Below are 72,089 nucleotides of genomic sequence, written 5' to 3'. Positions count from 1 at the left end.
TTACACACCCATCTCACAGGAAACCCAACATTTCATCAGCCGAGTACAGTAAATAAACAGCGTTACCCGTCAGAGTAGACTAGAAAAGAATTGGTATATACACATAGAATAGATAGCTACAAATATGTCAGTGACTTATATACTTATTAGAGTGCGTGTGTAGTTTAATGCTCAAGCATTTAATTAATAAATCAATAAATTAAAGAAAAAAATGGCATCAGATCCCCCCAAATTCTGTTAAGCAGCAGAGGGAAAGCGGACTACTGTGGAGGCTACGTGTAAGAATTGGTGCATCTTATAGATGCGCCATTTCTGGGGCAGCTGAGAGCTGATTTTTTTTGTCTGGGATGGGGCCAATATCCATGGTCCATTACTAGCCCTTTAATATCAGCCTGCAGCTGTCTGCCTAGCATTTGCTGGTTATTCATTATAGGAGGGCCCACATCATTTTTTGGGGGTCCCCAAGGCTATAAACATCAGCTCCCAGCTGTCCGTTTTCCCTCTGCTGGTTATCAAAATTTTGGGAGACCCCAAGCAGTAAGCTATACAAGCACTGCACCAATTATATATGTCACTCACATATTTCTATCTATCTATCTATCTATCTATCTATTGAAGACTTTTTACTTTGAAAACTATCTTCAAATGACATAGAGAATAACTCTTATGTAAAACCTCATGTTAAAATCGAATGCATACGGATCGCATACGTATGTCATTTGGATGTCCTACTTAAACTCTTTCTACAGGGTCCTGTGATGTGTACTGGTGGTCCCGGAATTACGCACTTGCAACCTGCATTAGCATGATAATGCATACCTTTTCCACCCTTTTATGGGCATTGCATTCATTGTCCTTTTGTGCAGGTGCCATCTAGTCACTGGTACTTCAGTGAAGCCAATGGCCATAGAAGGGCGGACAAGGTAAGTATTATCATGATATTGCAGGGCTCAGATGTGGGATTCTGGGGCCACCAGTACATGTTAAACGGCCCAGTGATGCTGAAGGGAGGAGGATGTCACACAAATGGACTCCGGTGACAGAGTTTACTTTCAGGCACCCCACGCCCCTGAGTCTGGAAGAAATAATAATAATAATAATAATAATAATAATAAATTTTATTTCTATAGCGCTGACATATTCCGCAGCACTTTACATTTCGGAGGGAATTTGTACAGATGATAGACATTACAGCATAACAATAATCACATAGATCATAACAGATACCAAGAGGAATGAGGGCCCTGCTCACAAGCTTACAATCTATGAGGGAAAAAGGGGAGACACGAAAGGTGGGTGGTAACAATTGCCCTGATTATTTGGACCAGCCATAATGTTAATGTGTAACAGTACAGACACAGAAATCCTTAACTTACAGAATTAAAAGATGATTTCTCATGAGGTATGCAGGTATGACTATTTGAACAATTCTATCACCTGTATGCTCATATTACGGTAATAGTTTAAAAATGCCCCAGGTGACAGATTCCCTTTACATCTGTACTCCTATCCTAGGGAAACTTTCCTTTTTTTTAGCAGGCTTTTAACTATCCAGTGCTTTCCACTTCAGTGCCCTACAGAAAAGTGCCAGATCATCCTTAAAACTAATCAGAAGCCCACTATGTTCAATGGCTGTAAAATTGTTGCTCTGTGATTAGAGGAGTTGAACTATTATCTTTAAAAGCACTTTTGACACGTCCAAGAAATAATTATACTTCTCTTCCAACACTGGTCACCTAAACTTTTTCTGCAACTACAGGGGTAATGTATCAGCTAATTTGTTGCTAATGTAAACCAGATGGTAATACATATTCTTTTTTTTTTTATATATTTTTATTTTCTGATTATTCTTTTTTTTATCCTACTTTTTGTGTACATGATTATGGGTATGGGTACAGCTAACGAAATTAAGCTAATACTAACAGCATTTAAACAAATGCTTTACAGTAGTCTCAAGGACATTGGAACTTAGACTGGAGATGTTAACTGAACTTCCATAGAAGAATTTCCTTGGCGTGATCGTTGTGTAGCAGAGTGTATCTTTTGAGAATCCACCGGTACACAGGAGAACTTCACTGAGCAAGTTATCTTGAGTAAACAGCTTTTACTTCTTATGGGTAAACATGAGATAAGAATTCAGAAGCACATAGCAGTGCTGCTGGTATATAATACAGTCAAAAGCGAAAGTAAAAGGTAACAACAAGAGAGCTTCCCTCCCCACAATACCACAATACAGCAAACATATAACTTCACACTATCGTCATCTGCTGTCAGGCTAGTGTAAAGTCCTACTTTACATAAACAATAAGTCCATTTCTGTTGCATATGCCAACACCCTTTCTCAACAGTAAGGACTTATTCAGTCAAACCCAACTTTTTATTAGTCTCTGGTGTTTATCAGCATTCAACGCCTTCGTGAAGATGTCTGCTGTCATTTCTTCAGTAGGATAATCCTTCAAGAAATTATACTTCACATTTCCAAAGTTTTTGATTTCAAAATGTCGCTTCAGGATTTTTAGAATGCTTTCTTTATCTCTTTCTTGTTCAGAACAAATCGAAATGTCGTCTACATATGAGTACATAAATCCATCTATTCATCAGCCTTTTTGTGTACAAGCACAGATCAGCTTTGCTTCTTTGAAAATTTTCATTTGTAAACACTTCTGTGATTTTGTCATTCCACGCTTTAGCTGCTTGCTTTAAACCATATATGCTTTTCTGTAATTTGCAAACTTTGTTTGGCTTTCTTTCATCTTTGAATCCTGGAGGTTGTTCCATGTAAATATCTTCTGTTAAATCTCCATTCAAAAATGCTGTCTTTACATCCAGATGTATCGGTTCCATCTATTTCATTGCTGCAACTGTAAGTAAAGTTCTGATTGTAGTATGTTTGACAACTGCAGCAAATGTCTCATCATAGTCTTCTCCATATTTTTGAGAATACCCTTTAGCTACGAGTCTTGGTATCTTTCAAGTGTGCCATCTGTTTGGTATTTTACTTTAAAAATCCATTTACATCCTATGGCTTTTTTTCCTTCTGGTAAATCTGTCAGTGTCCATGTATTTGAGTCATGCATGGATTTCATTTCTGTTTCTGTTGCTTCTATCCATTTATTAGCTTCTTCTTTAGCGAGTTTAGATATGTCTTCCCAAGAGGTAGGTTCATAAATATTACTTGTGCTTGTCTTGTATGAGAGATGTTTTGGTGGTTTACCTTTGTTCTCTCTCATTGAACATCTTGGTTCTGTGTCTGTTTTTAGTTGTATTTCTTCATTTTCAGTATTCTGTTCTTCATTAATTTCAGCTACTTTCTCATCAGATACCTCTTCAGTTATGTCACTGCTGTTTTTCTCATTTTTTGTGTCAATTGAAATCATAGTGTCTTCATTTAGATCCTCAATAAATGTCACACTGATACTCACCGTGACTCTGTCTGTTTTGGGATCTAGGATTCTGTATCCCTTGCAATTTTCACTATATCCAACAAATATTCCCTCCATGGATCTGTTTTGAAGTTTGGAACATTTTTCTGTTGGAATGAATATAAAAACTTTACATCCAAAACTTTTAAATGATTGACACTTGGTTTCATACCTTGCCACAGTTCATATGGAGTTTTCTTCAGTTTTCTGGAAAAAAAGTCTGTTCTGTAGATATGTAGCTGTCATTGCTGCCTCACATCAATATTTCTCTGGTAGTTTGGAATCTGTCAGCATACATCTCATCATTTCTGTCAGAGTTCTGTTTTTCCTTTCTGCTACTCCATTTTGTTCAGGTGTGTACGGAACAGTTTTCTGGTGTTCTATACCATTTTGTCTTAAGTAGTTTTCTATTTTGTGACCTGTAAATTCACCTCCATTATCACTTCTGATGACAATTGGCTTCCTTTGAAATTTGTTACTCAACCTTGTTACGTAGTCTACAAGTTTATCAAAAACTTCACTTTTGTTCTTAATTAAGTATGTGACTGTGTATCTTGAGTAGTCATCTATAAAAGTCACCATGTATCTATTTCCTCCTAATGTCACTTTCATGGGTCCACATACATCAGTATGCACCAAATCAAGTGGTATTTTGCTTTTCATCTCACTTTCTTTTGGAATAGATATTCTTGTGGCTTTAGATTTTATACAACATTCACATCTTACGGTAATTGAGCAATCTGATATTTTTAGATCTTTTGTCAATTATTTTCTTTGTAGTTCCCTTATACTGTCAGGGTGTCTGTGTCCTAGATGTCTATGCCACATGTGAATACAGTTCTTGTGATCATGGGTAGATACCTTCATCTGTTCCTTTGGTGTGTCAAGATGATATAAATGTTCATCTGCCTTGACATTAGTTATCACCTTGTTTCCTGCTAGAATTGCACACTCATTGTCTTTGAATTTTACAGTGAGTCCATTGGCTGTTAAACGCTTCACAGATAACAATCCACCTTACAATTTTGGATCATACAACACATCTTGTACAAGTATCTTTGAATCTTGTCCGAACTTGTTTGAACAGTTTAGCATACCTTGTAATATACCTTCTGCAGTTATTTTGCTTCCATCTGCAAGATAAATGGCTTCTTTCTTATCTAAATCAAGATCAGTGAAGAAATTCTTGTCACTTGTCATATGACTCGTTGCTCCTGAATCAAGAAACCAACCAAGTGATGATTTCTTGTCTGTTACTTTAAATGTGCCATTCCAAATAGTCTCACATGAATCGGAAATTGTGTTTTTCACTTTCTGTGTATGCTCTTTATGTTGTAATTTTTGTTCTGCTTTCCATATGGTACAGTCTTTCTGTAAGTGACCTTTTTTCTTACATCTGAAACATTCTCCTGTCTCTTTATTATAGGGTTTTGTTTTTAAATTCTGTAGCTTTAAGAGCATTCCCACTGTCCTTTTCAGTGGAAGAATCATTTGTTTGTTCTTTTCTTCTCTGATATTCATCTATGAGTCTGATCTTCACAAATTCTAATGTGATGTCTTTTTCTGGTTTTGTCTCTAGGGCATTTATCAAGTCTGTATACGAATCTGGTAAACTGCAAAATAATATTGCTGCTACATGACTTTCTTTAATGTCTTCACCAATAGACCTTAGCTGTGATATTACTTCCATCATTGAGAATATGTGCTTCTGCATGTCATCACTTGCGCTCAATCTCATACTGTAAAGCTTTCTTAATAGAAATAACTTGTAATTTAAACTGGGTCTTTCATGTAATTTTCTCAATGCATCCCACATTCCTTTCTCTGTCTCTTCATTTCTTATGTGTATTAATTGAGAATCATCCACTAATAAGCTAATGGTGGCTCTAGCTTCTCTATTCTTTCTATGCCATGTCTGATTATCTTCATCAGGTCTATCTGTATTGATTACTTCCAATAAATCATCTTTAGATAACATCTCTACTTTTAATTTCCATACTGCCATCAAAAAAGGATTGCGGAAGCATATAGCCATAAAATACTACCATTTTATTAAAGTCAATACAAAAGACACAAAAACACAGACAAGTGTAAGATAAAAAGAGATGAGTATCCAATAAGACACCACAAAGTACATATGCACTATAAAAGTAATGTACTCAAAGCTAACACCATGCACATCGTCTGTGAAGCATTATAATCAAGATGATTAATAGATAATACAGCTAAATCACACCGATATAAAGCCCATATAGTACATTTCAAGATGTTCCCACCACAAAGTGGGTGGACAGGGCTAACATAATTCGCACAGAAACTCGAGCAATGATGAGATACTGCTAATTACTGCCATATATTAATACCTAAGAGGTAGTATATCCTAGGAAAGATCTAGTATCTGGCAATTAAGCAAGACATGTCCCTATATAGTACTAGGGCAGCTCCATAGTGGGGCAGAAATTGCTCCTATAAAAAGATGACAAGTAACAACTAAGTACAAAATTGGTTATACTGTGAAAAGGATAGCTGTATGCATGTCATATTGGGATATGCAAGGTATACTGCATGCTAGCATGAGAGATGACAACCCAAAAAGGGGTAAAATAAGATAGAGCATACTTACCCCCTTGGACGAAGTTTACGCGAAATGCACGTCGGGGACTTTTATACCCATAGGTCGTATGTTCTATCTTATTTTACTCCTTTTTGGGTTGTCATCTCTCATGCTAGCATGCAGTATACCTTGCATATCCCAATATGACATGCATACAGCTATCCTTTTCACAGTATAACCAATTTTGTACTTAGTTGTTACTTGTCATCTTTTTATAGGAGCAATTTCTGCCGCACTATGGAGCTGCCCTAGTGCTATATAGGGACATGTCTTGCTTAATTGCCAGATACTAGATCTTTCCTAGGATATACTACCACTTAGGTATTAATATATGGCAGTAATTAGCAGTATCTCATCATTGCTCGAGTTTCTGTGCAAATTATGTTAGCCCTGTCCACCCACTTTGTGGTGGGAACATCATGAAATGTACTATATGGGCTTTATATCGGTGTGATTTAGCTGTATAAGGCTGGTTTCACATTTGCGTTTTTTAGCGCTGGAAAAAAACGCTAACCTGCGCATGCGGTTTTTCCCCTATATTTAACATGGGTGCGCATACCTGCGCGCTTGTAAGCGCATGTATGCGATTTTCATGCGCTGCGTTTTTTTGGGGTGTGCGATTGGATTTTCCAGACGCATCATGTTGCATTTTTTGGCCCTGCAAAAAAGCGCATGCGCACATATGCGCACGTTTTGCGCTAAAAATGGCCATTATAGCCTATGGATGCGCATATGTGCGCACTGGCATGCTCATGTAAGCGTTTTTTTGCATATGCGTTTTTTTTTTTTAACCATGGAATTTAGGGGTTTGAGTTAGAGTTAGGGTTAGTTAAGGGGGTTTAGGGTTAGGGTTAGGGTCAGGGTTAGGGTTAGGGTTGGGTTTTGGGTCAGGGTTAGGGTTTAGTATGGTTTGGTTAAGGGTTAGGGTCAGGGTTAGGGTCAGGATTAGGGTTAAGTATGGTTTTGTTAAGGGTTAGGGTCAGGGTTAGGGTTAGGGTTAGGGTCAGGGTTAGGGTTAGGGTCAGGGTTAGGGTTAGGGTTAGGGTCAGGGTTAGGGTTAGGGTTAGTTAGGGTTTAGGGTTTGGGTTCGGGTTAAGTATGATTTGGTTAAGGGTTAGGGTCAGGGTTAGGGTTAGGGTCAGGGTTAGGGTTAGGGTTAGGGTCAGGGTTAGGGTTAGTAAAGTCAGGGTTTGGGTAGTGTGAGGGGCCACCTAAAAATGTTGGAAAAAAACGCAAACGCGGTAAAAACGCGCTAAAAACGCATACAAACGCATAAAAACGCTGCGTTTTTTTCATGCATGCTCATAAAAATGCTTGAAAAAAACGCAGCAGTTGTATGCTTATGTATGCGTTTTTTCAATGCGTTTTTTTGCGGGAAAAACGCGCTGCAAAAAAAAGCAAGTGTGAAACTAGCCTTATCTATTAATCATCTTGATTGCAATGCTTCACAGACGATGTGCATGGTGTTAGCATTGAGTACATTACTTTTATAGGGCATATGTACTTTGTGGTGTCTTATTGGATACTCATCTCCTTTTATCTTACACTTGTCTGTGTTTTTGTGTCTTTTGTATTGACTTTAATAAAATGGTAGTATTTTATGGCAATATGCTTCCGCAATCCTTTGTTGATGGCAGTTATGTTGGAAGAGCCACTTATCTAGGCAAAATTTTTTTGAATTCTAAATTTCCATAACTGATAATTTTCACTGTTCAGCTTAGCTTCTGTGAGTTTCAGCTCAGTGCTGCACATCATTTTTATATAATCTTAATTGTTTTATGAAGATATTCTTCTTTCTTCTTTCTTCTTGAGTTCCTGTATATCCTGTGTGTGGTGATTCTCTGTAATTATCCCCAGTGTGCAGTCATCCAGTTCCTGGAACATAAATTCCTTTTTCCCTCTGTATCTGGATTTTTTTTTCAGCCTCTGTTCACTGGGTTTTATCTCCTTCTGTTAACAGAGATTATCTGCTTCTCCGGTGTCTGGATTTATCTCCTGGGTTTCTCTATCCTGGGTGTCTGGTCCCATAACCTGTAGCAGAATGTATCTTATAAGAATCCACCGGTATACAGGAGAACTTCACTTAGCAAGTTATCTTGAGTAAGCAGCATTTACTTCTTATGGGTAAACATGAGATAAGAATTCAGAAACACACAGCCCTGCTGCTGGTATAATACAGTCAAAAACGAAAGTAAAAGGTAACAACAACAAGAGAGCTTCCCTCCCCACAATACAGCAAACATATAACTTCACACTATCGCCATCTGCTGTCCGGCTAGTGTAAGTCCTCCTTTACATAAACAATAAGTCCATTTCTGTTGCATATGCCAACACATTGCAGGTAGGGGAGGAAATGAGCAGGTAATATTAACCCCTTTACCCCCAAAGGTGGTTTTCACGTTCATGACTGGGCCAATTTTTACAATTCTGACCACTGTCCCTTTATGAGGTAATAACTCTGGAACGCTTTCATGGATCCCGGTGATTCTGACATTGTTTTCTTGAGACATATTGTACTTCACTTCATGTTAGTGGTAAAATTTCATTGATATAACTTGCGTTTATTTGTGAAAAAAAATGGAAATTTGGCAAAAATTTTGAAAATTTTGCAATTTTCCAGCTTTGAATTTTAATGCCCTTAAATCACAGAGCTGTGGCACACAAAAACCTTAATAAATAACATTTCCCATATGTTTACTTTACATCAGCACAATTTTGGAACCGAAAATTTTTTTTGTTAGGAAGTTATAAGGGTTAAAATTTGACCAGCGATTTCTCATTTTTACAACACCATTTTATTTTTACGGACCACATCACATTTGAAGCCACTTTGAGGGGTCTATATGATAGAAAATACCCAAAAGTGACACCATTCTAAAAACTGCACCACTCAAGGTGCTCAAAACCATATCCAAGAAGTTTATTAACCCTTCAGGTGCTTCACAGGAATTTTTGGAATGTTTAAAAAAATGAACATTTAACTTTTTTTCATAACAAAAAATACTTCAGGTCCATTTTTTTTATTTTACCAAGGGAAACAGGAGAAATTGGACTGCAAAAGTCATTGTGCAATTTGTCCTGAGTACGCTGATACCTGATATGTGGGGGGTTTCTGCGCATGGCAGAGCTCAGAAGGGAAGGAGCGCCGTTTGACTTTTTCAATGCAAAATTGGCTGGAATTCAGATCGGACGTTTGGAGAGCCCCTGATGTGCCTAAACAGTGGAAACCCCCCACAAGTGACCCCATTTTGGAAACTAGACCCCCCAAGGAACTTATCTAGATGTGTGGTGAGAACTTTGAACCTCCCAGGGCTTCACAGAAGTTTATAACGTACAGCCATAAAATGAAAAAAATCATATTTTTTCCACAAAAATGATTTTTTCACCCCCAATTTTTATTTTCCCAAGGGTATCATGACCCCAAAAGTTATTGTGCAATTTGTTCTGAGTACGCTGATACTCCATATGTGGGGGTAAACCACTATTTAGGCGCATGGCAGAGCTCGAAAGGGAAGCAGCGCCATTTGACTTTTTTGGCTGGAATTCGAATCGGACACCATGCCACGTTTGGAAAGCCCCTGATGTGCCTAAACAGTGGAAACCCCCCACAAATGACACAATTTTGGAAACTATACCCCCCAAGGAACTTATCTAGATATGTGGTGAGAACTTTGAACCTCCCAGGGCTTCACAGAAGTTTATAACGTACAGCCGTAAAATAAAAAATCATATTTTTTCCACAAAAATGATCTTTTCACCCCCAATTTTTATTTTCCCAAGGGTAACATGACCCCAAAAGTTATTGTGCAATTTGTCCTGAGTACGCTGATACCCAATATGTGCGGGTAAACCACTATTTGGGCGCATGGCAGAGCCATGGCAGAGAAGCAGCGCCATTTGACTTTTTTGGCTGGAATTTGAATCGGACACCATGCCACGTTTGGAAAGCCCCTGATGTGCCTAAACAGTGGAAACCCCCCACAAATGACACCATTTTGGAAATTAGACCCCCCAAGGAACTTATCTAGATGTGTGGTGAGCACTTTGAACCCCCAAGGGCTTCACAGAAGTATATAATGCCTGGGCGTGAAAATAAAAAAGTCATATTTTTTCCACAAGCATGATCTTTTAGTCCCCAATTTTTTATTTTCCCAAGGGTAACAGGAGAAATTGGACCACAAAAGTTGTTGTCCAATTTGTCCTGAGTACACTGATATCCCATATGTGGGAGAATACTACTGTATTGGCACACGTCGGGACTTGGAAGGGAAGTAGTGACGTTTTGGAATGCAGATTTTGATGGAATGGTCTGCGGGTGTCATGTCACATTTGGAGAGCCTCTGATGTGCCTAAACTGTTGAAACCCCCCACAAGTGACCCTATTTTGGAAACTGGACCCCCCAAGGAACTTATCTAGATGTGTGGTGAGCACTTTGAACCCTCAAGAACTTCACAGAAGTTTATAACGCCCGGGTGTGAAAATAAAAAAATCATATTTTTTTTTTCCACAAAAATGATATTTTTTACCCCCAATTTTTTATTTTCCTAAGGGTAACAGGAGAAATTGGACCCCAAAAGTTGTTTTGCAATTTGTCCTGAGTAGGCTGATACCCCATATGTGGGAGTAAAACACTGTTTGGGCAGATGGCAGAGCTTGGAAGGGAAGGAGCACCGTTTGACTTTTTCAACGCAGAATTGGCTGGAATTGAGATCAGATGCCATGTTGCGTTCGGAGAGCACGTTATGTGCCTAAACAGTGGAAACCCCCAAATTCTAACTCCAACCCTAACCCCAACACACCCCTAACCCTAATGTCAGCCTTAACCATAACCTTAGCCCTAACCCTAGCCCTAACCCTAACCCTAATGGGAAAATGGAAATAAATACTTTTTTTTAATTTTATTATTTTTCCCTAATTAAGGGGGTGATAAAGAGGGGTTTGATTTGCTATTTAGGCAGGATTTTACGTTTGGCAGCTGTAACACGCTAAAAGACGCTTTTTATTGTAAAAATAGTTTTTGCATCACCACATTTTGAGAGCTATAATTTTTCCATAGTTTTACCCACCGAGTCATGTGAGGTCTTATTTTTTGCGGGATGAGTTGACATTTTTATTGGTACCATTTTTGGGCACGTGACATTTTTTAATCACTTTTTATTCCGATTTTTGTGACGCACAATGAACAAAAACCAGCATTTCAAGAATTTCTTTTGGGGGGTGCATTTACACCGTTCCGCGTGTGGTAAAATTGATAAAGTGGTTTTATTCTTCAGGTCAGTACAATTACAGCGATACCTCATTTATGTCTTTTTCTATGTTTTGGCACTTTTATGCAATGAAAACAATTTTATATAAAAAATAATTATTTTTGCATTGCTTTATTCTGCGAGCTATAACTTTTTTAATTTTTTACTGATGATGCTGTCTGGTGGCTTGTTTTTTGCGGGACAAGATGACATTTTCAGCAGTACCATGGTTATTTATATCCGTCTTTTTGATCGCGCGTTATCACACTTTTTGTTCGGCGGTATGATAATAATGCATTGTTTTTTGCTTTGGTTTTTATTTTTATTTTTTAAGGGGTTCGCTAAAGGGGTTAACTAATGGGACAGTTTTATAGGGCGGGTCTTTACGGACATGGCAATACTAAATATGTGTTCTTTTATTGTTTTTTTTTTTATTTCCAATAAATGAATTTATTAGGGAATATTTATTTTTAAATTTATTTAGCGATTTTTTTTTTTATAAATTATTTCTACACTTTTTTTTTAACTTTATTACACTGTCCCAGGGGGGACATCACTGTTATGTATGAGATCACTGATCTGACACATCACAGATCGCTGTAACAGATCAGCGATCTGACACAGGCACTGCAGAAGGCTTCCTCATGCCTGCAGGCAGTGATGAAGCCACCTCCCTGCAGGCCCCCGAAGGTCCCTGCCGCCATATTGGATCCGGGGACCTGCAGAGAAGGAGGCCCCCGGACCAGCGCAGGACATCGCGCTGCTGCGGGGGTCTCAGGGAAGCACGGAGGGACCCCACTCCCTGCCGATGCTTCCCGGATCCTCCGGTACACTGCGATCATGTTTGATAGCAGTGTGCCAGGGGTTAACGTGGGGCCATAGCTCAGAAGTGGAAAGAACATCATTTCCCCATAAAGCAGCCACAACCAGATTCTCCCTGCGAGATTTCAGACAGAGTAGTGAAAATAAATAGCAGAAGAGTTGTCTGAGAGCCAAGGACCACCTATGGAGAGCTACAGAAAGACCTGGAATCAGCAGCTACAATTGTTTCAAAGAAAACTATAAGTAATGCACTGAACCTCATTGGCCTGCATGCATGCTCACTACGCAATACTCCATTCCTAAACAAAAAGCATCTTCAAGGGCATTTACAGTTTCCTCAACAAAATTTAGACAAGTCTGTGAAATACTGGGAGAATATAGTCTGGTCAGAGGAAACAAAAATTGAGCTCTTTGGATGCCATAATGCACGCCATGTTTGGAGGACAAAAGGCACTGTGTATCACCTCAAAAAACACTTTACCAACAGTGAAATTTGGAGATGGGAACATCACGATGTGGGGCTGTTTTTCAGCATATGGCATTGGCAAACATATAATTGAAGGAAGTATTGATAAAAATAAGCTGCCATTGTGAAGGGTTAAAACTAGAATCAAAGCTGAAAGTTTCATTTCTCCATTCTCTGAAGGTTTCTTTTCTCCACATTTTTTGCTTTAAGATAAATTTTTGTAATTGGGATAAAAGTTCAGGCTGTTATGAAACCAGACTGTTCCTCATCAGGAACAAGATAAGGGACCCGGGGGTGTATTACTCTAAAGAATATGCCATTATACTACTTTCTATGCTATGTATATACGGACATATATGTGGTTTCCGGTTTTCTTGCAATATTATTGGCTTATAAAGCGAAATGATGCTATTGGTAGTTGAGAACTTTGCATAATTAAGCAAAATATTATAAAAGAAGTGACTAAAATAAATGGGTTTAGCGATCTCCTTGGATCGTCCCATACAGAGACACTTCTCTGTTTGGTCATTTCAGTTGCTAGCAATACTCTGTGGAATAATTTGGAAATCACTGGATCAACCGTGAAGGGTTAATTTAATCCTTTCCCTATCACCATTTACCAGGATGGTGAAGATGAAATGAGGGTGGACATTTTAGCAAGACAATTATCCCAAACACATAGCAAAGGAAATTTTATGGAAGGAACTAAAGCTCAGAGATCATAGGAGCCCACGGAATCTTCAGGATTTGTAGAGTGTTTGTGTAAACAGATTGCTGGATTCAACAAGCAGACAAGAAGGCAAAAGTAACAACCTTAACTATTTATTCACTTAATGCAGGTGTAAGGAGGGGTAGTATGAGTAAACCATATGAGAACAGAGTATTTACAATATACAGTATAAAAAGCACATTAGAGTTCTTGTGACAGGTATTCTCTTTGCTTCTTGGCTAATTTCTAATGAGGACAATATTCACAGTAATAAGAGTGTCATTACCATGATTCCTTTTTGCTACAGGCCCTAGCAGTTGTCTCAGGTTCTTCCCGCTAGGCTGCAAGTCCTTCTTTCAAAGTCAAGCATTGACTTTAAAAAGAGGCGAAACGCGCGTCGGTGGCGGCGCTGCATTTGTCCTGATTGAATGTTGATGGGTAAGCACTATTGCGTCGGGTAATGGTTTTTTTTTTTTCAGGATGCGCACCTGTTTATGACACCATCCTATTATGGAGTCCCTTACTTGTGGCCCATCATTATAAAAAGCACTTAGCACTTTGTATGTTGTTTGTTCAGGACAATAGCAGTTTAAATTACCTGATCCTTCTTGTTTATATATATATATGTATCATTATGTCAGTACTATTTTATACCGAGTATAAGGTAAATACAATTACATTTTTATTGTATTGGACGTGTACTCCCTTCCTTTTCTGATGTTGTACAACCCGCTGGTTCAGGCCTCCCAGCACGTCCTGATGTCTTGTCTTCGGCACACGTCCTGATGGTCTCACTGGTTGGTGCCAAGTCTCTTCCTGCCTTGTCTTTCTGGCCTCTTATATTGGGGAAATCTGTTACAAAAGTCACCTGATCCGGTGGCTCCATCTAGACTAATCCTTCCCGAAATACTTCCTCTTCCTGTTGGTTCCACAGGGTTCTGCTTGGGCAGTAGGTGGAAGTCTTCAGACACAAATGCCACACAGCGCCGGGAAATCTCATCTTCTATGGCACACCCTCTTACATTTGTATGGAACAAAATCACACCTGAGCAATGCATGCAACTAGTTTCTCCATACAAGAGGCATCTTGAAGCTGTCATCACCAACAAAGGCTTTTGTACGAAGTATTAAATAAATTTCAGTAAGCGTGTTCAATACTATTTCCCCTGTGTAATTTCTCATTATTATACATAACTTAAATTATGAATATCTATGGTTTGATTTATTTGCCTGTGTAGATTGGTTGAGTTGATACTGACATCTGGTGAGAATTTCATGTCAATAGCACCTTTAGAAATATTTACTTAAAAAATTGGTGACGTGTTAAATATTTCACCCGCTGTAAATGGAGCTTAAGGTGAGTTTACATTAGCACACCGAACATTGCGATGCTGAGAATGATGATTATCTTTTGTGCAAACGAAAAGATCATTTTACCTGACGTACTCATCTGGCATTCTGCAGTCTGTTTAGACTACATGATTATGATTAACACGCAATCACATTAACTGTGAAGTGTATAGGCATCTTTACCTTTTATTGTAATCTTGTCTGTGATAGCAATGAGATGAATACTGATAAGTAGAAACTTAATTTAAACAATATGTCTTCCCTTTGTTGCATTCCCTTTATAAAGAGACCAAGTCTACAATATTATTGTTGTTGGTGCTGAATTCACAGCAACTAATGAACTATTTCCTATGAAAAAAAACAGGAGTTGTTTTGTCAGTACTCACAGATTGATAAAATCTGATCATATACAGAAAAGTACCTGTTGTTTCAGGTAACTTCTCAGAATAGACCATTATGAGTACCATGTTTCCCAGAAAATAAGACAGGGTCTTGTATTATGTTTTGGTCCGAACAATGAGCTATGGCTTATTTTCAGGAGATGTCTTATATTTTCATTTATTCTTTAAAAATATCAACATTAATTCAAATATAATCATGTTTTCTTGTTCGCCTTATTGGGGGACACAGAGACCATGGGTGTATGCTGCTGCCACTAGGAGGCTGACACTATGCACAGAAAAAGGTTAGCTCCTCCTCCGCAGTATACATCCCACCGACCGGCACTAATTTCCTCAGTTTAGCTTAGTGTCAGTAGGAGGTGGACACGGGTCTTTCATTAGACCCATATCTACCTCAGCGTGCGTCGTTCCCTTGCAGGTTTCGGAGGGATACGGAGTGAACAGTCACATCCGTACTCCCACAAAGAGACTATGAGTACGGCGTGTACTGCCACCCCGTATCCTCATAGCTCTCCACGGCAGGACCAAGAGCCCCGAGCAAGGATGCGTGTCAGGCGACCCACCTTGTCCTCGCCCCCCGTCTCCCACCCACTTGCCCACCAGAGCCTGTCGGTCTGGACGAGACGCGGACCTCCTTCTATGGAAGAGGACAGCATCATGATAAGGTACAGGTTTTTGCCGAGAGGTAAGTATGGGACCCCGGAGTCACCTCCTCTCCCTAGCCTCCCACGTCTCCCCAGCTACACCTCTCTTATTTTGGCCAGCCATGCTGCAGGCTTGGGTACCTTGCGGAGCGGGTGCCCTTAATGACATCCCCAGGTGTCACGGCTCCTTTCAGCAGCCTCTTGCTCTCTCTGCGCCCCCCCTCCCCTCCTCGGCTGCACTTATCTTATTTCGACAACAGCCGGGCGGCAGGCATGGATCCATTGCGGGGCGATCGCGCGGCAGTGCAGCGTTGCCTCCGCGCCGCCCCGCGCTCCCCGCCGGCAGCCACATTTACTCCAGGCCCCGGCTTCTATTGCGGCCTTGTTCGGCGTCGCGGCCACGCCCCCCACCTCTTTCCTTAGGCGGGCTTCTCTCCCGCCCGTTCTAAGCCCGCCCACCGTTCGCTCCCTCCCATTCTAGGCCACCCTCCGCTCTTTCCCTCTACATCTGCGCTTCGGAGGCGGCGCTCAGCAGCGGGCGGTACCACCTTTTGGCTGCAGTTAACCCCGCCCTCCCTGTCTCCACAAGGAAGCGCGCGTTTTTTCTACCGGGCTCTCAGGAGGCAGCCATTTTCTCCAGCCTGTCAGCCGGACTCCTTCGCCACTTCTGTGGCCCTACAGATATGGATGAGCTGTGCAGCAGCGCTCGCTGAAAGCATCTACAGGACACCAGACCGTGAGTAGCTCTGCATCTGCAGTCTGACACCCTCCTCTGCCTCCTGTCCCCCATTCTTCCGGCACTGCTTCAGTGACTTTCCCCCCATCCAGCCGCTGCCCAGGAGCCACCTATTGCTCAACATGAGAGCGAATCTCAATCAGTGGCGTATCTCACCAGGGCGTCTCAGTCCCTAGTGGCCATTCTTCATAAATTGTCCCTGGGCTCCTCTGCAGGACCCAGCAGGTCACAAGAGGTTCCACCTGAACCAGCCACCATGAGCCACAAAAGACCCAGGCAGGATCTCTGGCCGGAATCCTCCCCTCGCTCCATCTCACCACATAGTCCTTCCCAGCAGTTTCCTTCCCGTGCATCCTCACCTGAGTCAGACGAAGCATTCTCGGATGCGCCATCCGAGGAGATTTTAGAGCTGGATTCGGACCATACCGCGGACATGAAGGTTACGGTACAGAACCTCATTGCAGCGATTAACCATACTTTCGAGATCACAGACTCCCCTGCGAAACCCTCAGATCAGGAGGTTTCGTTCAGACGGGCATAAACACCTTCCGGAGTCTTCGCTCCTCATTCTGAGTTTGCCAAGCTCCTCAACAGGAAAGGGAAAATCCGTCCAGGCGCTTTCAAAGAGGGAAGCGCCTCGGCATGCTGTATCCATTCTCTCAAGAGCTTACCGACAACTGGTCGGCTTCTCCCTCTGTAGACGCTCCTGTGTCCAGACTATCTAACAGCACGGTCCTTCCGATTTCAGGTGTGGCAGTTTTGAAAGATTCTAACGACAGGATCATGGAATCCTTAGCAAAGTCAGCATTCGAAGCGGCTGCGACGGTGCTAAGCCCAGCCTTTGCCTCTACTTGGGTAGCAAAGGCCAAAGCTGCTTGGGCGGAAGATCTCCGCCAAGGCATTCTTGATGGAGCCCAACCAGAGTGTTTGTCTGAGATAGCCAACCAGATCTCCCATGCCGGGGATTATCTGGTCTCGGCCTCCTTGGAGGCCGCCTCTTGTGCAGCTCAAGCGTCCAGCAACTTAGTTGCAATCTGACGTACAATTTGGCTCAAGGCTTGGCAGGCGGATTTGTCGTCTAAAAAATCCCTTACCAATCTGCCCTTTCAGGGTGCGTGTCTCTTTGGATCCCAGCTGGACCAGATTATCAAAGACGCCACTGGGGGCACAAGCTCTCTTCCACAGTCCAAGCCTCGTAGACCCCCTCCAGGGTGTCAGTTTCGGTCTTTCCCGCCGCGTCGCGACGGCAGAATCTTTTTCCAACCAACAAAGGCCGCAAGCACGCCAGGATAGGAAGAAGGTCTCCTTTATGCCCACTTCATCCTGGCGATCTCACTCCTCCCAGGGCAGAGGGTCCAGAACTGGAAGGTCCACTTCGGCATGACTATCTATAAAGCCCCGAGGCGCCTTTCCAACTGGGCGGCCGACTCCTTTTCTTCAGGAACATCTGGCTTGCCTCAGTGGAAGTCGCTTGGGTCAGGGAAGTTGTATCCTTAGGAAACAAGATAGAGTTCGTGTCTCGGCCCCGGGATCGCTTCTTCGAGTCCCGTCCACCAAAAGGCCCCGCCTTAGTTCCGGGCGTCTTTGCACCCATCGACTCGCTTCTCCGTTCCGGGGTCATTGTGCCCATTCCCGAAACAGAGCGATTCCCAGGGTTTCACTCAAACCTATTTGTAGTGCCGAAAAAAGGCGGCGCGGTTCGGACCATTCTGGACCTCAAACTGCTGAACAAGAGGTTCCGCCTGCGTCATTTCAGGATGGGGACCCTCCGTTCAGTAATCGCTTCCATGGAGGCACAGGAATTCATGTGTTCAATAGACATTCAAGATGCCTATCTGCATGTCCCCATCTTACGGGCATCAGATATTTCTGCGTTTTGCGATTCATCAGGACCACTACCAGTTTGTCGCCCTGCCGTTCGGTCTTGCCACCGCGCCCAGAGTGTTTACAAAGATCATGGCGGCGTTGATGGCCCTGTTGAGGATCAGAGGTCTCGTACTCTTCCCGTACCTCGACGCCATTCTAATCAAAGCTCCGTCTTTTCACCATACTCTCCAAAGCCTTACCATCGTTCTCGACACCCTGTCCAGTTTGGGTGGCTCGTAAACAAGAGGAAGTCCTACCTCGTTCTGACTCAACGTCTTGTGTTTCTAGGCTTATTGTTTGGCACCTGTTGATCTCTGCGGCGAGATGTTCGATCGCTACAGAGCCTAAAGCTTCCATCTTTCCGGTCAGCCATGAAAGTCTTGGGAAAGATGGTATAGACGACGGAAGCGATCCCCTTTGCTCAATTTCACACGAGACCGCTTCAATAGGCCATACTGTCTCAGTGGAACAGGTCCGTTCTCTCCCTGGATCGTCCAATTCGCCTCTCGTTCCGGGTCAAACAGTCCCTCAATTGGTGGCTGACGTCACCCCTCATTTCCCTGGGCCGGTCATTCCTTCCGATTTACTGGCAGATTGTGACAACGGACGCCAGCCTTCTCGGCTGGGGAGCTGTGTTTCGCAATCGGATGGTTCAGGGTCGGTGGTCGACCCAAGAGACAACTCTGCCGATCAACGTCCTCGAGATACGGGCGATTTATCATTCACTGGGAAAGGCTTCTCAGGGGTCTGCCGGTCCGGATTCAGACAGACAATGCCACAGCGGTGGCATATGTCAACCACCGAGTGGGGACACGGAGCTCCTCGGCTCTAGCGGCAGTGTCCAGGATTCTCCACTGGGCAGAGGTATTGGTCCCAGCGATATCCGCAGTGCACATTCCCAGCGTGGACAACTGGGCCGCCGATTTTCTCGGCCGCGAGGGTCTCACGGCGGGAGAGTGGTCCTTATATCCGAACGTCTTTCATCAGCTTTGCCGTCGTTGGGGGACTCCGTACGTGGACCTGCTGGCGTCTCGCCTGAACAGGAAGGTCCCACAGTTCGTATCCAGGGCCCGAGATCCTCTCGCAGTGGGTGCCGAGGCTCTGACCATTCCCTGGTCGCAGTTCAAGCTCCCTTATCTGTTCCCTCCCCTTCTTCTTCCCAAGCTGTTGAAGAAAATCAAGGCGGAGGCGTACCAGTCATCCTCATCGCTCCGGATTGGCCCAGAAGGGCTTGGTTCGCGAACATCGTCAATCTTCTCGCGGACGCCCCCTGGAAGCTTTCAGACAGAGCGGATCTGCTGTCTCAAGGTCCAATCTGCCATCCCAATTCTCTGCCACTTAATTTAACGGCGTGGCTGTTGAAACCGCGGTTCTGAGGCGGTCAGGTTTTTCAGATCGGGTTATTCACACCATAATCCGGGCTAGAAAACCATGGTCTTCGAGAATTTATTATCGTCCATGGAAGGCCTATTTCACTTGGTGCGAGGCCAATGATGTTCCGCCCATGTCCTTTTCTCTCCCTTCTATCCTGGCGTTCCTCCAGGCAGGCCTAGATGCGGGCCTTGCCCTCAGTTCTTTGAAGAGTCAGGTTTCAGCGCTCTCCATTCTTTTTCAGAAGATGTTGGCCTCCCGTCCGCAGGTCAAAACCTTTCTTCAGGGAGTGGCTCATGCGGCACCTGCGACCCGCGCTCCCGTGGATCCATGGGATCTCAATCTGGTTCTGGATACTCTTCAACGGTCTCCCTTTGAACCTCTCAGGGAAGTCTCCCTGTCCCCTCTCTCCTGGAAAGTGGACTTTCTGGTGGCCATCACCTTCATTCAGCGCGTGTCGGAAATGGTGGCCCTTTCTTGCGCCCCCCTTTCCTGGTGCTCCATCAGGACAAGGTGGTCCTGCGGCCCCCGCCTTCCTTCCTTAGGTGGTGTCCACTTTTCACCTAAATGAGGACTTTGTTCTCCCGTCCTTTTGTCCGGGTCCAATCCACCCTCTGGAACGCTCCTTGAGCAAACTAGACCTGGTCGGGGCCATGAAGGTCTACCTGGCTAGGACGTCTCCCTTGCGGAAGACAGACTCTCTTTTCATCATTCCAGATGGTGCGCGGAAAGGTCAGCCGGCCTCCAAGGCTACCATTGCTCGCTGCATCAGATTGGCAATTTTGGAGGCCTACCAGGTCAAGCATCGAGTGCCCCCTCCGGGAATTAGAGCTCACTCTACCCGGGCAGGGGGTGCCTCCTGGGCGGTGCACCACAAAGCTTCTGCGCAGCAGCTCTGCAAAGTGGCAACCTGGTCTTCGATCCACACGTTTGCCAAATTTTACAAGGTCCACACCTATGCTTCGGCGAATGCCAGCCTAGGCAGAAGGATCTTGCAGGCGGCGGTGGTGAGTCCGCTGACCTGATGGAAGTTTGTTTCCCACCCCAGGGACTGCTTTTGGACGTCCCATGGTCTCTGTGTCCCCCAATAAGGCGAACGAGAAAACAGGATTTTTGGGTTGCTTACCGTAAAATCTGTTTCTCGGAGCCTTCATTGGGGGACACAGCACCCTCCCATATTCTGCAACTCCTGTTCTTAGGTTGTTTGTTGATTACAGTTGAGTTGTCGGTCCTGTTCTCATTCTGTTTTGTTTTGTTACTTCTCCTACTGCTTTCTCACTAACTGAGGAAATTAGTGCTGGTCGGTGGGATGTATACTGCGGAGGAGGAGCTAACCTTTTTCTGTGCATAGTGTCAGCCTCCTAGTGGCAGCAGCATACACCCATGGTCTCTGTGTCCCCCAATGAAGGCTCCGAGAAACAGATTTTACGGTAAGCAACCCAAAAATCCTGTTATCACATTCTGGAGCATCATCTTAACTCTCCAAATCCTGAATTCCATTTCTTAAGATCCTACAGTATTTCCTTTTCCGATGTCCAACAATCTATATTAACAGCTATTCATGAACAAAAATCAAAATTTACTGAAGCACAGTCATGTCATCATCTTCTGTAACATTATCATAACTATATATATTGTAGATTGGCTCACTTGGCTGGACACAGAGATAGAAATGGAACACTGTCTCTTTAAGAACGTGCTTGGTTTATTAAATGCAGCATAAACCAAGCTGGGAAAAAGTAAACACTGCCCTCTGGGCAAAACAGCAAAACAAAACACAATCCTTCTAGCGGGGATCAGCCCACTGAGGGTTAGCAATGTCCACGGTTCAGGTCCTTTGACACAGGTACAAACACTTCCTTGGAGTGTTTCCTCTCCCGACACTGACACCGCTGCCTCTAGAGGTCAGCTACTTAAGCCCCAGACCAGGTGACTCCTCCCCCTGTGACTGATCACATGACTGTGACACCACACAGGTCCTGTCAGCACACGGCGGTGTCGGCTCTGTAGGTGGAGATGAAGTGAACATCTTCCCACCTACTCTATGGAGGTCCCCATAAAGCCAGCCCATTATGTAACTTAGTTTAACCCTCACAACACTTAGGGTAAGTTCACACGGGGCGTTTTTGCTTCTTTTTTCTACAGCAAAACCTGATTTCTTGGCAGGAAAGAAGCTGCAGCAAAAACGCAGGTTTTGGTGCATTTTTGGTGCGTTTTTGCAGCGTTTTTCAACATCCATTCAAGCCAAAGGGTGAAAAACTGCAAAAACGCTGCAAAAACGTTGAAAGAAGTGACATGCTCTATGTCCAAAAAAAGCAGCAAAGCACAAAATCCTGATGACAAAAAAAAACCAATGCATGTGCATGAGATTTCTGAAATCTCATAGGCTTTGCTGGTACTGTAAAAAGCAGCTGAAAATTAGCATAAAAAATGCAGCAAAAACGCCCAGTGTGAACATACCCTTAGTGTGCAGGAGGAAAATCTCTGGGCTTTATATCACTGGCGCCATTAGGCATAGTGAAACATATCTCTCCTAAAGCACATATATATATATATATATATATATATATATATTATATATATATATTATATATATACACACCGCCCAATAACCTCCCTTACAACAACATGGAAACTCCTGTCAATGAACCAGTACATGACTCCAGCTCAGAAAGGCATTGGGATCAACACCAGAGGCTCTAATCACCAGCTTCTAGTAGATAGAGCAGTCACTCAAGATCCAGACAAATCAATCTCAGCACAGCCTGGATTGACTACAGGAAAGCCTATGACTTAATGCCACATACATCGATTCTGTGAATGCTTGACTCTCTAAAATGTCAACAGGAAATTAAGAACCTTCCTCAGAATCTCAATGGGGCTATGGAGAACAACATTTGAAGTCAACTCAAGTCAACTAGCACAAGTGACCATCAAATGCGGCATATACTAAGGTGATGCACTGTCCCCATTGCTGTTCTGCATAGGCTTGAATCCCCTCAGTCAGATAATTACAGAGTCTGGCTATGGGTACAAGTTCAAGTGTGGAAGCACCATCAGCCACCTCCTCTACATGGATGATATCGAGCTATATGCGAAAAATGAACGCGACATCGATTCACTGATCCATCTGTCAAGGATCTACAGTGAAGACATCGGCATGTCCTTTGGACTGGAGAAGTGGGGCCGGTTGGTAATAAAGAGAGGCAAGGTAGTCAAAACCGATGGAGTGGACTTACCAGCAGGGCATATAGCAGATGTACAGACATGCTACAAGTACCTTGGCATCCCACAGGGATACGGTAACCATGGTGAGGAGGCAAGGAAAGCAGCAACATCCAAATAACATCAAAGGGTAAGACAGGTGCTGAAGAGCCAGCTCAATGGGAAGAATAAAATCTGCACCATTAATACATATGCCCTGCCAGTTATCAGATACCCTGCTGGCATAGTGTGCTGGCCAAAAGAAGAGATGGAAGCTGCAGATGTGAAGACACAAAAGTTCCTTACAATGCTTGGAGATCTCAACCCTAAGTCTAGCACCCAAAAATTCTATACCAACAGAAAGGAGGGTGGTCGAGTCTTGATAAGCAGCCAAGCCACCATCATGGATGAAACAAGGAGTATCCAGGAATACATCCGAAGAATGGTGCCAGAAGATGAGATGCTGAGAGAAAGCCTAAGGCAGCAACAACAACAGAAGAAGAACATGAAGCGCCATGGCAAGACAAGCTGTTGCATGGGATGTACCACCAACTGATAATGTAAGTGGCTGACATAGAGAAATCCTACCAATGGCTGGATAAAGCTGGATTCTGAGACCGCACAGAGCCACTAATCATAGCGGCACAAGAGCAAGCACTAAGTACAAGATCCATAGGAGCAGGAATCTACCACACAAGACAAGACCCAAGGTGCAGACTATGCAAAGAAACCTCAGAAACAGTCCAACACATAGTCAGAGTTAGAGTTTGTGCTGCCCTAGGCACTTTTAGTGCTGCCAACCCCATTGGTGAGTATGACTAATGCAGACACTGTCTTCAGTGACTTAGACTACTGTCAAATCAGCGATTTTTGCCATTCGCGGCAGATCCGGCAGTTTTTCCGCTTCCTATGGGATTTGTGGACATGTGTGGCAATTGCGGTTTTGCCGCCATCCAGCAAATGCTATACTTGCAGCAACAGAAAAAAACGCTGCTAGCAGTTGTTTTTTTTGTGTCATTGCAAGTGCAAAACCGCAAGTGCAGCATATGTTCGCAAAGGAATGAATGAGGCCGAACGCAGTGTTGCCGTAAGTGATCCATTATGTGGCAGATGCGGAAAAACTCCCGGATCCGCTGTGAATGGCAAAAAACACTGCAACACCAATCGGACCGCCCCCAGGTGAGTATAATATAACTTGCTTTTCTTATCTTTCAGATTAGATTGGGGGCTTATCTACAGCATTACAGAATGCTGTAGATAAGCCCCTAAAGGCGGTGGCTGCTAGTGTTGAGCATTCCGATACCGCAAGTATCGGGTATCGGCCGATATTTGCCGTATCGGAAATCCGATTCCGATATTTTTTTTTATATCGGATACCGGAATCGGAAGTCCCAAATTGAACAGAGCCACTTTTGTGGCTCTGATTGGCTGCCGAAATGACGTCATCATGATGCGCGGTTTGTGCGCATCATGATGCGCCGTCACTTCGGGCCTTCCGGGTGGTCTGTACCGGCCTGCCGGGGGGCTGTGCAGGCTCCGGGGGGTCGGTGCCGGCCTGCCGGGGAGCTGTGCAGGCTCCGGGGGTCTGTGCAGGCATCGTCCGATGGGACTACAAGTCCCATCGGGCGATGCCTGCTACCATGACGGTGATTGACACATTTGCCAATGATGGGAAAGTAGTAGTCCCATCATCCGGCCTATGTGTTGAATGTAAAAAAAAAAAAAAAAAAATTACATACATACTACATACATACATGCTACATACATACTACATACATGCTACATACATACTACATACATGCTACATGCTACATACATGCTACATACATACTACATACATGCTACATACATACTACATACATACTACATACATACATACTACATACATGCTACATACTACATACATGCTACATACATGCTACATACTACATACATGCTACATACATACTACATACATGCTACATACTACATACATGCTACATACATACTACATACATGCTACATACATGCTACATACATACTACATGCTACATACATGCTACATACATGCTACATACATGCTACATACATACTACATGCTACATACATGCTACATGCTACATACATGCTACATACATACTACATACATGCTACATACATGCTACATACATGCTACATACATACTACATGCTACATACATGCTACATACATGCTACATACATGCTACATACTACATACATGCTACATACTACATGCATGCTACATACATGCTACATACATGCTACATACTACATACATACTACATACATGCTACATACATACTACATACATGCTACATGCTACATACATACTACATACATACTACATACATGCTACATACATGCTACATACATGCTACATACATGCTACATACTACATACATGCTACATACTACATACATGCTACATACTACATGCATGCTACATACATGCTACATACATGCTACATACTACATACATGCTGCATACATACTACATACATGCTACATGCTACATACATGCTACATACATGCTACATACATACTACATACATACTACATACATACTACATACATGCTACATACATGCTACATACATACTACATGCTACATACATGCTACATACATACTACATACTACATACATGCTACATGCTACATACATGCTACATACATGCTACATACTACATACATGCTACATACATACTACATGCATGCAACATACATATATACTACATACAATACATTCATACAATACATACATATAGACATACAGTACATATAACATAGAGTACATACTTACCATCAGCTGATGCTACCGTTCTCTACGAGCGCCAGGAATCCAATGACGGAAGGTGGATATCCTTCCGCACTGTATTCCTCCGCCACTGTAAAAAAAAAGTCCCTAGTCTCACTTTATGGCACTTTGCCATAAAGTGAGACTCGGGCCTTTTTTTTTACAGTGGATTCCTGGCGCTCGTAGAGAACGGCAGCATCAGCTGATGCTGCTGTTCTCCACACAAAATCGTCATGGGACATACGTGGAATTCTGCGGATCAAGGGTGAGTATATTTGTGGTTTGTTATTTTAATTTTTAATCCTCAGACGACAATGGCTTCGGGGAACAATGTGACAAGTGATGGTGAGTATGTACTCTATGTTATATGTACTGTATGTCTATATGTATGTATTGTATGAATGTATTGTATGTAGTATATATGTATGTTGCATGCATGTAGTATGTATGTAGCATGTATGTAGTATGTAGCATGTATGTAGTATGTAGCATGCATGTAGCATGTATGTAGTAAGTAGCATGTATGTAGCATGTATGTAGTATGTAGCATGTATGTAGTATGTAGCATGTATGTAGCATGTATGTAGTATGTATGTAGCATGTATGTAGTATGTATGTAGCATGTATGTAGTATGTAGCATGTATGTAGTATGTAGCATGTATGTAGTATGTAGCATGTATGTAGCATGTATGTAGTATGTAGCATGTATGTAGCATGTATGTAGCATCTATGTAGCATGTATGTAGTATGTATGTAGCATGTATGTAGTATGTAGCATGTATGTAGCATGTATGTAGCATGTATGTAGTATGTATGTAGCATGTATGTAGTATGTATGTAGCATGTATGTAGTATGTAGCATGTATGTAGTATGTAGCATGTATGTAGTATGTAGTATGTAGCATGTATGTAGCATGTATGTAGTATGTAGTATGTATGTAGCATGTATGTAGTATGTAGCATGTATGTAGTATGTATGTAGCATGTATGTAGCATGTAGCATGTATGTAGTGTGTATGTAGTATGTAGCATGTATGCAGCATGTATGTAGTATGTATGTAGCATGTATTTATGTAGTATGTATGTAATTTTTTTTTTTTTTTTTTTACATTCAACACATTAGCCGGATGATGGGACTACTACTGTCCCATCATTGGCAAATGTGTCAATCACCGTCATGGTAGTAGGCATCGCCCGATGGGACTTGTAGTCCCATCGGACGATGCCTGCACAGACCCCCGGAGCCTGCACAGCCCCCCGGCAGGCCGGCACAGCCCCCCGGCAGGCCGGCACAGACCACCGGAGCCTGCACAGACCCCTGGGGAGTCAGCACAGCCCCCCGGCAGGCCGGCACCGACCCCCAGAGCCGGCACAGACCCCCGGGGAGTCGGCACAGACACCCGGCAGGCCGGCACCGACCCCCGGAAGGCCCGTACAGACCCTCGAAAGGCTGTACGTGGGAAAAAAGGGTATTTCTAATTCCGATACCGGAAGTCCCATAGACTTGAATGGGACTTCCGGTATCGGAATCGGCGATACCGATACTTTTTTTTAAGATCGGCCGATCCATTCCGATCCGATATTTTCAAGTATCGGCTGGTATCGCTCAACTCTAGTGGCTGCATCTTATAGCGGCAAAACGAGGTGACAGGTTCCCTTTAATAGCGTAATATCAAAGAATAAATATTCTTAATATTATGTCACAATACCAGGATCTGAGGATTTACTGTTTCGAGGTCAAGAGCTCTCTGATGCGATGTTGCTGCTTGTCTCAACATCTTCCTCTTTTGACATTGCAGTTTGTGGACAAGAAAGCATTAACTGGTTAACAGCAAGAAGTATGGTGTCTGTGTACTAACTGAACTATAAACTCTCCCCATACCATGTCCAGCAGACCTTGTAGGATTACAATATGGATTGTATTATTGTATTACTGCCCAGTCTCTGAATAAGGCCTTATTCATGTGTTTAAACACATACTTGAAAAAACGGCATCGGTGCCATTGGTGTATGGTCAGTGTCTCAGATTTTACAATAAGGGTATGTGCACACGTTGCAGATTTGCCTGTGGAATTTTCTGCATGGATTCTGCATCTCTTGGCAGAAAACACATGAGAAAATCTGCACGGATTTGGTGCGCTGTTTATGCGGATTTTCATGCGGATTTGTAAGCACTTTTGTAACCTAAATAAAGATCTATTATTTAACAAAAATATTAAGCATTAAAAAATGTTCAACCTCTTATTTTACATACTCCAGTGAAGAATGTTTACACAGACAGACAGATAAATAATAGATCAATAGAGAGAAAGGAAGAACAAAGAGAGAAAGAAAGAGAGGAAAGAAAGATCAGAGAGTGAAAGAAAAAACAGAGAGAAAGAAAGAGGGGAAAGAAAGAAAGAAAGAACAGAGAGAGAGAAAGAAAGAGGGGAAAGAAAGAATAGAGAGAGAGAAAGAGGGGAAAGAAAGAACAGAGAGAGAGAAAGAAACAATCAAAGAAAGAACAGAGAGAGAGAAAGAAAGAAAGAAGGTAAAGAAAGAAAGAACAGGGTGAGAAAGAAAGAAAGAACAGAGAGAGAAAGAAAGAGGGGAAAGAAAGAACAGAGAGAGAGAAAGAAAGAAAGAGGGGAAAGAAAGAACAGAGGGAGAGAGAAAAAAGAAAGAAAGGAGAGAGAGAAAGAAAGAATAGAGAAAGAAAGAACAGAGAGAAAGAAAGAAAGAGAGGGGAAAACAAAGAAACAGAGAGAGAAAGAATAAAGATGGAAAGAAAGAATAGAGAGAGAAGGAAACAGAGAAAGAAAGATTCTATAAGGATACTATAGCAGCACGGCTCCCATTGTAGTGCCCACCTAAGCCTCTCGGTGCAGGACATATCATGATCCACTCACATGGCTGGCATCCCCGATTCCATGGTGATCCCGCTGCCCACGCTGTCGGAGGAGGACAAGGTGATGGATCTGAAGCATTCCCTGAAGTGCCTCCATGGTTCTGTCACAATCTCCTCCTGAAATTACCTAATTTCCGGTCAGCTTCCAGCACGTCACTTCCGGTGGAAAATCATGTACGAGTTTTAAAGTGCTCCTCGGGGCTCCGCCGTGTACTCCTGTGTCCGCGGGAAAAGTAAGCTCCCGGCCGGGACAATGGGGCAGACTCTCAAAATCGGGACTGTCCCATTGGATCTGGGACTGTTGGGAGGTATGAAAACTCCCCACCATACACCAACCTCGTATACGCAGGGCTCCGCTTTGTATGCCTCTCACACACAGCTCCACTCAGTGCACACATGGCTCCACTCCGTAAACCTCGTACACATGCGGTTCTGCTCCATATACCTCATACTCATGCGGCTCCGCTCTGTACACCAAGTACAAACACAGCTCTGCTTCGCTCCATACACACATGGCTCAGCTCCGAACACTTCGTACACACGCGGCTCTGCTCCATACACCTCGTACACGTGTGGCTCAGCTCCGCACACCTTGTGCCTGTGCGGCTCAGCTCCGCGCACATCGTGCCTGTGCGGCTCAGCTCCGCGCACCTCGTGCACATGCAGCTCAGCGCCGCGCACCTCATGCACATGCGGCTCAGCTCTGCGCACCTCGTGCACGCGCAGCTCAGCTCACCTCATGCACCCGCGGCTCAGCTCCGCGCACCTCGTGCACACCTCATGCACGTGCGGCTTTGCTACATCGACTGTAGTGTAAAGCCCTCCTGACCCCACACCGAAATGTCCCCTCATCCAGCACCATGACACCCAGCACAGCAGAGTCCTGCATCCACTGAGGCCCGTGATCTTGTGACCCCTGACTCTTCCCCTCCTGTGACCTCATCACAGGTTCTGTGTGCACAGAGCAGCCATGTATGAGAGCAAACCAAGCAGATGTAGGAGAGAATATGCCGCCCCCTATCTTCAGGGACGCACCGCCACTTGAGGCAAAGAGCTCAACTTGCCTCATGGTAGGTGAGCCCCTGCATGTAACTGTCTGTGTGTCAGCAGGGAGGAGGGAGAGTCGGCACCAGCACCACATGTACTGACTGCCGCTCTGCCACCCCCTGTCTTGAGGGATGATTATACATGCACCGCTGCACTTAAAAAAAAAAAAACACCGCTCAGGTGCCGCCCCCCGCAGAGTCCCGCCCTAAGCACGTACCCTCAAGTGCCTAGTGGCAAATATGGCCCTGTACATAATGGAAGAATGCAAAATGCAAGCAGGAACAGCGTATACTGAACGCCACAACCAAGTAACAGGAATTGTATACAGGAACATCTGTGCAGCATATGGGCTAAGGTCCCCTAAGTCCAGGTGGGAGACCCCCAAAAAAGTGGTGGAAAATGAAAGGGCTAAAATCCTGTGGGACTTCAAGTTCCAGACAGATAAGCAGGTGTTGGCTAACCAAATAGACATTGTCATAGTAGACAAGGATCAGAAGACAGCAATGAATAGATGTGGCAGTGCCAAGTGACAGCAACATCAGGAAGAAGAAACATGAGAAGCTGGAGAAATACCAGGGCCTCAAAGGAGAACTGGAGAAGATGTGGAAGGTGAAGGCAACAGTAATTCCAGTGGTGATAGGAGCTTTTGGAGCAGTGACCCCTAAATTGGAAGAATGGCTACAACAGATCCAAGGAGCAACATCTGAGCTTTCTGTCCAGAAAAGCACAATACCGGGAAGGGAACAACTAAGATCCTGCACAGAACCCTCAAACTCCCAGGCCTCTGGTAGAGGACCCGAAAATGAGAAAGGACAACAGAGACCACCCCCATTGAAGGGTGAGAAGGAAGTTTTTTATATATATATATATATATATATATATATATATATATATATACACATATACCAAAAAAAAGCTGAATCAATAAATAAGTATCCAGGCAGTTTCCGTACCAGTATACGGTACATGTAAAAATCTGGCAACATGTAATGAAATACTGAACAAATAACATGTTTATCTCCAAAATGGACACAGATAATAAATATAGGTGCCACAGATAGGGAAAAAAAATTAAGAAAAACTTATTATTATTTTGCAATCAACAAGATTATCAGTGTGCAAAAGGTAAAATACCCAGTAGAAAATAAAATACAAATGTGCAGCAAGTAAAGGTGGCTAAGGCAGAGGTCCCAAAATAAGGTAAATGGTAAATGAATAATTATAGCATGGGCACTGCTGACTTTAAATAACTCATTTATATAGACAACCGGTATTTACCTTGTGCTGGTATAAGAAGAGTCCCCTGGATGCGCCTTGTCCCGATGCGTGCTTCGGCATCTGTGAGAATCAGCTGGAACCTGGCCGCGATCAGCCCCTCTCCACCCGTGAGTGCGGCTGATCGTCTATGATGTACTATTCCATAAATGGGGATTAAGTCCCAGGACACATGGACGGAATAGTATGTCCAATGTCAGAAAGGGGTTAAAACAGTATCTACAGGTGCTTCTCACAAAATTACAATATCATCAAAAGTTAATTTATTTCAGTTCTTCAATGCAAAAATTGAATCTCATATATTATATAGAGTCATTACAAACAGACTGATCTATTTCTGTTGATAGTTATGGTTAAGTGTTTATTTCTGATGATGTCCAAGAAGTATCGTTTCTCCTTGCAGAGAATGACATGCTAAGCATGCCTAGATGAGGAGACTAAAGGTACTGTGTTGTGAGTTCATTTTCCCCTTCACCGTTGAGGTCTGATGAACTCCCTCTTCTGGTGAAGGAGGGTAGTGAGGCTGATTGCCAGGCACCTGGGCAGGATGATGATGACTGTGTGAAGGGAGTTACTGACTGGATATAAGGCAGCCGACGCCCTTCTGCCTTGCTGGTGATCTCTCTGAGGGATTCTAGGAGACCGGTCTGATTCCTGCTCCTCAAAAGCTAAGTTTTCTGCTCTACTTTTTGCATTTGTGTTTTGGTTTTGTTTTGCATTGTTTTCCTTGATTTCTGCCATTCCCTGCTGGGGTGAGCTGAATTCCTTTTTGCTCTGTCTTCAGAAAATACCTGAGTGCTGATATAGTCTTTTTGAGGCCTAGCGTCTTCAGGGCTTTTTTCCCTATCAGCTGTTGGCTCTTGTTTTGATAGCGTTTTGGCAGATTACAGACAGCAGCTTTCCTATCCTGTCCTATCTAGTTAGCTTGGGCCCCATCATTTGCTCAGCCTATCTTTCTATCTGTGTGAGTGTTTTTTCATCTTGCTTCACCGCCATTATATGTTGGGGGCTGCCTATTGCTTTGGGGTCTGCTCTGGGGCCGTTTAGATTTCCCTTTCTGTCTTTAGGCTATGTAGTTCTCCGGCTGTGATCAAGGGGTCTAGGGCACCGTAGGAACCCCCCACGGCTACTGCTAGTTGTTGTTGATAGGTTCAGGGGTCTGCAATCCGATAGCTGCCAACTTCTCTGGTTTTCTGGACTTAGCTAGCATTTCTGTTTTTGCCTCCTACGGTGACTCGATCATAACAGAATCACCAGCCATACCGCAGATCCTAGGGTACTCAATAGCAGGAAAGAATTGTAAAAAAAAAAATTGTGTATATTTTTTCCTCTATATCTCTGAGGCCATAGGGGGAATTTTTTTTTCTCTCAATGGAGATAAAGCAATTGTCTGATCGTGTGGAGCAGCTCGCTGCAGAAGTGCGGGGAATTTCCGCCTACCTTGCTCATTCACATGTTGCTGAACCAAAGATCCCTACTCCTGATGTGTTTTTTGGGGATCGGTCTAAATTTTTGAATTTCAAAAAAAAATTGTAAATTATTTTTTGCCTTGAAGCCTAACTCGTCAGGGAGCTCCGCGCAGCAGGTTAAAATTGTCATCTCTTTGCTGCGTGGCGATCCCCAGGATTGGGCGTTTTCTTTGAAACCAGATGATCCTATTCTGACTAATGTGAACGCATTTTCTCAAGCCTTGGGGTTGTTGCACGACGAACCTAATGCTATTGATCAGGCTGAAAAGACCCTGTTGGCATTTAGCCAGGGTCGAGATTCTGCAGAATTGTACTGTCAAAAATTCCGAAAGTGGGCGGTCCTTACTACCTGGAATGCCTTGGCAGCTCTCTTTCGGAAGGGTTTGTCAGAAGCCGTAAAAGATACTATGGTGGGATTTCCTGTTCCCTCTGGTCTTGACGATTCTATGTCATTAGCCATTCAGGTTGATCGGCGTTTACGTGAACGCAGGACTGCACGAGAGGTGTTGCCACCTGTTGAACAAATGTCTGAACCTATGCAATGTGATAGGGTTTTGTCCAGGGAGCAACGTCAGGAGTTCAGAAGGCGTAATAAGCTGTGTTTTTTTGTGGAGATGCCTCGCATATTATTTCTGTCTGTCCTAAACGAGAGAAATGTTTTGCACACACGTTTTCTATGGGTGGTGTTCAACCTAAGTTTCTTCTGGCAATTACTCTGATCTGCTCCCTGTCCACATTTTCCACCAAGGCTTTTGTGGATTCGGGAGCAGCCCTGAACCTAATGGACTTGGATTTTGATAAACGTTGTGGATTTCCTATGACACCTCTGCGGACGCCTATCCCTTTGAGGGGGATTGATGCTACTCCTTTGGCGAAAAATAAACCTCAGTTTTGAACCCAGGTGGTAATGCGGGTCGCCCAAGACCATCAAGAAAATTGCAGATTTTTGGTGTTGCATAATTTGCATGATACCATTGTTCTGGGGTTTCCCTGGTTGCAAATTCATAATCCAGTTTTGGATTGGAAATCTGTGTCTGTGGTGAGTTGGGGTTGTCGGTGTGCCCTTAGTGAGGCTCCGGTTTTTTCCACCTCTCCTCAGTCGCATGATGTTCCTGACTATTTGGCGGATTTTTATGATGTATTTAGTGAGAATGAGTCTGCGTCTTTGCCTCCTCATAGGAGTTATGACTGTGCAATTGAGGTAAGCCCTGGGTGTAAATTTCCCAAGGGTCGACTTTTCAATTTATCTGTACCCGAGCATGAGGCTATGCGATCTTATATTAAGGAGTCATTGGAGAAGGGTCATATTAGACCATCCTCTTCACCCTTGGGTGCAGGGTTTTTTTTCGTGGCCAAGAAAGATGGTTCATTAAGGACTTGTATTGACTATCGTTCCCTCAACAAAATTACTGTTAAATATCAGTATCCGTTACCCCTGATTTCTGATCTATTCTCCAGAGTTAAAGGTGCTTGCTGGTTTACCAAGCTTGACCTCAGGGGGGCGTATAATCTTATTCGCATTAAGCATGGGGATGAATGGAAGACAGCGTTTAATACTCCGGAGGGACATTTTGAGTACCTGATGATGCCTTTTGGGCTCACTAATGCCCCTTGTGTCTTCCAGTGCTTCATGAATGATATTTTCCGGGACTTTGTGGATACATTTTTGATCATCTATCTGGATGATATTTTGATATTTTCCAGGGATTGGGACTCTCATGTGGAACATGTTCGGACTGTGTTCCGGATTTTGAGGGAGAATTCCCTGTATGTTAAGGGATCAAAATGCCTTTTTGGTGTACAGAGGATTTCATTTTTGGGATTTATTTTGTCTCTGTCAACTATTGAAATGGACCCGGCCAAGGTACAGGCCATTTATAATTGGGTTCAGCCCACTTCTTTGAAGGCCCTCCAGAAGTTTTTGGGTTTTGCTAATTTTTGTCTTAAATTTATAGCTAATTTTTCTGGTATTGCCAAACCATTGACTGATTTGACTAAGAAGGGTGCTGATGTGCTGAATTGGTCTCCAGAGGCTGTTTCTTCCTTTCAGGAGCTGAAGCGGAGGTTCACTTCTGCTCCGGTTTTGCGGCAACCTGATGTCTCACTCCCGTTTCAGGTAGAGGTGGACGCTTCTGAGATTGGTGGAGGAGCTGTTTTGTCCCAAAAAGATCCTGTAACATCTAAAATGAATCCCTGTGCTTTCTTTTCCCGAAAGTTCTCCCCATCTGAACGCAACTATGATGTGGGGAATCGGGAACTATTAGCCATGAAATGGGCATTTGAGGAGTGGAGACATTGGTTGGAGGGAGCTAAAAATCAAGTCATGGTCCTCACTGACCACAAGAATTTGATTTACCTTGAGTCGGCCAAACACTTGAATCCTAGACAGGCTAGGTGGGCCTTGTTTTCACACGTTTTGATTTTGTCGTCTCTTTTCTTCCGGGCACTAAGAATGTCAAGGCAGACGCCCTCTCTAGGAGTTTCTTTTCTGATTCTCCTATTGTGACCAAGCCTGCTACCATCTTAGGTGAGGGGGTAGTTCTTTCTGCCATCTCGCCTGATTTGAGACGTGCTCTGGAAGAGTTTCAGGAGGACAAACCTGAGCGTTGTCCCATTGGAAAATTGTATGTTCCTGACCAGTGGAGGAAGAGAGTAATGTCTGAAGTTCATTGCTCCGCATTGGCTGGTCATCCAGGTATTTTTGGTACTAGAGATTTGGTGAGTCGGTCTTTTTGGTGGCCCGCCTTATCTCGTGATGTCAGGAATTTTGTGCAGTCCTGTGGGACTTGCTCCCAGTCTAAACCTTGTTCTCGCTCTAGTGGGTTGTTGATGCCTTTTCCGGTGCCCAGGAGGCCATGGACCCATATTTCAATGGATTTTATTTCTGATCTGCCTGTCTCTCAGAGAAGGACTGTTATCTGGGTGACTTGTGATAGATTCTCTAAGGTGGTCCATCTTGTACCACTCCCTAAGTTGCCAACTTCCTCAGAGTTGGTGCTCTTGTTTTTGCAACAGGTGGTTCGCTTGCATGGGATTCCTGAGAACATTGTATCTGACAGAGGTGTTCAGTTTGTCTCTAGGAGGACTTTTTGTTCCAAGCTGGGAATTCAGTTGTCCTTCTCCTCTGCGTTTCACCCCAATGGGCAGACGGAGAGAACAAACCAGACTTTGGAGTCTTATTTGAGATGTTTTATCTCTGCTGATCAGGATGATTGGGTCTCATTTTTGCCCTTGGCCGAATTTGCTTTAAATAATAGAGCTAGTTCGGCCACTTTGATGTCACCTTTTTTTTGTAACTTTGGGTTTCATCCTCGATTCTCTTCAGGGCAGGTGGAGTCTTCTGCCTGCCCAGGTGTTGACACTGTGGTGGAGAGAATGCACCAGATTTGGGACCAAGTGGTGGATAAGTTGTCTCTCTCCCAGGAAAAGGCCCAGCGATTTTACAACCGGCATAGGACCATTGGTCCCCGGTTTAAGGTGAGTGATATGGTTTGGTTGACATCAAAGAATATCTCTATGAAGGTGGCTTCTCCAAAGTTTAAACCTAGATTTATTGGACCTTACAAGATTTTGGAGATTCTTAATCCGGTCTCTTTTCGATTGGCTCTTCCTGTTACATTTAAGATCCATAACGTGTTTCATAAGTCTCTGTTGAAGAGGTTTGTTGAGCCAGTAGTTCCTGTGATGGCACCTCCTGACCCTGTATTGGTTGAAGGTAATGTGGAATATGAGGTTGAGAAGATACTGGATTCTCGTCTGGCTAGACGGAGACTCCAGTATTTGGTTAAGTGGAAGGGTTATGGCCAGGAGGATAATTCTTGGGTCTCTGCATCTGATATTCATGCCGAAAGATTGGTTTGTGATTTTCATCGGGCCCATCCTGATCGGCCTGGTGGCATGGATGAGGGTTCAGTGACCCCTCCTCAAGGGGGAGGTACTGTTGTGAGCTCATTTTCTCGTTCACCTTTGATGTCCGATGAACTCCCTCTGCTGGTGAAAGGAGGTGGTGAAACTGATTTGGATGGGAGAAACCTTGTCACCTGAACAGTTGGATTTCAATTGGACATCTGGAATCTCTGAGTGGATATAAGGCAGCCGACGCCCTGTAAGGTTGCTGGTGATTTCTCTGCTCTGAGCTCTGGCCTCCAGTTCAGTTCCTGTCTTCTAAAGCTAAGTTTTGCTCTGTTATTGTTCCATGAGATTTTGTCTAATTTGCTTAGTTTTGTGTTCTACTGGCCCCGGCTGGGGCTCTGCTGAATTTCCATTTTTGTCCCTGATCGGTTAAATCTCTTTTGCTCTGTCTTCAGAATATATCGCAGTACTGATATAGGGATTTTGAAGTCTAGTGACTTCAGGGCCGCTTTTCCTATCAGACGTGTTGGGACATTTTTGGTAGGGTTTTTGCGGATTGCAGCCAGCATCTTTTCTGTCCTTTCCTATCTAGTTAGTTGGGCCCCATCATTTGCTCTGCCTGTCTTTCTGTCTGTGTTTGTGTTTTCATCTGTTTTCACCGACAATACATGTTGGGGGCTGTCTATTGCTTTGGGGTCTGCTCTGGGGCAGTTTAGATTTCCCCTTTCTTTCTTTAGGCTTATTTAGTTCTCCAGCTGTGAAGAGGCGTCTAGGACCACCGTAGGAATGCTCCACGGCTACTGTTATTTGTTGTGAATAGGATCAGGGGTCTGCAATCTGCTAGCTACCAACCTCTCCGGTTTTCTGGACTTAGCTTGCATTTTTGTTTTTTCCTCCTCTGGTGACTCATTCATAACAGGGTGGCTTTGAGATGGAGACTTAGTTATGTGTATTGATCAGCAATGATATTGCTGAAGTGTTATTTCAAGATATAAGGGAGAAGTCTCCAGGTAACTCGGGAGTTCGGCGGGCTGGTTACCTACAAACCCACCCAGGGGTGTGTCTGAAAACGCCTGTAGTAAAAGACTATGTGAGTGTGTGAAGGACCTGTGATGAGGTCATAGTCATGTGACCTGGTGGGTGTGGCTATAGACCATATAATGTGGCTAGGGTAGGTCACATGTGAGGAATGCTGGGACCTGGTTGGTCCAGAGGGGAAGGTCCCGTGTGCAGGATTGTCTCCTGGCTAACAGCCTGTGTGTGGCTGTGTGTAATGGCTGCCAGAACCTGAAAGTTCCCTGGAGGGATAAGGACGTCTGCAGCATGAGTGACGGAACCATGTGGAGGCCCTGACTTGGGTGAGATAGTTGTGAGGCTAAGAGAGCCTGCGTACTGGACATTGATAACCAGAGTGAAGCATTATAATGGACGCTATGCTGGTAATGCTGTTAAGTGAACTTTCTGTTGCTGCTGTGGTTTATGAGGCGTGAATAAACCGCAAGGACTGTATGATTTGTTGGAAAATCCTGTGCCGGAACTGGTTTTTGTTTGCTGCAGGCGAGAATCCCCTAAGTAAATGACAGCGCTACTTCACACTATTCTATCTATTCTATCCTATTCTCTTCATTACTGTATGCGGCATCTGACGGCTTTTACTATATCTATCTATATACACACATATATGTTTTGAAGATTCTTTTGTTTTAAAACGATGTGTACAGTTTTTTTTTACAATGCTATTTTAACATGAGTTTTTACATAGAGAACTGCTCTATGTAAAACCTCATGTTAAAATCGCATGGAATACGTATTGCATACGGATGTCATATGCATGTCATATGGAAAAATCGCACTGAAATCGCATTACACTTGCATGACAATCGCATAGAATTGGTCCATTTTTTCCATCCAGAAAACAAACCGTTTTTTTAATCGCAAATGGGTATGAGACCAGATTTTGGAATCTGCATTTCTTTAATATGATCCCATCACATGGACCACTCCTTTTGTGGTCATGTTAAGGGATTGTTCTCATAGCTATTCTTCAGGAATGCCCACTCCACAGTCTCCTTGTTTTATGGTTTTAGGCTGGAGTCACACTGCCGTATTACTCCTGCGATAATCGCATCGCACTGCACGGACTGGCCGGCACCTCTCCTGACCTGAGCATGACAGCATGATGGATTACTATGCAGCTGTCAAGCTCAGGTCAGGAGAGCAGACAGCCAGTGCGAGTTTTACCATGCAATTCTCCCATGAGAAATATGGCAGTCTGTCTTTGCCCAGGGGAGAGGAGTGATCCTCACGACTGACAATTTGGGCCATCAGCATGGCTGCACCTCTGGTTGAAACTGCACACTCTGTGAAGCTGCTATGAGCGGTAGCTTTACTTCTGCAACATCAGAGAATTACAGGGGATTAAAGCGGGATGGAACCAAGAGCAAACAGCTGAAGTGATCTGTCCAGCAAACAGCTTGCAAGTCCTGACTCCTTGCAAAGTAGGCACCTTCATAAAGACTAGTGAAGTGCACGATTATGCAACACTAATCTTGATGAATTACAAGAGATGCTGAATTTATTAAGATTAATGAGTGGCCTGCACCTCTGTGCACTGTGCCAGATATGCTACTCCAGTCAGGGACTGGAGTAGCATTTCTAATGTGCAAAATGATGGCAGATTTGATAAATTGGCTGATTGGACTAGACCACGCTCTGCCCCTGCTTCCCAGCTGTGCCCTTGAAACTGAGTCAAACTGGAGTGAAAATAGCAAGTGTTTGAAAATTTCAATTCCAAGTTGTGAAAAAAAAACTTGCGACTTTTCAAAGCTTTTACACCAATTTGGTGTAATAAAAGTTTTGATGAATTGGCCCCTTGCGTTTATTTATATGGCCTGTGTTTTGCTCTGCTTTGCCTGTAGATGGTAGCACTTGATGGGCATCTTTGACATGTCACGTATCATCTAATAATGGTGTTAGTGTCTAATACTCATGTGCCACAAGAATTCGAAAACTCATACAGATATGATTTTGGAGACAGAATAACGTTTGACAACCACAATCGCAAGTTTTGCTTAAGATTTTATTGTCCTCGTTATTATCACATGACATAAAACTTTATACTTACTGTACTGAGGACCATTATTCTTTGGACACCAAGCATAGGGAGTGCATAAAACATGTACAATGTACAACAGAAAGCTGACAGGTCGGCAGCTCTTCAGACATATATCGCTTCATAATTACAGTATGAACATATGAAAGCCCCACATGAGAACCTTTTTGCCTTGAGCACCCTTTCCAAGAAACCAATACAAAAGATATCGCTTTCACTGAGGAAAATATAACTCTAAAAATAGGAATGGATATTAAAGTTTTCACTGGTGCAAGTCCCGCTTTCCATCACGCATAGACGGCGCTTTAATCCTGAGATACTATTGTGTGTTACGACTAAACACCGCACAATTTATGGATCCTACAAGATGTTTCGGGAATAGTATGGCTTCAGTGTTGTCAGGCAGAAGGCAGGACCTTGTACAGATGTCTCCTGTCATGAGCTCACGTAGGACTCTGTCCAGGCAGGTGAACTTTCATCATTCATTTGGTAAGGTGCTTTTCTGCAAACTTTCTTTAGTCGGAATAGTCTGCAGGCAGCGGCACGATATTTTTTTGACATGATGTTGTATAAAATAGGGTTAATGGCAGCGCTCAGGTAAAAAAGCACAAAAGATACCAAGTTACAATACTGGCTGATCAGAACTATTTCCCAGGATCCTGCTTCAAAGGATTTAGAGAACAGGTAGCGTGCCACGTGGAATGGTAGCCAGCACAGGATGAAGGCAAACACCACGACAGCTGAAAAAGAGACAGAAAAGCATTAACTACAAGGGCGATTACACTCCAACCCCACAGTGTTCAGTGTGTCAGTCTACATGTGGTGGAGAACTCCTCCCACCTTTATCCTCTGCTGATCTTTTTAAAACGGTTCCTGCTATAACTGCGGATGGCCCATCACATCTGTTGGCTAAACACTATAGCTGACACCCTGTTGTATCAGTCACAATCAGTGTTGGCACTGTGGCTCCCCAGAGTCTGGCTGCCATAGTGACATTGCCTCCCTCTAAGGGGTGATGTCATGCCTGGAGGCAGGAGGGGGGTCCCCATGCCAGGTAACAGGTTACATTACAATTCCTGCTGCAGGTCAGAAAGGGGAGCTTCCTTATAAATTCTGGCCAGCAGGTGGGGTTAGTGAGTCAGTAAGAAGTCAGCTGAGAGAGTAAACAAGGGAGTTGTCATGGAAACGGGGCAGCTGGAGCTCATGATAAGACAGTTAGAGACAGTTGAAGTTGGTCTGTGAAGGGGAAAGGGATAGGAGCAGAGACAAGAGGCTCTGGGGGAACTAAAATTGCGTATAGCTGACCCCAGGGAGAAGCACTGATATAAAAAGGGATGCCAGAATCCTTGGCTGGGCAGGAGCTGTATGCCCTGACAGCTGAATCTGGAGTACAGGGGACTGTCAGTTCCTTGGTCACACTGAATACCTGAAGGCACGGCAGCAGACCAAGAGCCCGGGGCTGACAGTGAAAAGGACAGTATCCGTGATATAGGCTCACGCTGTCAGTCATACAGGTTAGAGATCATCACGCAGAAGAGGACTGCAGCTTAGCTACAAGCAGCAAGGACCCGAAAACAGAGTGCAGAAGGAAGGTCCCCAACTCCACCTGGCAAGGTGGATCCCCTGAATGCCTCCAGGCAAGCCGGACTCAATCCCTCATCTGTATGCAGTACCCCAGATTGCAACTACTTTCAAGTAAAAGGTAAATAAAACTGCACCTCTCTGTGTTCTTCACTTATTCTCTGCACCCCAACGTTCATCACCATATGAACAATCAAATATATTTGCCCTGGGGCCCTGCTCTACCCGTGGGGAGCAGAACCATCTTTGCTGCATCACCATCAGCCCCAGAGGACCAAAACCACAGCTTCGGCCACCCATTGCCAAATACCACGTGTGGCGTCACAATTAAACACCACATAACTATCCTCTATTTAATAACTGGACGCCCAGGGCCAAGGACCAGGTCACTGCCACCATGACATCCCATTTTAAGGGCCTGACCGGCCCGGTACCGAGTAACCTAAGGCCCTGCGACTCGAACCGGTACGTGTGGCTGTATAGAAATATATGTTGCCGCATGCTCCGGTCCGAGTGCCGGTGGCAATGGTGGGTTTTCGTGCGAGTCTCTTGCAAGTGAGTATGAGCCCTTAGAGTCTGATGGCTGTAGTGACCTGTTCCGATGTTAGCAGCATTTACCCATAGCTCCCAAGCGTCCTGGATATGGCGGGACAGTCTCGTTTTTGACTGCCTGTCCTGCTGTTTGCCGCACTGCACTGAGCAGCCACGCCCCCATGCACCGACACCATCCTCACCCTCCCAGAGACCCCCTGCAGCGCCCCCCACAGTCTGCGATGACTTGCTAGGCTGTTGCTTCTGTCCGCACAGGACCTGTGATGAGGTCACAGGAGGGGAGGAGTCAGGAGTCACATGATCAGGGGCTCGGTGTGTGCAGGACTCTGCTGTGCTGGTTGTCATGATGCTGGTGAGGGGAAGTTTGTGTGGGGTCAGGAGGGGTTTACAAGGTGGATGTAGCAGAACTGTGTGTGTATGGGGTATGCAGAGTGGAGCCGTGTGTGTACGAGGTGTATAGAGAAGAGCCACGTGTGTATGGAGCGCAACCATGTGTGTGTACGAGGTATACAGAGTGGAGCCTTGTGTGTACGAGGTGTACGGAGTGGAGCCACCTGTGTATGGAGCATAGCCATGTGTGTGTACGAGATATGCGGAGCCGTGTGTGTGTATGGAGCGGAGCCGCGTGTGTACAAGGTGTACAGAGCGGAACCACGTGTGTATGGAGCGGAGCCATGTGTGTGTACGAGGTATACGGAGCCATGTGTGTGTGTACGAGGTATACAGAGCGGAGCCACTTGTGTGAGGTGTACAGAGCGGAGCCATGTGTGTGTACAAGGTATACAGAGCGGAGCCACATGTGTATGAGGTGGATGGAGTGGAGCCGTGTGTGTATGAGGTGAATAGAGCGGAGCCGCGTGTGTACGAGGTGTATGGAGCAGAGCCATGTGTGTATGAGGTGTACGGTGCGGAGCCATGTGTGTATGAGGTGTATGGAGCGGAGCCGTGTGTATGAGGTGTATAGAGTGGAGCCGTGTGTGTACGAGGTGTACGGAGCGGAGCCACTTGTGTATGGAGCGGAGCCATGTGTGTGTAGAGGTATACGGAGCGGAGCCACGTGTGTGTACGAGGTATATGGAGCGGAGCCACGTGTGTATGAGGTGTATGGAGCGGAGCTGTGTGTAAAAGGTGTACGGAGTGGAGCCACGTGTGTATGGAGCTGAGCCACATGTGTGTTTAGGTGTATAGAGTGGAGCCACATGTGTATGAGGTGTATGGAGCGGAGCCGCATGTGTACGAGGTGTATAGAGCAGAGCCATGTGTGTACAAGGTGTACGGAGTGGAGATGTGTGTGTACGAGGTGTACGGAGCGGAGCCACATGTGTATGAGGTGTACAGAGCAGAGATGTGTACAGAGCAGAGTCGTATGTGTGTACGAGATGAGCGGAGCCATGTGTGTACAAGGTGTATGGAACGGAGTCCTGTGTGTACAAAGTGTATGGAGCTGAGCCGTGTGTTTACGGAGCGGAGCAGAGCCATGTGTGTACGGGGTGTACGGAGCGGAGTCATTTGTGTGTACGAGGTGTACGGATCGGAGCCACGTGTGTATGAGGTGTATGGAGTGGAGCCGTGTGTGTGTATGAGGTGTATAGTGTGGAGCCACATGTGTATGGAGCGGAGCCGCATGTGTACGAGGTGTATAGAGCGGAGCCATGTGTGTACAAGGTGTACGGAGTGGAGATATGTGTGTACGAGGTGTACGGAGCGGAGCCACGTGTGTATGAGGTGTACAGAGTGGAGCCGTGTGTGTGTGCGAGGTGTGTGGAGCGGAGCTGTGTGTGTACAAGGTTAATGGGACGGAGCCCTGTGTGTACAAAGTGTATGGAACTGAGCCGTGTGTTTACGGAGTGGAGCAGAGCCATGTGTGTACGGGGTGTACGGAGTGGAGCCACGTGTGTACGAGGTGTATGGAGCAAATCCGCATGTATTCAAGGTTTACGGAGTGGAGCCATGTGTGTGTAAGGTGTACAGAGCGTGGCCCCATATGTACGAGGTTTACGGAGTGGAGCCATGTGTGTACTGAGTGGAGCCGTGTGTGTGCGAGGTGTACGGAGCTGAGCCGTGTGTCTACGAGGCATACAAAGCAGAACCGGGTGTGTATGAGGTGTGCGGAGCCATGCGTGTACAAGGTGTATGGTGGGGAGCATTCATACCTCCCAACCATCCTGGATCCAGCGGGACAGTCCCGATTTTGAGAGAGAGTCTATCCCAGCCGGGAGCTTACTTTTCCTGTGGACACAGGAGTACACGGCGGAGCACTTTAAAATTTGCACGTGACATTCCACCGGAAGTGACGTGCTAGAAGCTGACCGGAAATGAGGTAATTTCGGGAGGAGGCACTTTATTGGAATTTAGGCCACATTGTTGGCCATATTCATATCTTTGTTGACCATTTTTTCCTCTCCTCCCCTCATCCTTGTTTAAGAACTATAGGAATAGAAGGGTCAGCCGCCGATGAGTGTTGGCACCAGAGCGCAGGTCCTGGAGTGCCAACCTCCCTGCGAGGCAGGATAAGTTTAGCAACCAAATAGGTTCAGGCACATCCCTGGCTCCTATCTTTTTCTTTTAATGGTGATGTGGTCTCCTTTATATTTGTGTATTTTCTTTCACGACAAGTTAAGTATTAATAAATAGCAAAATAAAGGTTATATTTTAATTTATCTAAAAGTACAGAGGCTGACACAGTGACTTTTTCATGTTTAAAAATGGATAGCAAACATTTGGTAACACTGGTCATGTGAATGCGACCCAAGAGATATAGTGTACTAACCACATGTTCATTCATAAAATGCTCCAAAAAATGCTTATGCAAGGTATAATGAAAAGGACACAGGTCCAATTAGTTTTCAAAGCTGCTATTATTTAATTGTACTAAACATTTCAACAAGATAGTATATAGATAGATATACTAGATTTCAACAAGATAGATAGATATACTTGATGGATAATAGCATGTCCCCGTTTTTCAAGACTGCCCCCTAAACATTGTAACAGGTACATGATTGCAAGTCCATTCCCTATCCATGATGTCTCCATGAAAGGCTGGTCCTCCTGGACGTGGGTAAACACCACTTGTCAAGTGGTGTTTACCCACGTCCAGGAGGACCAGGCTGCGCTGATATTTTCAACTATTACTTAAGATTATCCTGCGTTACAGCAGCATTCTGACCATTTGATTACTGGCGTTATCAGTGAATAATATAAAAAGCGCCCTCCTTCAAGCTACTTTCAAACATACTAGCACGTAACTGATGAAGGTCTATATTGACCGAAACGTTTTCTGGTACTACAATAAACTGCCTCACCAAGCATTAAGTTGAGTGCCAGGTTTTCATTTTATCGAAAACTAATCCGACTTGTGTTCTTTTCAACTTGGATAAGTGTTTTTTGTGTATATGGTTCATTTAGCTTTTGGGAGCCATTTTGTGTGGCGCCCCTGAGGGTTCAGTTGCCACAGAGGTACTGCACCTCCTCCTGGGGTGTAATATCCCACTTCCCAGGTAAGATGGGGACACCTGACCAGACTGTAGCACATGCACCCAGCACGGAAACCTTAGAACAGCATGGCACCCTCTATGACCCCTGCTTGGTTCATGAAGGGTGCTGGGAGGTGGGTGGAGCTTAGTTTGCACTAGAGGAGGGGAAAACTGATAGGAGGTCAAGATCAGTTCCCCAGAGGGGGAAGCAGTGAGAGGATGCGTATGCAGCAGCCTCCTGTAAGCTGGAGCTGCTGGGAAGGAAAGGAAGAGAAAGATCAGTTCTTCAGACGGAAAGATAGGAAAAGACGGAACGTGAGGGCGTAGAGAACTGGGGATTAGGGCTAGAGCAGAGCCCTTCCCTAAGTTAATGCGGCAAAGGCCAGGCGCCGGTATCCGAGGCTGTGTGAATGCTAATGGTTCTACAGCAGAAACCAGAGGAATAGAAGTTGTGACCACTTTATTCCCATATTTGCACCTAAGACTCGACGACACAGCAGCAACTTATGTGAGCCTGGACATGATTGTAAGGAGTCCCTGAAGTAGGATACAGCAAGAAAGAGGAACTTGAGTGTAATTCTTAACAAGTACTTCAGATTAGTGCTAGTAAGGAGACGTTCAGAAAAAGCACACAGAAGGGAGTGCTGGAAGGGTGTATTCCATCTGCCTGGGAGTTGGCTGAGCCCCTCACCTGGAGGACACCGCACTGAAGCGGGCACCTGTGTATGCCAGAAACGTGAGCAAAGGTTTGGAATTGAATTCAGCTGTGTCTCTGCCTTCTTCCTGCGTCACCTTCTCAGCACTGCTACATCTCTGTGCCTGAGCACTACACCATCTACCCTCAACATCTATTCTCATCTGCCCTGGGACTACGACTCTGCCTGTGGAGAGCTATTACACCTTTGCTGCACCACACCATCTGTCCCAGAGGATCTGCACTGCAGCGCTGGTCCCCTTCTGACTAGATACCACAGGTGGCATCACGAATTTATCTACGCATAAACTTTATTTCTACTTATTTTACATGGACACCCAGGGCCACGGACCGGGTCACTGCCACCGCGACACATCCCCTTTAAGACACCCTGGCCCGGTACCGAGTGAGTACCCTACTTGCCCTGGGGGCGATCCATTTGCATATGGATATATGAAAATTGTGCTGTAAGTTGTTACACTGGTTATTGTAAATTGAAATATTGATCTGCCTTTTTAGTCATTCCCCCTGATCCTAGCAAAAAGGGCAATTTATTGGAACTGTAGCTTCCCCAGTTAGTCTGTGGGCTATAAGAACAATAGATAGACAGACAGATTGGTAAAAGATAGAAGATAGGATAGATAGACAGAGAGACAGAAGATAGATTAGATAGATAGACAGCTAGAAGATAGATGATAGCTTATAGAGATAGATAATAGACAGATAGATATGTGATACAGAGATAGATAATAGACAGGTAGATAGAAGATAGGTAGATATATAGATAAATAGATGATATATGGACAGAGACAGAAGATAGATAGAAGGTAGATGATATATAGATAGACAGAGAGACAGATAGATAGAGATGCATAGGTAGATTATAGATAGGTAAAGAGATAGATGCTTTTTTCTTTTATTAAACAAATAGGACACATAACAACGTTTCCTTGTTCTTTCCCATGCGCTGCTATAAATGGACACAGTTGTGTTTTGATTCAGGTTGTATTTTGTACTATTTGCAGTAGAATAAAATATTTCTGCCGCTTTGCTAGAGCCCTCTAAGGCCTCTTTCACACATCAGGTTTTCGCCGTCAGGCGCAATCCGGCGCTTTTGACAGAAACCGGATCCGGCGAAATGCAATGCCGGATCCGGTTTCCCCCCCCATTGACTTGCATTTGCGCCAGATCGCGCCGGATGGCCATGCGTTTCATCCGGTTTTCGCCGGATCCGGCAATGTGTCGCGATCCGGCGTCTGGAAAAAACGGCTACTGTAACGTTTTTTGTCTCCGGCGAAAAAGCCGGACACGCCGGATCCGGCGCGTCCGGCTTTTCCACACAATGAAAGCCTATGAGCGCCGCAATGCGCCTGATCCGGCGAAAGCCGGATCCGGTGGCCGGATCCGGTTTTTTTGGTCTGAGCATGCTCAGTAGCTCTGCCCACAAGACATATATAACAGCAAGACAGTGGGACCCACAGCCACACCCAACATGCCACCCAAGAAAGCAACCAAGCGCAGCAGGAGAAGGCAGGAGACCACTGCAGCACCATCAGCACCACCACCACCCCAAATGGAGCAGCAAGTGGAACATGCTGAGGAGGGGAGGCCAGCAGCAGATGAGAGATGGTAATTATCAAATCCCCCATTCCTCCAAACTAGGGCTATTGAATATCAAGATATTCATTGGCCCTTTGTTTCTCTTTATTCAACAGCCGCCCAATAGATGCAGCAGCAATGGCAGCAGCTGGAACACCACCCACAGGCATGGAGTGTGGCCACCAGGAAGACAGCACATCATCTTCTGGGAGCCCTCCCTCGCATCGTCAGCGTTTGACGGTAAGTTTTTATTTCCAAAATCCATCATCTCTGTAATATATGTCTATTCATTGCCTTTTATTTCAAAACAGGATTCGCAAGATGAAGAGAAGCTCCCAGAAGAAGAAGGAAGGGGTGGACAGACACTTGGAGTGGGCTCACAATTGGTAAGTTTTTTGCATCAAACGCAGAAACACAACATCACACTACACACAACACATAGAAAACAATGTTCTGCAGACCACACACAGCAAACAAATGCCTACATCCAAAGACATAACATTTTTTGTTTTCTTCTCTAGTCTTCCCAATCTGGTGCTCGGCCAAGAGGTCCTCGCAGTGCCTCCCAGGGTCGTCGGCGACAGCAACGCGGCGGTCACCAGCGTGTAAGTATAAATATTTTTGCTTTGTTTTTTTGCACTTTTTATTTCATTTCTTTTGTGGAGGCTAATTATGTTATTTTTGTCTTTTTCTTTAACAGCCTTCACAGCGTGCTCCCGACTCTGACGGTGAGGATGGAGGACTCGATGTGGACCACCTCATCGATCTCGTCAGAGAAAGGGAGCCGCTCTGGAATATGGCTGACCGCCGCCACGCTGACCTTATCGTTACCCGACGACTCTGGGAGGAAATCTGTTCGCTCCTTGTGGGCCGCTGGGAGGACCTCGATGTTCGGGCCTAGATTAAAGAGCGTAAGTATATACAGTACCGGTTGCTTGATGTAAACCAGTGTTTCCCGAACTCCAGTCCTCGTGGTCCCCACGGATCATGTGATCAGGATTTCTATTTACTATGGAAATCCTGAAAACATGACCCCTGGGGACCATGAGGACTGGAGTTTGTGAAACACTGATGTTGTATACTAACCACTCCTTTCTCGTTTCAGGGAACAGAATTGTGAATCGGTGGCGGTCTGTGAGGGATCGTTTCAAGAAGGAGTTCAATAAAGAGATGCGGGCCCCGAGTGGATCTGGAGGACGCAGGAGCAAGTACAAGTACGCACAAGCCCTGTCGTTCCTTTGGGAAACAATGGTCACTAGAAGGTAAATATTGCACACCACATGTGAAAAAAAATGTTAGATGTAACTTTTTTTTTTCAGCCAGGGCCATACCATGTCAGTATTTTAATTGTTTTTTTTTCTCTTTATTCCACAGCACGGTGAGCAGCACTCGGGAGCCTGCACGATTGGACCCTTCTGAGGCGATCCCTGAGGAGACCGGCACCGAGGGACACTTCGACCGCCCCGGTACATCTGCACCTTCCCAGCCTTCCCACACATTCGACCCATCTGTCCCATCCACCAGCACAGGAGCATCGTGGCCGCCTACATTACATGAAGCTGTAGGTGAGGAGATCACTTTCCCTTTACCCCACCCTTCTGCCCCTGCCACCTCTAGTACACCTGCGGGTACTGGGCGGCAGCGGCAGAGGGGTCAGGAAAAGAGTTATGCGCCAGAGTTCTTGCATCTGAATGCATCTTTCCAGAACTGTCTAAAAGTCTTGTCAGAGCAAATCTCCGCAGGCTTTCAGCAGATCAACTCCAGCATTCTGGAGGTGAAGACACTTCTGCAAACCATGCATTCAGAAGCAAGATCTTCGCCAAACCACACCTTTTTCAGGTCTGTTGTGGAGCGCATGGCAACACTATCTCCTACCCAGCAGATGCATGTAATGCATTCGTGCCACGGTGCTCTACAGCAGGTTACATCCCAACCTCCACCTCCCACCACTGTAGTTCCTCCACCTGCACCCCCTCCAGCCACTTTCCATCCTCCCCCTCCTATTACATCTGCACCCCCTCCAGCCACTTTCCATCCTCCCCCTCCTATTACATCTGCACCCCCTCCAGCCACTTTCCATCCTCCCCCTCCTATTACATACCAGCAACCTTCCCAGTACCAGCAACCTTCCCAGTACCAGCAACCTCCCCAGTACCAGACATCTCCCCACTTCCAGCAACCTGCCCCGTACCAAACTCCTTCCCCGTACCAAACTCCTTCCCCGTACCAAACTCCTTCCCCATACAACTTTCCATCAACATCATCTGCTCCTACAGTCCCTGCCCAACCCTCCACTCCACCGCCCACCACCTCTTCTGCCTCCCACATGTCCACCCATTCTGTAGCTTTTTCCACACCATCACCTCTAACTGTACCTTCCCCACCACGATCCCAGTCCTCTCTCCACACTCCCATTGTCGAAGTGTCCCGCAGCCCCTCCAGCAGTATTTCCACCCCACACTACACCGAGTTATAATGTTTTTTTTGTAATAAAAATGCCCATTTGGTTGGTTTCAAACCTTTATTAAAAAAGTTTTTTTTAACTTTAAAAACAGTTTACACAAAAAACAATATTTTAAATAAAAGTTAAATTATTGTTTACACTGGTTGTCTGTCATTTCTTTCTGCGGCGAAATATGTTTAAAAAAAAGGTTAAATACAGGGTATTTAAAAGGTGAAAAGGTATTCAAAACCAGGTATATAACTGTGGGTAAATTTTAGCTTTTTGCCACAGTTGTGTTCCTGGTTGTGTTTGAAGCAAAGTATTTCACCTGAAAAGTTGTGTTTATTGTTGGTGATTTCCTAACAATGTACACAACTTTTGTTAAAAGGTGAAATACTTTGCATAAAACACAACCAGGTACACACCTGTGGCCTAAAGCTAAAAATAGAGACCATGACAAGATAGCCAACTTTGGTTGGCAAAGGTATATACTGTTGGTCCAGAAGGTACACAAGTTTGGTTAGGGCACAAATCTTTCACACTCTGTCATCCTGCCAGTGTACTCTGCCTTGAGGTGACATAAAGTATAGTGCAAAATTGTCCCTCATTACTGAAACCGTCACAGAACTTCTAGTGGTAATATTTCCAATGACAACATCCATCTTCGCCAGTAACTTGCTCTTCTCTCCAACCTGCACTTTCTCCTCTACAACCTGTCAAAGAAGGGCTGTAGGAACATGCTATATATAGTTTTCCAGTAGCCAATCCCGTTCGGAAGGCCACAAGGGTCAATTTTAAAAACCAGATCCGGCGTAATCCGTCGAAAAACAGATGAACCGGATGAGACGGATCCGGTTTTGTCTGTCAAGAACAAGACGGATCCGGCAGAAAACCGGATCCGGCACATCAGGTTTTACAAAACATTTGCCGGATCCGGCATTCCGGCACGACGCCGGATCGCGCCTGACGCCGAAAACCTGATGTGTGAAAGTAGCCTAAATGAAATATAGTACGGTATATTAGTGTATATATATATATATATATATATATATATATATATATATGTACAGTATATGTTGTGTAGACTACAGGAGAAAATGCACTTAATATATATCGTACAACTATTCATGGATGTAGCCACATCAACCATAAACTCAACATCGCTAGTTTACATTTGTGATTGAGCAGTAGAAGCAGATACATTCGCTTAGATAATTCTTGGCCTCTTTTTATTATGTGTATTGTAGTCAACCTGCAACTGTATTTCTGGCCACTTAATGGATGGAGCATGCTGCATTTTGACACTAGGCTACGTTCCCATGATGAGTTTTTGATGATTTTTTTAAGCTGCGTATTTAAAAAGAAAATGTACGGGTGCAGAAGCTTAGGTGAGTTTTTAATGTTGTGGATAGAGTTGAGCGATACCGTCCGATACTTCAAAGTATCGTATCGGATGGTATCGGCCGATCTTTAAAAAAAAGTATCGGTATCGCCGATTCCGATACCGGAAGTCCCATTCAAGTCTATGGGACTTCCGGTATCGGAATAAGAAAAACCCTTTCCTGCCCTTGTACAGCCTCTCTGGGGTCTGTACGGGCCTTTCGGGGGGCTGTGCCGGCCTGCCAGGGGGTCTGTGCAGGCTCCGGTGGTCTGTGCCGGCCTGCCGGGGGGCTGTGCAGGCTCCGGTGGGCTGTGCCGGCCTGCCGGGGGGCTGTGCCGGCCTGCCGGGGGGCTGTGCAGGCTCCGGGGGGCTGTGCCGGCCTGCCGGGGGGCTGTGCCGGCCTGCCGGGGGGCTGTGCAGGCTCCGGGGGGCTGTGCCGGCCTGCCGGGGGGCTGTGCCGGCTTCGGGGGTCTGTGCAGGCATCGTCCGATGGGACTACAAGTCCCATCGGGCGATGCCTGCTACCATGACAGTGATTGACACATTAGCCAATGATGGGACAGTAGTAGTCCCATCATCCGGCTAATGTGTTAAATGTAAAAAAAAAAAAATAAAAAAATTACATGCTACATACATACAACATGCATACTACATACATGCTACATTCATACTACATACTACATACATGCTACATTCATACTACATAAATACTACATGCAACATACATACTACATATATACTACATACATACTACATATATACTACATGCATGCTACATACATACTACATGCTACATACTACATACATACTACATGCATGCTACATACATACTACATGCTACATACATACTACATATATACTACATGCATGCTACATACATACTGCATGCTACATACATACTACATATATACTACATGCATGCTACATACATACTACATGCTACATACATACTACATGCTACATACATACTACATATATACTACATACATACTACATACTACATACATGCTACATTCATACTACATAAATACTACATGCAACATACATACTACATATATACTACATACATACTACATATATACTACATGCATGCTACATACATACTACATGCTACATACTACATACATACTACATGCATGCTACATACATACTACATGCTACATACATACTACATATATACTACATGCATGCTACATACATACTGCATGCTACATACATACTACATATATACTACATGCATGCTACATACATACTACATGCTACATACATACTGCATGCTACATGCATGCTACATACATACTACATACATACATACCACATATATACTACATACATACAATACATTCATACAATACATACATAGACATACAGTACATATAACATAGAGTAACATACTTACCAATACTTGTCACATTGTTCCCCGAAGCCATTGTCGTCTACGGAATAAATATTAACATAACAAACCACAAAAATACTCACCCACGATCCGAAGCAGTCCACGAGTGTGTCCCACGACGATCTTGGGTAGAGAACTGCAGCATCAGATGATGCTGCCGTTCTCTACGGGCTGCAGGAATCCAATGACGGAAGGTAGGTATCCTTCCGCACTGTATTCCTCCGCCACTTAAAAAAAAAAAAGTCCCTAGTCTCACTTTATGCCATTGCTGTGTGGGAATTTCCCACGCAGCAATGGCATAAAGTGAGACTAGGGACTTTTTTTTTTTTAAGTGGCGGAGGAATACAGTGCGGAAGGATACCTACCTTCCGTCATTGGATTCCTGCAGCCCGTAGAGAACGGCAGCATCATCTGATGCTGCAGTTCTCTACCCAAGATCGTCGTGGGACACACTCGTGGACTGCTTCGGATCGTGGGTGAGTATTTTTGTGGTTTGTTATGTTAATATTTATTCCGTAGACGACAATGGCTTCGGGGAACAATGTGACAAGTATTGGTAAGTATGTTACTCTATGTTATATGTACTGTATGTCTATGTATGTATTGTATGAATGTATTGTATGTATGTAGTATATATGTGGTATGTATGTAGTATGTATGTAGTATGTATGTAGCATGCAGTATGTATGTAGCATGCATGTAGTATATATGTAGTATGTATGTAGCATGTAGTATGTATGTAGTATGTATGTAGCATGTATGTATGTGGTATGTATGTAGCATGTAGTATGTATGTGGTATGTATGTAGCATGTAGTATGTATGTAGCATGCATGTAGTATATATGTAGTATGTATGTATGTATGTAGCATGTAGTATGTATGTAGCATGCATGTAGTATGTAGCATGCATGTAGTATATATGTAGTATGTATGTAGCATGCATGTAGTATATATGTAGTATGTATGTAGCATGTATGTATGTGGTATGTATGTAGCATGTAGTATGTATGTAGCATGCATGTAGTATATATGTAGTATGTATGTATGTATGTAGCATGTAGTATGTATGTAGCATGCATGTAGTATGTATGTAGCATGCATGTAGTATGTATGTAGCATGCATGTAGTATATATGTAGTATGTATGTAGTATGTATGTGGTATGTATGTAGCATGTAGTATGTATGTAGCATGCATGTAGTATGTATGTAGCATGCATGTAGTATGTATGTAGCATGCATGTAGCATGTATGTAGTATGTATGTAGTATGTATGTAGTATGTAGCATGTATGTAGTATGTATGTGGTATGTATGTAGCATGTAGTATGTATGTAGCATGCATGTAGTATATATGTAGTATGTGGTATGTATGTAGCATGCAGTATGTATGTAGCATGTATGTAGTATGTATGTAGTATATATGTAGTATGTATGTAGCATGTAGTATGTATGTAGTATGTATGTAGCATGCAGTATGTATGTAGCATGTAGTATGTATGTAGCATGCATGTAGTATGTATGTAGTATTTTTTTTTTTTTTTTTTTTTTTTAACATTTAACACATTAGCCGGATGATGGGACTACTACTGTCCCATCATTGGCTAATGTGTCAATCACTGTCATGGTAGCAGGCATCGCCCGATGGGACTTGTAGTCCCATCGGACGATGCCTGCACAGACCCCCGAAGCCGGCACAGCCCCCCGGCAGGCCGGCACAGCCCCCCGGAGCCTGCACAGACCACCGGCAGGCCGGCACAGCCCCCCGGAGCCTGCACAGCCCCCCGGCAGGCCGGCACAGCCCCCCGGCAGGCCGGCACAGACCCCCACAGGGTGCACAGACCACCGGCAGGCCGGCACAGCCCCCCGGCAGGCCGGTACAGACCCCGGGCAGTCCACACAGCCCCCCCGGCAGGCCGGCACAGCCCCCCGGCAGGCCGGCAGAGACCCCCGGAAGGCCCGAAATGACGGCGCATCATGATGCGCACACACCGCGCATCATGATGACGTCAGTCTGTCAATCAACTTTGAACTTCCGATTCCGATGCCGAATTCCGATATTGAAAAAATATCGGAAGTCGGTATCGGAATTCCGATACAGCAAGTATCGGCCGATACCCGATACTTGCGGTATCGGAATGCTCAACACTAGTTGTGGATTTTCTGCACCATTTCTCCAGCCATTAAGGAAAATAGGTTATTTGCATTTTTGTTTTAAATACCCAGCGTAAAAGCTCATTAAAAACTCATCATGGGAACATAGCCTTTAGGGTTTTGCGCCAGTTTTGTGTTGTAGTTTTTGTTTGCGCAAAAATTAGTTGTTTTTTTTCCACTATTTTATGCTACTTTTGCTACCTAATTTTTAAAAATGGGTGTATTCAGAGTGTGGTTAGCTGGGAAACTAAGGCTTCATTCTAACAGCCATGTTTTTGGTGTGCGAAGTGGGCAGCACACCGACTCTATAGTAATCTATGCACCGGCGCTCACCAGTGATTCTCCACACAAAAATCGGGGCATGCACGACTCTGATTCACTCAACGACCAGTGATTCTGTAAGCAGCAAGCGGTTCCTGCACCCTCCTCAACATGGACATGCACACACAGATGCACAAGTAGCTAGGCATGTCCTCATTTTGTGGATATGGCTGGTTTAAGACAAGCTTAGGAATCGCGACTATTAATAAAGTTGCTTAAAAAGTCGCATGCTCACTTCAGTAAAGCGATAGTGTAAAAAGTGGAAAATCATTTGTAGCCTGAAATGTTGTACTCAAAGATGCAGTAAATGTATCAAACATTATGGAACACTGATAAATTTGGTGTAAATAATGGGACGGCAACTACAGCAAAACTGACTTTAAAAATTTTATATTTTTCTTTTACTGTATCTTGCTATGATAGTGTGCATATATCTTTAGAAATGTATTAACATAATATCCAGAATCTGATTATTACCAATTGTAAAGTTACTTGTGTGCAGGAGGCCTAACTTTGAGAGCCCATTTAAAGGGGTTCTGTCAGTAGGATCAATCATAAAAGGAAACCTTGATATCTGGGATCTGATGTCTTATTTCAGAGAAATCCATGTTTTTCTTATATGTAAATGACCTCTTACAGGCTATGGGGAGGATATTGCCTGGAAGATACAGAACTCTGCCTCCAGAGATTATTTTAAATAAAAGGGGAGTTACCAGTGTGAGACAAGTAAGGCTAGGTTCACATCGTATTAGTGGCATCCATTTAACGAATGCGTTAAACGGATGTGCTAACGCTGATATCCTTTTTGGCATCTTTTTACCATTGCGGTTCCATGTGTTACCATGCATTAAGCAATACAGCTCTATGCACAGCGAACGCATCTGTTCGCTGTGCGTTAGACCTAACGCACCCGAAAATGCTGTAGACCGCGTTCGAGGGTACGTCACAAAGTAACGCATCATCACTAACGCATGCCTATTTGGACATGCGTTACCATAATAGATGCCAATAGGTGCGTTAACACATCCGTTACATAGCGTTAGTGCCGCTTAGTAACAGATGCGTTAAACGCATGGCACCTAACGCAATGGAAACCCAGCGTAACTAACAGAACAGGAGAAATGAAACTTTGTCATCTTGCAAACACATTTTTTGCAGATCTCTGAGCTCTGATGTATTGTAACAATATTGCCTGCCTGCCTGGGAGCTGGAAGCTGAGAGAAACCTGCAGATGTGTCAGTTATAACCACACACAACTCTACAGTGAGATCAGGAAAGCAGAGCGCAACCATTACACATCACACAATATACATCACACTGGTAACTCCCCTTCATGTATAATAAACTCTGGAGGCAGAGTTATTTTCCAGGCATCATCCCCCCCAGAGTCTGGAAGAGGTAATTTACATAAAGTGGTAAAAGATAATTCATAACAAGGCATCTGATATAAGACATACAGATAGGACTTTTTTCAGCAATCTATAAACTGTATGCCCATATTAACAGGTTAGATAGGTCAAATGTGGTGACAGATTCCCTTTAAAGGGAACCTGTCACCAGGTTTTGTGCTATGTCATCTCACAGCAACCTGATGTAGGTAAAGAGATCCTGATTTCAATGATGTATGTATCATTTAGTTTATTGGGTGCAGCAGTTGTGACACAATCAGGAGTTGAACCAGTCCAGATCACAGCTTTCTTGTACATTGTCTATTGATAGTAAGCTGCTTATTAGTGGAGGGAGTGTGGTCAGATCACTTGGCATGAGAGAGCTAGTCTGGGAAATTATAATCTCTTGGTGACAAAACCTTAATTGTATGGAAACAACAAACGGCCCAGTAAGTGCCACATCCCTGAAATCAGTGTCTCAGCCCCTACCTCATGCTATCCTTAGATTACATAGCAAAAAACTGATGGCAGATTCCCTTTAAGTTTATTCACCCCATTTCATGGCCGACCATATATGAGGTGACCTGTCAGGATATATTCACAAAAGCAGTAATGGTGCTGCACTTATCATGCACTTTATATTAAGGCTAGCTTCACACTAGCGTGGTGTAGTGCTGCGGATGGCAGCCTACTTCCTTCTTTCTTCACTAAGCCCCACCCACTGCCGCACCTTTTCCTTCAGCTCCGCCTACATCTGCATGCGTCCTGCGTAGCCTATCTTTAACATTGGTTACGCAGGCCATTCGGATGTATGCTGATGCATCTGCATGTGTCATTTTGCCGCTGCGCCGAACGCAACAAGTTGCATTTTGTTGCGGTCGGCAGACGCATCAAAATGACGCATGCGGATGCATCAGCATTCATCACCATGGCCTGTGTACCCAATGTTAAAGATAGGGTACGACGGATGCATGCAGATGTAGGCGGAGCTGAATGAAGAGGTGTGGCAGTGGGTGGGGCTTAACGGATGCAGAAAGAAGGATGCAGGCTGCCATCTGCAGCTCTGCCGAGCGCTAGTGTGAACATAGCCTAAGATGCTTATGTAAATGGAATTGTAGTTTAATTTAAAAACATAAGTAGCAAGTGTGCAAACATATTCCCAGAACTATGGAAAACTGCATGGTACCACATGTAAAATATGGTTTTTGGGGCTATGGTTTTCCTCATCAAAATTACTAGGCCTTATTACATTGTTATAAAGCAGTGCATCCTAGACATCATGTAATAAATCCCATTAACTACAGTTCAGCATTAGGCCTCTGCGCTCATATACAGCTGTGTGTGAATATGACCTTAGTGTAATAACATAGCTGGTACAATAAAAGAAAAATCACATATGATAACAGTTCATTGAATGCGGTGGCAATTTCAACAGTTTGGTGTGGGCTCTGGCGCTGAGCCCGCAACTTTCCGGGCACATGACAGCTGATCTATACAGCGAACATGTGCCCGCAACAGCCGCAGGTGGAATCGCAATCCACCCGTGGCTGTTAACTAGTTAAATGCCACTGTCACTTTCTGACAGCGGCATTTAACTCGCGCCTACCTTAAGCATGTCACTAATCCTGCCCATTGGTGACCCCGTCACATGATCGCGGGTCACTGATGGGTCGGCATGACAACCATAGAGGTCTGAAGCAGACCTCTATGGTTGTCATAGCCGGATTGCTATGAGTACCACCTCGTGGTCGGCGCTCATAGCAAGGGAACATTTCTGCTACACACAGGCGTACTACTGCAGCTTCTAGTCTCCCATGGACACTATTGAAGTATGCAAAAAGTAAAAAAAAGTTTTTTAAAAATCTTAAAAAATATATAAAAATATTTTCGCTCCATTCAAATTAGAATAATAAAAAAATCAAATATACAAATATTTGGTATTGCTGAATTCAGAATCATCCAATCTATAAATATAAAAAAATAATTAACCCGATCGCTAAACGGCATAATGAGAAAAAAATTAAAAACGTCAAAATTGCGTTTTTTGATCGCTGCTACATTGCCGTAAGATGCAATAACGGGCAATAAAAAGATTGTATCTACAATAAAATGGTATCAATAAAAATGAAAGCTCGGCGTGCAAAAATAAGCCCTCACCCAGCCCTAGATCAAGAAAAATGGAGACGCTACAGGTCTCGGAAAATGGCGCCTTTTTTTCTTTACCAAACTTTGCATTTTTTTCCCCAATTTAAATAAAAAAGAACCTAGACATGTTTGGTGTCTATGAACCTGTAGTCACCTGGAGAATCATAATGGCAGGGCAGTTTTAGCATTTAGTGAACTTAGTAAAAGACAAAAAAAACAAAAACAAGTGTGGAATTGCTCTTTTTCTGAAATTTCACCGCACTTGGAATTTTGTTCCTGTTTTCCAGTACAAGATATGTTAACACCAATGGTGTCATTCAAAAGTACAACTTATCCCACAAAAAATAAACCCAGCCATATTGACCCAAAAATAAAAAAAAGTTATGGCTCTGGGAAGAAGGGGAGCAATAAATGAAAACGCAAAAATGGAAATACCCCTGGTCATTAAGGGGTTAATGTCAAACATGAAAACTTTCAAAAAAGGAGTATGCAGCTATTCTGATATGGACATATAAAGTAAGTACACCAGGTAAATCAGGTCTAATAATTCTATTTAATAATGTATACAGCTTGTAGGGTGAAATCTGGTGACAGACTTGTTTTAATACAAAAAAGTCCTAAAAATGCCCGTAAAACAGATTGTTTCAGACATGTCAAGATAAACTACTGAGAAAAGTAGTTTTCATGTGCAAATATTATAATGAGGCTATGTGCACACGTTACGGGTTCCGCTGCGGGTTTTTCTGCGCGGAAACGCAGGTAAAGTGACCTGCAGTTTGGTCTGCGGTTTGGCCCTGTGGTTTCACACCTCTACTATGGTAAAGGTGTGAAACCGCTGCGGAAACCGCCCAAACAATTGACATGCTGCGGTTTGTAAACCGCAGCAAAACCGCGCGGAAAAATCCGCACCGTCATCGCAGCGTTTTTGAACGCTGTATTGACCATTGTACTGTACATGGTCAGCGGAACTGCTGCGTTTCCGCAGGGCCAAAACCGCTGTGGAAACGCAGCAGAACCCGCAACGTGTTCACATAGCCTGAGGGGATTCTTCAAATACAATTTATAACTGTAGTCCCTGCTATTTACTAAAAAATAACAAAAATATTTTCAGAGATAACATGTCTTGATGTGATATTCACATTAGCAGCAGGTGCTGGTGGCAGTATGCATGGTCAGCACTCCTAGGCCACTAATAGACTGACGACAGGACCGCTGCTGGTTTAATTTCTATTTCATAAATATTATTCAGGAAAATAAGCAACTTTGTAACATATCTTATTAGAGAAATTTGCTTCTTTCACCTCCTCTATTGATTTTTTTACTCTCAATTCATGCATAAAATCTGTAAAATCTGTACTCAGTGAAGACAGATTTCCTCAATAATGAGATGTGAGATGGCAATTGGTGGAAACCATAGATATTCTGCTGCAAGTTCTCCTGAAAACTTCTCCATAGAACGTTGTAAGCACCAACTGTCATCTCCTATCTCAGTAATGGGAAAGTCTGTACTTACTGAAGACAGATTTTTACCTATGATTGGAGGGAGAATTTTGGGAATGAACGTTGAGTCCTGGAGGAGAAAGATGCTAAGATATATTACAAATTTGTTTATTGCTGACTTATGAAAAAAAAAACAACAAACAAAAAAGACAAAAAGACGGTTTCTCTTTCAGCAATGCGGCAATGATAACATAATGAATTTGTGCGCATTTTTATATTTGCAAAGAGCCAAGGATGATCCTCATGGAATTACTGGAGGAAACACTGCAGTGGGAATTTCTTAGGTTGGAATAGTCCATGTGACTTACGACTAAAAGTGTGTGGTTAATGTGACATTCATAAGATTTCTAAGTCTCCACATGTTTAATGATGGAGTCCTACCCATTATTTGTGTGCTTATACTACTGAGATGTACTTTGTCGGTGTTCACTGCTGTTTTGGCTTTATATTCATGAAGAAAGAAGACTAAGATGAATGGGGCTACAGATGATCCCCAGAATTAGGTGAGAATAAATGGAGAATTCTAATCAAAAGTGAAAATTATCATTCCGCGGCTATATGGGACTCTCAGACTACAGAGTGAGGAAGCAATGTGTGACTGTGCTCTTCCAATACACTAAGCTGCATCACACCATGTATGACTTTCCTGAGCTCTGTTTAGAGCAGCAATGAATTGTATATTCTCATTAACATTCAGTTTTATACTGGCTTTCCGCCATCTCTGTAAACACACAAAATAAGTTTACACAGTTGTAATCACTTGAAACACAATTTAATCTATTTCTCCCATAGGTTTGCCAATGCTTTCTAATATACAGCTCTGGCAAAAATTAAGAGACCACTGCACAGTTTTATAAAAATCAGCTTCTCTATATTTCTGACAGCCAATCCATTCCAGGGTCAGTTGAATGTAAACCAGAGTACACGTCATTCTACTCAATGTGCTTCTGATTAGGTGATCACCTGAACCAAATCTTATTTAATGAAGGAAAGTATAAAAAACCCTGCTGTGGTATTCACAATCTTCTTGCAATAGGACAAGCTGGATGGCAAAACAAGTGCTAGTAATATCCCAAAAGTAATAGGAATGAAAAAATAACTTTTAGCCATGCTAAAGGAGTTGAAAAGAAAAGTCTTGAGTGTGATAACAAAGGGCTCAATTTTGGCTTTACTAGCAGAGGGATATAGTGAGCGTCATGTTGCTTCCATCCTTAAAATTTCTAAAACAGCAGTCCATTACAACAAGGTCAAGTAGCAGACATTGGGGACAACAAAGCTACAGACCGGCAGAGGGCGAAAATGACTCTCCACTGACCTGGATGACCATCATCTTATTTGAATGTCACTCAGCAACCTCAGGATGACATCAAGTGACCTACAATAGGAATGGCAAATGGCAGCTGGGGAGAAGTGCAAGGCAAGAACAGTTTCTAACAGGCTCCTAGTGGCAGGGCTCAAGTCATGTAAAGCTAGAAAAAAGCCTTTCATCAATGAGAAGCAAAGGAGAGCCAGGCTGAAGTTTGCCAAAGACCATAAGGAATGGACCACAGAGGACTGGAGTAAGGTAATCTCTGATGAGTCTAGTTTTCAGCTTTGCCCAACACCTGGCTGTCTAATGGTTAGACGGAGACCTGGAGAGGCATACAAGGCACAGTGTCTTGCACCCACTGTGAAATTTGGTTGAGGATTGGTGATGATCTGGGGATGCTTCAGCAAGGCTGGAATTGGGCAGGTTAATCTTTGCGAAGGATGTGTGAATCAAGCCGCATACCAAGTTATCCTGGAAAAACAGTTGATTCCTTCTGCTCAGGCAATGTTCCCCAACTCTGAGGACTGGTTTTTCCAGCAGGATAATGCGCCATGCCACACAGCTAGGTCAATCAATATGTGGATGAAGGACTACCACACCAAATCCCTGTCATGGCCAGCCCAATCTCCAGACCTGAACCCCATTGAAAACTTCTGGAATGTAATCAAGAGGAAGATAGATAGCAACAAGCCATCAAAGAACTGCTTATATTTTTGTACCATGAGTGGCATAAGGTCACCCAAAAACAGTGTGAAAGACTGGTGGAAAGCATGCCAAGACGCATGAAAGCTGTGATTAAAAATCATGGTTATTCCACAAAATAGTGATTTCTGAACTCTTCCTGAGTTAAAACATTAGTATTGTTGTTTCTAAATGATTATGAACTTGTTTTCTTAGCATTATTTGAGGTCTGCAAGCTCTACATTTTTTTATTATTTTGACCATTTCTCATTTTCTGAAAATAAATACAAAATTTAGTACTTGGAAATTCGAAGACATATCAGTAGTTTATAGAATTAAAGAGAAATTTACATTTTACTCAAAAATATACCTATAAAGCGAAAAATCAGACAAACTGAAAATTTTGCAGTGGTCTCTTAATTTTTGCCAGAGCTGTATATGCAAACACAAATATTTATAATCAGAGGACAATTCTTATATTCTTGGCATAGCCATACTAATCAATGTCCTAAGGAAAGATTATTTTCTTTGAGGAGTCCTAAACTACTAATAAGATGACGACTCGCTGAATGGTGGGGAGCCCAAATTCTGCTCTCCATGGAAACCACAGCGAAACATTTTATTCTCATTTTGACAATATAATGAATCATACGGCTACTTTTGGCTGGTGTCACATACAGAATTTAGCTGATTTTGCAAGAAGACCTCATAAAAGTCCATAGTGAAATATTGTAAAAATCTGCATATATAATATTTTTGTTTGCTATGTTTTTTTGTGGTGTTTATTGCAAAACGCAGAGATCTGTAGGTTTAACGTTTTTAAGGAATTTTTCACTACACAACTGTATAAAGAGATTTGCAAGTATAACTAAAAAAAATTACCAAAATGTATGTAAAAAGATCATAAACTACCATTTAAACTGCAGATAGTATTTTCATGCATGTTTAAATGCCACCAAAATATTTGCAAAGACATTTTGCCAACATATGATTAAAGGCCAATTAGTAACCAAATACAATACAAAAAGCTATAAATACTAGACATGGCAAGAAAAAAGATATAATGGTGGCTCAGTGGTTATCACAGCTGCTTTGTAGCACTTGGGTCCTGGGTTCCAATGCCACCAAGGACAACATCTGCAAGGAGTTTGTATGTTCTCCCCGTGTTTGCGTGGGTTTCCCACGGGTTCTCAGGTTTCCTCCCACACTCCAAAGACATACTGATAGGGAATTTAGATTGTGAGCCCCGATGGGGGCAGTGGTGATGTCGGTACGTTAATAGCACTGTGTAACTATGATAAATAAATACATGATGGAGCAAGAACTAGATGATGATAGATTTTTTGTCACCGGTAGTAAACATACAAAAGTGAGGTAAAGATGACATTATAGACGCTGATATATGTTCTGATATTGCAGAATATATCAACAAACTATAAAGTTCTCAAAAGATACATAAAATCAATAGAATCTGTTCTATTTGTCCCCACAGCGAATGATGTGCACAGCTTTAGAATTTTTATATTTAGGGTTTAGGTGAGCATAAGATTTCTCATAGTGACAATATAATGAATATATAATGAAAAGTTATAAAGCCCAAGACACAAATATCACAAATGGCTTTCCTACCTAGCATTTTGACAGTCTGTTTGTTATTCTTGTCCCTGTGAGAGACACTTGGTCCTAGAGACTCCATCTTCCTTCTCCACAATTTCCTTCCAATAAGGCTGTACAGAACAGTGAGGCAGAAGACAGGCAAGAAGAAGAAGACACTTGATGTCCACACCATGATGGTGAGGAGCCCAGACTTGACTGCGTACTCTGTAGCTTTACATTCATTTGTTTCTAGAGGATTGGTCCCATTCTCATGTTCAACACCGACCAAGACAAATATAGGTCCTGCACTAAAAAAAGATACTGCCCAAAGAACAAATATGACCAGTTTCACTCTGCCCTTGGTGATGACCACCTTAGCTTTCAGAGGAAAACAGATGGCAAAATATCTCTCCACACTTAGAGCTGTGATATTCAGAATTGTGGAGTAAGTGCAACTTTCACTTATGAATTGGAACAGCTTGCAAAGAAGGCTTCCAAAATTCCAAGGTCTATATTGCCAGAGCTTGTACAAGTCAAGTGGCATGCAGAGAAAGATGAGAAGGTCTGAGAATGCCATGCTAGAGAGATAAAGGTTAGTTGTAGTCCTCATATCCTTGTACTTAGACACCACTAACATAGTCATGATATTACCAAATATCCCAATAATAAACAGGAGAACACAAACCACAGTTATTCCAGTAAGGACTGGAATTGGGAAAAGATAAATGGGGTCTTCTGGCCAGGTAGAATTATAGTAGAAACCCTTCGTTATATTGTCCGAATATCTTTCACTGGACATGGTTCTCACGTGGCCATAAATAAAGTTGGGGGATGTTCTCACCATGAAGCTTCCAAACAAGCATATGACATTTCTTCATTTCCACAGGAGAAATATATGTTGACCTTTAGAGAAATTCAGCTATTGAACATATCAGTGAACTGGTGCAATCTTGAAGAATCTGGTGTACAAACCATCACCTTTTATAGAGTGATCTTATGTGCCCCAAATAATAGGCACTGAGGACTGCAGTGAAGGCTTCATCCAAGAAAAAAAGTTAAGGTTTGAATTCCATTTTATGGTAGATCTGAAAAAAAGGAAATAGATGTTCTCTTGAATTTCTGGTCCAAATAACATATTTCCTTGTTCATTCTTCATTAAGGGTGTATTCCTATGAATTCTCAGAAAAGATGTGGAAACTTGGAGAGCAATAGAAGAGTTCTTTGTGGTCAAGACTCATCTTTCCTTTGCTGGGCAATTGAAGAGTTCTCCGTATCCGAGCAGCTAGACTTGTATGAAGAAGCTGGAGAATGGATCACAGACAGGATCCTCAGCACGCCCCTTCTCCCTCCCATGTACTAGAATTCTGTGTGCCTGCTTACAGGTTATAGAGCTCTAGGAACTCTCAGCCTGTGCAAGATGCTGAAGAAGCTTCACCCCAGACAGACCTGCTATGTTATTAGCTGGGGTTTATTTTTTCTAGATAAATGTATTCTATTCTATACACGTTTATATATATTTTATATATTGGATGTGTGGAGATAAAAGACAAGAGTAAAGCGGATGTTAGAACCACAATATTGCCAATGTGAAGATAGATATGAGAGCTATGCAGTCATATACTGTAGGGAGAAAAGAAATTTATTTTAGACAGGGATATACAAAAAAGTGATTATTCTCTGCCTAATGTATTAATAATGGCAAATTAGATGTTTATCAGGTAAAGTTGTGGCCAAAAGTATTGACACCCCTGCAATTCTGTCAGATAATACTCAGTTTCTTCCTGAAAATGATTGCAAACACAAATTCTTTGGTATTATTATCTTCATTTAATTTGTCTTAAATGAAAAAACACAAAAGAGAATGAAGCAAAAAGCAAAACATTGATCATTACACACAAAACTCCAAAAATGGGCCAGACAAAAGAATTGGCACCCTCAGCTTAATACTTGGTTGCACAAACTTTTTTGCCAAAATAACTGCGACCAACCGCTTCTGGTAACCATCAATGAGTTTCTTACAATGCTCTGCTGGAATTTTAGACCATTTTTCTTTGGCAAACTGCTCCAGGTCCCTGATATTTGAAGGGTGCCTTCTCTAAACTGCCATTTTTAGATCTCTCCACAGGTGTTCTATGGGATTCAGGTCTGGACTCATTGCTGGCCACCTTAGAAGTCTCCAGTGCTTTCTCTCAAACCATTTTCTAGTGCTTTTTGAAGTGTGTTTTGGGTCATTGTCCTGCTGGAAGACCCATGACCTCTGAGAGAGACCCAGCTTTCTCACACTGGGCCCTACATTATGCTGCAAAATTTGTTGTTAGTCTTCAGCCTTCATAATGCCATGCACACGGTCAAGCAGTCCAGTGCCAGAGGCAGCAAAGCAACCCAAAAACATCAGGGAACCTCCGCCATGTTTGACTGTAGGGACCGTGTTCTTTTCTTTGAATGCCTCTTTTTTTCTCCTGTAAACTCTATGTTGATGCCTTTGCCCAAAAAGCTCTATTTTTGTCTCATCTGACCAGAGAACATTCTTCCAAAACGTTTTAGGCTTTTTCAGGTAAGTTTTGGCAAACTCGGGGTAAGAAGTGGGGTCTTCATGGGTCTCCTACCATACTGTCCCTTTTCATTCAGACGTCGACGGATAGTACGGGTTGACACTGTTGTACCCTCGGACTGCAGGGCAGCTTGAACTTGTTTGGATGTTAGTCGAGGTTCTTTATCCAACATCCGCACAATCTTGCGTTGAAATCTCTTGTCAATTTTTCTTTTCCATCCACATCTAGGGAGATTAGCCACAGTGCCATGGGCTTTAAACTTCTTGATGACACTGCGCACGGTAGACACAGGAACATTCTGGTCTTTGGAGATGGACTTGTAGTCTTGAGATTGCTCATGCTTCCTCACAATTTGGTTTCTCAAGTCCTCAGACAGTTGTTTGGTCTACTTTCTTTTCTCCATGCTCAATGTGGTACACACAAGGACACAGGACAGAGGTTGAGTCAACTTTAATCCATGTCAACTAGCTGCAAGTGCGATTTAGTTATTGCCAACACCTGTTAGGTGCCACAGGTAAGTTACAGGTGCTGTTAATTACACAAATTAGAGAAGCATCAAATGATTTTTCGAACAGTGCCAATACTTTTGTCCACCCTCTTTTTTTGTTTGGTGTGGAATTATATCCAATTTGGCTTTAGGACAATTCTTTTTGTGTTTTTTCATTTAAGACAAATTAAATGAATATGATAATACCAAAGAATTTGTGTTTGCAATTATTTTCAGGAAGAAACTGAGTATTATCTGATAGAATTGCAGGGGTGTCAATACTTTTGGCTACAACTGTACATCCTGGTCCCACTTCAGGTACATGCTCTAAGTTGAAGGGGCGCTAATATAATGGGGTATTAATATAATGCACAGGTGCATATCGCCTATATTCTAGAATTTTTCTGTATTATTGCTTTAAAAGGAACCTGTCAGTCGATTTATGCTGCTCATGCAGATATTGTATATGGGATGTGAAGGAGAGATTGGTGTCAAACATAACACCCAGACAGCGCGCCTGCTGCCAGGGTGTTATTGTGGTGCCACCCACGGAGAGGGAAATGTCAGATTTAGGGAGGTTAGTAGACGGCGGGAGCAGAAGTTCAGTTTTGGAGAGGTTGAGTTTCAGATAGAGAGCGGACATGATGTTGGAGACTGTGGACAGACAGTCACTGGCATTCTGTAGTACAGCGGGGGTAAGGTTGGGGAATGACGTATATAGTTATGTGTCATCAGCATAAAGATGATACTGAAAGCCAAATCTGCTGATGGTCTGTCCAATTGGGGCTGTGTAGAGAGACAAGAGAAGGGGGCCAAGGACTGAGCCCTGAGGTACCCTGACAGCGAGAGGAAGAGGAGATAATGTGGAGCCAGAGAACAAAACACTGAAGGAGCGGTTATAAAGATCGGAGGAGAACCAGGAGAGAGCAGTGCCCTTAATGCCTAGTGACTGGAGCCTAGAGAGTAGATGGTGGTCAACAGTGTTGAAAGTTGCAGATAGGTCGAGAAGAATGAGCAGAGAGTGGTGACCATTACGTTTTGCTGTCAGAAGGTCATTGTTCACTTTGATGAATGCAGTTTCAGTCAAATGTAGGGGGCGGAAGCCGGACTGTGAAGGGTCTAGAAGGGAGTGAGTGGAGAGGTAACGGGTAAGGCAGGAGTAAACTAGGCGCTCCAAAAGTTTAGAGATGAAGGGGAGATTGGAGACTGGTCTGTAGTTGTTTGTGCAGGATGGGTCGAGAGTGGGTTTCTTTAGTAATGGAGTAACGATGGCGTGTTTGAAGAAGGATGGGAAAATGCCCGAGGAGAGGGAGAGATTAAAGATTGCAGTTAGGTGAGTTGTGACGACTGGAGAGAGAGAGACTGGAGGAGATGTGAGGGAATGGGGTCGGTAGTGCAGTGGTCGGATGAGAGGAAGAGAGGAGTCTGGAGACTTCTTCTGTGATGGGATCAAATGTGGAAAGTGAGCCAGGGGAGATGCAGGAAGGGATGGGAGTCACAGCACTTGGTGGTTGGGAGCTGATTTCCTGACGGATATTATCTATTTTTTCTGTAAAGTGGGAGGCCAGGTCATCAGCACAAATGTCTGTGATAGAGGCTTGTGCTTTCAGCCTGAGGAGGGAGTGAAAGGTTTCAAAAAGTTTCTTGGGGTTGTTGGCTAGTGAGGAGATCAGGGTGGAGAAGTAGGTCTGTTTGGCAAGGTGAAGGCCAGCGTTATAGGTTCTTAACAAATTTAAAGTGGATGAAATCTTCTGGTGTGTGGGTTTTTCTCCATAGGCGTTCAGCACTCCTAGAGCATCGCTGGAGAAGTTGAGCTTGCGATGTGAGCAAGGGCTGTTTTACTCTGTGCTTGGAGGTTCTGAGCGTGAGGGGAGCTACTTGGTCAAGGGTGCTTCTAAGAGTGTTGATGTAGTGATGAACAGCCAGATCAGGACAGAAAAAAGAGGAGATTGGGGACAGTGATGATTGTAGGGAGTCTGAAAGTGTCTGAGGGTTAATGGCTTGTAGATTCCTGACTGTGTGGTAGGTAGGAGTGAGCTGGGGTGGGTGAGGATTTGTGAGTGTGAAGGAGAGAATGTTGTGGTCAGAGAGTGGAAGCGGTGAGTTATTTAGGTGTGAGATTGAACAGAGCCAGACACAGACCAGATCAAGGGTGTTACCGTCCTTGTGTGTATCAGAGGTTGGAAGCTGTGAGATGCCTAGAGAGGTGGTTAGTGATAGAAGCTGGGATGCAGATGTGGAAGTAGGGCTGTTAATGGGGATGTTGAAATCTCCCAGGATAAGAGTTGATAGTTCTTAGGACATGAAGTGCGGTAGCCAGGCCGAGAAATGGTCAAGGAAGTGGGTGGGTGAGCCAAGGGGGCTGGTATATGACCGCTACTCTGAGGGAGAGGGGACGGAAGAGCCTGATGGTGTGGACCTCAAAAGAAGGGAATATGAGTGATGGAACTGGGGGGAATGACCTGGATAGTGCATTGTGGGGAAAGGAGTATGCCGACTCCACCACCATGTCTGTTTGTGGGTCTCGGGGAATGAGAGAATTGTAAGCCACCATAGGAAATGGCAGCAGGAGAGACAGTGGCAGAATCCTGAATCCAGGTTTCAGTGAGGGCCAACAGATTAAAAGAGTTGTTCAGAAAGTAGTTGTGCAGGAAAGGAAACTTGTTACAAACAGACCGTGGATTCCAGAGGGCACAATTAAAAGATGGAGATGAGGGAGTGCAAGTAATATAAGTAACATTATTAAGGTTTCAATATGAGGTAGGGTTAGGGGTTGAGGCTGGGGGATGGTGGACCAGGGTTGGGGGATATGTCTCCTGAAATCAGTAGGAGTAGGAAGATAAAGAGCAAATAGTTGTTGGAATTGTAAGTAGTTTTTTTCTGCGATGTGTTTGGGCAAGATGGGCTGAGGTTTCTCAGGAAGGTGAGGAGTGCATGGGAGCTGTACATGGGAGAGGGAAGTATAGAGGGGTTGATGTGTATGAGTGGTGATGGAGGGAGGATGGGGTGGTGAATGTGGATGGCAAGGAAGTACAGGAGGATAGAAATAAAGCACATGGTTAAAGGGGAAAGCAAAGTGTGGGTTACCTGATTCCTGCCCTGATTAACTGCCATGGATAACTGCTGTTTTCTTGATGCTTAGCTTCTCTGATGCTTTGCTTATGGGATGTTTGTGTGCTGCACCCCACACTGCGTGCTTCCCCTTAGGGATTACTACATATATAGGCCACACTACAGGGTCAGGAGAGAGGGATTGTGGGAGCTGGTTTGGGATAATTTGGCAGCTGGGGCCTGAACACCAGGAGGTGGTTAGATGATCAAAGGCACTAGACCAGGCTGCATCTATATGCTATATCACCTTCCACCTGATAAGATCTAGAGAGGCTCCAGTCGCGGATATAAAGCAGTAAGTACTACATACAGTGCAACAAATGATTTATACCAAAGCTTTAGCAGGCACATTAAAATTTGTTGCAAAATGGTAAAGCAGCAGAAGACAGACAGCAAGCAGAAGTATGGACTTGTACAATTCAGGCTTCTTCCTAACAGTGAATGGAACCAAAAGTCTGAAAAAGATTCTTTTCTAAAACTCTACAAAACTGCTCAAGAAAATAATAAGAATAAACCCTTACAACTCTTCCATAAAGCTCCACCCAGAAAAAGGGTTTTCTTAGCATTTTTTTTCTATTGAAAACCTCATTTGTTTTGAAAACCACTCCTTGCAGCATAGCCTTAAGGTTCAACATCAGGGCGTGACACAGAAATTTCTCTGATGTCTGAAGGACACACATTCATAAAGACTCCAAAAGCTTGTGGAAATACCTCTTGACAGAATGGATGTTGTTATAGCCACAAAAGTGTAATCCAACTGAACCTCAAAGACCATAGCTTTGGATTGGGTTGGTGAGTTGTCCACTTACTTTTGGTCAGGTAATGTCTTTTGCAAACAGAGCCAATTTGTGTCAGGTTAGGCTATTGAAACCTATCTAAATAGGATGTCATGGAGTTCCTTTTCGTCTACAGGATGTAAGTAAGCATGCTATCTATGCTTGCATGCATGCTATCAATACTCCTTGCCCATGCAATGTTGGAAATTTCACCAGTTACCTTTAACTAGTAAAATACAAGAAGTTTCTCCTTTCTCACCCTATTCACATCAATATACCGTATACAGTATGTATTTATCCACTGCTTTAAGCCTGATTTCTCCAGAGGGAGAGCGATTGTACGGCTGAAAGTTACCTTTGTATTGTCCAGTAACATTAAGCCCACGACTTAGTAATGGAGAAACGTCTATAAGACATCTGTGGCGCCCCCAGGAGTATGGTCGCCACAGTGGCATTACCTTCTTCCTAGGGAGGGTGATGTCATGCTTGGAAGCAATGAAGGTTCTCTCTATCAGGTAAATACAACACACAGCACAGTTCCCACTCCAGGCCAGCAGAGGGAGCTCTGAACCAAACTGGGGGCGGAGCTGCTCTCTGGGGGCCAGGAAGGGGAAGTTAGGTCAGTTCTGTGAGGAGGGAAAAGTGTGTGGATGTGGAAAAGAGGAGCTGGAGGATTGAGGGGAATTCAGGCCCACTTCTGGCTTCAAGCGCATGGTTCGGAGTCCGGTATCTGAAGTTGTATGGATGCTGATGGTCCTGCAGCAGAAACCGGAGGAACAGAAGGCTGTAAATGCTGTGTTCCCAACTAAGACTTGGAGGCACAGCAGTAACGTGTGTGAGCCAGATGAGACAGAAGGCTACGGCTGCCTGCCATGCGAGGGGCGTTCTAAAGAGAGCAAGCAAGGGGGACTTCAGTGTAACTCAGTACTGCAAGTACCTCAGATAAGCGCCTGGAAGGAGACTACACAACCCATCTGCATAGAGGGATTCCTAAGTTGCTTCCAGGCTAATCAACTCCTGTTCCATCTGTGATCTGGATCATGGACTGCACTGACAAAGCACAGTAAAGGTAAAGGAAACTGCACCCTGTTGTGTCATTGCCTTCTTCCTGCAACCCCTTCAGCACTGCTACATCTCTGTGCCTAACACTGCACCCTTTCCCTCATTACCTATTACTACTGCCCTGGGACTACAGCTCCACCTGTGGGGAGCTCCAACATCATTGCTGCACCACACCATCTGTCCTGGAGAAGCTACCCTGCAGCGCTGGTCAAACTGACCAGAAACCACAGGTGGCGTCACAAATTATCTCAATAACTTTATTCCCATCACTCTACCCCTTTTACATTGACTGCCTGAGGCCACGGACCAGGTCACTGCCTCTGTGACGTCTCCCATTGAAATCAATGGGCCCGGCACCGAGTACCCTACTGCCTCCGGGACGGGTCACATATATCCATTACTAATCCTATAGTTATATTTTAAATGAATACACAGCTAGAATAAAGTCCTTTATTAGAAATAAAACAAAACAGTTTTTCATTTTTATTTAAAAACAAGAAACACATACTCACCTAATGCCAAAATTCCACCGAATCCCTCGTCTCCTGTAATAGAATAAAAATTAACAAACAATATCCGTCACCTGTCCGTCATTCTGTCC

The 72,089-nt window shown here is 43.8% G+C and overlaps 1 protein-coding gene across 1 annotated transcript; it reads right to left on the bottom strand.

Moving 5' to 3' along the window:
• Nucleotides 1-39,235: 39,235 nt before the first annotated feature.
• On the bottom strand, nucleotides 39,236-64,910 carry GHSR (growth hormone secretagogue receptor). The gene is made up of 2 exons (XM_073578839.1): nucleotides 63,534-64,910; nucleotides 39,236-40,026 (listed from the first exon to the last, which is right to left on the bottom strand). The coding sequence occupies exons 1-2, from the start codon at nucleotides 64,342-64,344 to the stop codon at nucleotides 39,722-39,724; spliced, it is 1,116 nt and encodes a 371-aa protein (XP_073434940.1). The 5' UTR covers nucleotides 64,345-64,910; the 3' UTR covers nucleotides 39,236-39,721.
• Nucleotides 64,911-72,089: the final 7,179 nt, after the last annotated feature.

This window comes from Dendrobates tinctorius, unplaced genomic scaffold, assembly GCF_039654945.1.
Source record: "Dendrobates tinctorius isolate UK_male_01 unplaced genomic scaffold, ASM3965494v1 ptg000060l, whole genome shotgun sequence".
NCBI classification, from domain to species: Eukaryota; Metazoa; Chordata; class Amphibia; order Anura; family Dendrobatidae; genus Dendrobates; species Dendrobates tinctorius.
This window is presented reverse-complemented; position numbering and strand designations above follow the sequence as displayed.

Coding starts and splice junctions, on each gene's coding strand:
- GHSR (XM_073578839.1), bottom strand. CDS start 64,344: ATGGTGAGAACATCCCCCAACTTTATTTATGGCCACGTGAGAACCATG. Junction 40,027..63,533: donor ACAGACTGTCAAAATGCTAG/GTAGGAAAGCCA, acceptor TCTCTTTTTCAG/CTGTCGTGGTGTTTGCCTTC.